Here is a 72089-nt window from a genome sequence, read left to right as displayed (position 1 = left end):
AATATCCAATATCGCACATGACGTTCTAAATTGGAAATTCACCCCAAAAGAAATAATTGAATGGGGAATGAACCCAAAATTTACCCAGAAGGCATCTACTCCAACCAAAATATCAGAACAACTAAATACGTCAATATAATCACAGCCCCAACAATGATCAACCGTATGGCTCCAAATTTCGAACAATAAATTCAATCAAAATCACATCAAAATCCTACAAGGGAATGCCCGCGGCATTCAAAAAAACGGAGACAACCTTAAAGTACTTACCTCTGAAACTAACCCCGAGGTTATTTGTATTCAGGAAATCTTCCTCAAACCAGGAAACAACCCCAACAACAAATTCAATATCCCCGGCTATAAAGCATACCGATGTGATAGGCTACAAGACCGTCTGGGTGGAAATCTTATCCTTGTCAAGGAAAACATCATACACCTGTATATGGGCTCGAATAACGTAAATGATTTACTTGAATGGCAAGCTATTCAAATATACCACGAAAATAAACCAATCCACATTATAAACATATACCTCTCCCGGAAGTATGAGGAAAATATCCAAAACAGAACTGGACAATATTATTTCCATGTTCAGCCCAAGTGCTATTATCTGCGGCGATTTCAATAGCCATAACCCTTTATGGGATGCAAAGTGTAAACACAGTGACGATCGTGGCAACACAGTACAAGCATGGTTAGAAGAACACAACCTAGTCTTCCTAAACGACGGCGAGGGAACAAGAATAGACTTCGTCACAGGCAACACTTCAGCAATAGATCTCACTATTACCACACCCGACCTCGCACCTAAATCAAGCTGGAATGTTATACCAGATACACTCGGGAGTGACCATTTCGCTATCATGACAGAACTTGGTATGTCACCTCAATCTGAAGTAAATCTCAACAACCCCAAATTTCTGTTCCACAAAGCAAACTGGGAAAATTTTAAGAAAGATTGCCAAAATATATTCATTGATGATGACTGCCTCTCCGATATAGACCTATTCAACCAAAAACTTACTAATAATATACTCAGGATTGCAGAGCAACACATCCCTATTTCCTCCCAGCATAAAAGGGCTGCAAATCCTGTTCCCTGGTGGAACAGTGAATGTGCTGCAAATATAAGAAACAAAAAAAAATTCAAAAGAACCAGATTACATACTGACCACGAAAAATACAAAAACTTAAAAATTGAAGCCGAAAAATCAGTCCCCCGTGCCAAAGACAAATACTGGGAGAACTACTGTGGAACACTTGATACAAAAACAAATCCAAAGCAGGTATGGAACAAACTCAAACATATACAAGGCAAAACCATCAATCTAATCCCAACTTTGGATCACAAACACAAAATCAATGAGGAAAAAGCAGAATGCCTCGCAAAAACCTTCGCAGAAAATAGCAGCGATCAAAACCTTAATCCAACGTTCAAAATAATCAAAGATAACATTTCTACAACTAGAGCCCGACGATCACGTTGAACATGACCTTAACAAAGATTTCTCCCTACAGGAATATCACAAAGCCATTCACTATAAAAAAGAAACCTCACCAGGCGAAGACAAATTAGGCTACAAAATCCTGAAACACTTACCGCTAAAAACACAAAATATAATACTAAAACTCATAAATACAAGTTGGAGGAAAAAACAGCTGCCACAAAGTTGGAAATCGTCCATTGTCATTCCCATCCAAAAGACTGGAAAAAACCCATCAGATAGTTCCTCCTACCGCCCAATATTACTCATGTCATGCCTATGTAAACTAATGGAAACTATGTTCAAAAACAGACTAGAATTTCATCTTACTAAAAATAAAGTACTAAATGAAACACAAAGTGGATTTAGAAAAGGACGAAGTACATACGACCATCTAACAAAATTACAACATCAAATCCGAAAGGGGATAAGTAGGCGCGAATTCACTCTGGCTGTTTTTCTAGATATTGAAAAAGCCTTCGACCTCGTTTGGCACGATGGAGTTATACTCCAATTCGATCAACTTGGGATAAAAGGAAGAATCCAACATTGGATATATGATTTCCTACGAAATCGGAACTTTAAAGTCAGACTTGGACAAACTTTATCTAAAAGACACACTAAACAAAATGGTACACCTCAAGGGAGCGTACTAAGCCCGACGTTATTTAGCATTCTGATAAACGGTTTAGCAAATACAATAGACAGTAACCATCCAAAAATAGAGCAGTCACTATTTGCTGACGATGCGGCAATATGGAAAACAGGCAAATCTATAAAAGAAAATAAAAGATGCTATACAGAAAACATTAAACACCATCTCGAACTGGGCCGACCACTGGGGATTTAAATTCTCAGCCACTAAAACGACAGGTATTGTTTTTACAAACAGAAGAAAAGTGAATATTGAACTTTTCTTAGGTAAAAAGAAAATTGAAATCAAAGAAAAAGTGAAATACCTAGGTATGATTCTTGATAGTAGATTAACATGGAAAGATCATATTGATGACCTCACAATTAGATGCCAACGCGATCTCAATCTTATGAGATGCATTTCAGGCACTAAATGGGGGGGCCAACAAAACCACACTCGTAAAAATGTACCAGTGTCTAATTCGCTCCAAAATAGACTATGGTGCAATAGTCTATCAATCCGCGTGCAAAACTCTACTACAGCGAATTGATAGTATTCAATATTCTGCCTTAAAAGTAGCAACAGGAGCCTTCAAAGGCACTTCGCTTTGCAGTCTCCAAGTAGAAACACTTGAAAAACCCCTTCTCCTTAGAAGAGAACTAACCCTCAAATATGCAGGAAAAATAAGCGCTTACGGTAATACACATCCATGTTACAATTTAATCCTCCCATATTCTGAATATGAATATCTGGAAAAAAAATGGACAAAACACTCAGCTCCAATAGGTTATGAAATCAACAGACTACATTGCAAATATGACATTGCCTTGCCAAAGCAACAAGAAAATGTATATCAACAACAACCCCCGTGGCTATTGCAAACTCCCCAAATAGACATTGCACTCCACGGCCAAATTTCAAAACTGGAAAACCCAGTATATATCAAAGCTCAAGCCTTAGAACACTTCCACGAACACTACAACGGTCATCTAAAAATATATACTGACGGATCTAAAAATGTGCAGGGTCACACTGGATCATCATTTGCAATACCAGATCTAAACATAGTTAAAAACTATAAACTACCCAACCACCTCTCCGTCTATACTAGTGAATTAGTTGCAATTACAATGGCACTACAATGGATTCTTGAGAACAAACCAAAACCGAGTAGCCATACTAAGCGACTCCCTCAGCGGAATAATTTCCATCCAAAACTCCAAATCTGAGAGTAGACCAGACCTCCTACAAGAAATAATCTCGCTAACTGACAAAATACAGAAACATAAAACCGACCTGACTCTAGCATGGGTTCCAGCGCACGTTAATATTCGAGGAAATGGAATTGCAGATCAGGCAGCAAAATCGAGCCTACGAAAATATGAACAAGATATAGACGTCCCCCTGAGCCAAAATGAAATATATACATTGATCAATACCCAAATTAACAATCAGTGGAAAGAGGAATGGGATAAAGAATCCCGCGGACGGTGGCACTATAAAATATTAAACGGAACGATTACAAAATTAAATTCGTTCCAATTATTGAATAACCAAGATGACAAAAACATATCACGCCTGAGACTAGGGAAAACAGGGCTCAAAGCACATCTAGCAACTATAATCCAAAATTCTTCACCAACTTGCCCAGCCTGTCAAGAGCATGATGAAACCATAGAGCACTATTTGCTACAATGTATTAAACAGTAAAGAACGAAGACGATTGGCAGAATGCCTGCAAATCTACAAATGTGAACTTGACCTTCAGACTATCCTTAACCCCAAACCACACCTGAGAGCACAAATATTCTCCTTACTAAAAGAATACATCAAATCGAAGGGTTACGAAAGCCGAATCTGATAAAACATAATTGACCAACAACGGCGATACCTTGATTCTGAGGGCCGTTTCTGCTCTAGTCAACAATACGTCACCTTCTCTGATTAAAAACGGTGCATTTTCCGTAATTACCAAACACATATACTAACAACGGCGATACCTTGATTTTGAGGGCCGTTTATTCCAGATACATAATTCCTCCCTACAACTTTATCCCCAACTATATCGGCGATACCTTGATCTTGAGGGCCGATAAAACGTCCATGAAACCAACCTGCAAAAACAAAGCACGCGAAAACAATGTAACCACAAAAGTTGTTAACTGTAGTAATTAATAATATTTCTCCATTAACTAATCTGCCCTCTTATTTGTTGTTATTTATCTATTCTTATTAGTTGATATTTATTCTCTATTTATTTACAAATGTATATATCATACGAGGGCAGACCCTCTATCAATTGGTAGCTATACCACTAATTTGCTCCTAAGTATCTGTTTTATCAAATATCTTCTTGCTTAAGATATACATTATCTCATAAACAAAACCCCTTCGCAAATCAAAAATACAACTATCTTGTATATTTGTTTTCTCTATTTGTTTTCACAGGGAAAAAAAAAAAAAAAAGGATGAAAATCTTTATTATTGGCAGCAGTTACGTTCATAGGCTGGAGAATAGTATCCTTCGAAATTCGATCCCAAACTCTAGAATCGACTTTGGAACAGGCCAGGACATTCGGTTTTTTGGGCATTGGGGGAGCTAGAGTTAGGACACTTAGATGCTCTGGAAGATTGGAAAGTCTCCTTCAGGAGACAAAACCTGACCTAGTTATCCTCCACATTGGGGGAAACGATGCGGACTCTCACAAATCAGCAGCAGCAATTTGCGCTGATATTTTAGACTATGTTGGTGCACTTAAATCGAAATTCCAAATTCCAAGCATCTACATCAGCCAGCTTCTTTACCGTCAGGTAACTCGGCGAATTTCGGTCCACATTTATAATACAAAAATCCATGAAATTAACAAGAAGCTGACAAACAACCAATTGGCCACCTTCTGGAGACACCGGGGACTGATCCGACCACAAAAGCAAATTCTAACCAACGACGGAGTGCACCTAAACACTCTAGGCCAGGAACAGTTCTACCGGTCTATGAAACGTGCTGTCTGCGCCGCCATGGGAGGCCACAAATAAAAATTGCAAATAGAGAAGGAAATCAATTAAAGAAGAAGACAGGGAAAACAATAAGAAGACCCATGGGACCAAAGAAACTTAACAACCAGGAAACGAAGACCAGAAACATGAAAGACATCATGACAATAGGACTATCTCTTGCTTCAACTAAGTGGATGAGGCCTGACATCCTTGCTCCTCATTTATACTTGTCGCACCTGTTACAGGCACAGGTTTCCAGTACGCTGGTTTTTCCTGGACGGCGTCCGGTATAAGTGGCGGGAGCTCCTTAACTCCACGCCACTGAGGAGGAAGCAAGAGAACAAAACTGTTAACCAATAAATAAAGGCACTACTGTTGTTTTCTCTCTGTGTAAATTTCTGTATAGGCCGTAAAGTCTTCATGGAAGAAAAGAGATATGCAGTATACTTTGTTGAAACATTTAGTGGAGATAGGTAAGTTTGATAGTTCTGCATTATCTGATTATGAGTTCGAGGGTCAGTCTGATGCCGAGCTTAAGTTTAAGCAGTTTGAGTTAAAGTTGAGATTGGAGAAAGGAGAAAGAGAGGGAACATGAGATACAGTTAGAAAATTTGAAAATGCAGAGAGAGGAAAGAGAGAGGGAAGTGCAGAGAGAGGAAAGAGAGAAAGAGAAAGAGAGGGAACATGAGATACAGTTAGAAAATTTGAAAATGTAGAGAGAGGAAAGAGAGAGGGAAAGAGAATTGGAGTTTCAATTGAAAAAGTTAGAGGTTGAGAGAGATGAGAAATTGGGTCCTTCCGGTAGACAGGATTCAGGATTTGATGTGACCAGATACATTCGGTTAGTTCCATCCTTTCAAGAAAAAGAGGTGGATAAATATTTTCTGCATTTTGAGAAAATTGCAAATAGTTTGAAGTGCCCTAAAGAGTTCTGGACTATGTTATTACAGAGTGTGCTAATTGGAAAGGCCAGGGAAATTTACACTCAGTTAAGTGTAGAGAGTGCTTCCAATTATGACTATGTGAAAGAGGTAGTTTTGAAGGGTTATGAATTGGTGCCTGAAGCTTACCGCCAGAAATTTCGTAACTATGAAAAAGGTAGATCAGACATACGTTGAGTTTGGTCGAGCTAAGGAGCAGTTGTTTGATCGCTGGTGTACAGCCAAGAAAATAGGCAAGGATTTTGAAAGTTTGCGTCAGCTTGTGCTGGTAGAAGAGTTCAAGCGTTGTATTCATAATGATGTAAAGGTGTTCATTGATGAGCAGAAGGCGAGTACACTTGAAGAGGCAGCCAGTTTAGCTGATGATTATTCCTTGACACATAAGGTTACATACACGGGTAAGCCATTTGATTCATTTACACGTAGAAATACCCAGTCACATGCAACAGGTAGAGGTAGCGCTACACAGAAGAGTTCTACACCAGGCTCCAGTGGTTCTACAGCTCATGGTTCACGTAGTTCAGATTGGAATGGTAGTCCTCGAAATAGGGTCACTTGTAATTTTTGCAAGTGGGGAGGTCACGTGATGAGTGAATGTTACAAGTTGAAAAGGAGTCGGGAAGCTCAGAATGAGTCTAAGCCCACAGGTCTTTGTGTTACAATGCACAAAACATTTCCGGAAGTTACATCAGCAGTTAAAAGCAGATCTGAGTTAGCTGATACGGGATTGGATAAGATTCCCAAATGCTCTATGGATAGCTTCGCTCCGTTTATCAATTCTGGTTCAGTGTCGCTTAAAAGTGACATGTCTTGTGCTACCCCTATAAAGATATTCAGGGATACTGGGGCATCTCAGTCTCTGTTGTTGATGAATACTCTGCCCTTTTCTGAAGAGTCATACTCTGGGGATCGTGCCCTTATTAGAGGTGTAGAGTCTAGTGACTTTGTCAGTGTTCCCCTTCATGATATTTATTTGTCATCAGATTTGATATCTGGACCTGTCAGGGTAGGCATTAAGCCTTCATTACCTTTTGAGGGTATTCATTTGTTGTTGGGAAATGACTTAGCACATGATAAAGTTACTGTTGATCCCTTAATGGTTGATAAGCCTTCTCTGAATTCAGTCACAGAGCCAGTTGAAAGCGAGATAGCGGGTTTATATCCGTCCTGTGTTGTTACAAGAGCTATGTCCAGAAAAGTCAGTACAGACCAGGGTAGTACTGTTAATTTGAGCGAGACTTTTCTCGACAACATGTTGGATGGAGATTCTTCCAAATTGGACAGCCAGCAGGAAGTAGATACTTATTTTGTTAGTGGTGATCAGCCATTTTGTAGGACTGAGTTGATTGCTGGACAACACAGTGATCCAAGTATTTCTTGCTTGTTTAATGATGCAGCTAAAGATGGTGAATCTTTACCTGACCCATGCTACTACTATGTCAAGTCTTGCATATTGATGCGGCAGTGGAGGCCTCCCGATGTTTCGTTGGAGGATGAATGGGCAGTTAAGCATCAGGTAGTTGTGCCCAAGTCTTATCGTAAAGACATACTGACCATAGCGCATGAAACGCCGTTAGCAGGTCATTTAGGTGTTAATAAGACCTATCATAAGATTCTCAGTCATTTTTATTGGCCAGGAATAAGGAAAGATGTTACTGAATTTTGCAGGTCTTGTCATGCATGTCAGTTAGTGGGGAAACCTAACCAGACAATCCCCAAGGCAGCCTTGAGGCCTATTCCTGCAATTGGTGAGCCATTCAGTAGAATCTTAATAGATTGTGTTGGTCCGCTACCCAAGACAAAGTCTGGAAATCAGTATATGTTAACTATAATGTGTACATCAACTCGTTTCCCTGAGGCAATTCCACTAAGGAATATTACTGCCAAGACTGTAATTAAGGCTTTAGTTAAGTTCTTCACCATGTTTGGTCTGCCTAAGTCAGTACAGTCAGACCAGGGTTCAAATTTCATGTCTGGGGTGTTCCAACAAGTTATGCATGAGCTAGGTATTAGCCAGTATAAGTCCTCAGCTTATCACCCACAAAGTCAAGGAGCACTAGAGAGATTCCATCAGACACTGAAAAGTATGATAAGAACTTACTGCTTTGAGACAGGGAAAGATTGGGACGAGGGTTTACCTTGGTTAATGTTTGCTGTAAGAGAGTCTGTACAAGAGTCACTTGGATTTAGTCCATTTGAGCTTGTGTTTGGCCATACTGTGCGTGGTCCACTACAGTTGTTCAAGGAAAAGTTTGTGTCTGGTGATAGTGACAATGTTAACCTATTACAGTATGTGTCAAGTTTTCGTACTAAGGTCAACAGAGTATGTGAGTTAGCCAGAGAGAATCTTACAGCTTCTCAGAAGAGTATGAAAACTAAGTATGACAAAGAGACAGTAAGACGCAGATTTGAAGTTGGTCAGAAGGTATTGGCCTTACTTCCAGTTAGTGGTACGCCACTTGAGGCTCGTTATTTTGGACCTTATGTAGTAGACAAGAGGCTAAGTGATCTTAATTATATTATTTTCACTCCTGATCGGCGCAAATCTAGACAACTTTGTCACATTAACATGTTAAAGCCATATGTAGACAGAGATAGCACTGATCTCAATGTTGTACATCCTAGTGGAGTTGTTACCTCTAACTTAGGCCCTGATTCAGCTGTTAGGGATGATCAAGATTTTGACTTAAGGTTCCGGTCAGCCAAACTCCAGAATTCAAGTATTCTTGAGGACATTGATTCTGTGTTGGGTCATCTGGAATATCAGCAACGCCAGCAGTTGAAGGATTTGGTTCGTCGATATGAACATTTGTTCCCTGATGTTCCAACCAGGACTGAATCCATCTACCATGATGTTGAAGTTGGAGATTCCAAACCGATTAAACAGCACCCATACAGACTGAACCCAACTAAAACTGAATACTTGAGAAAAGAAGTTCAGTATTTACTAGAAAATGATCTGGTCGAGCCCAGTAACAGTAACTGGAGTTCACCTTGTATTCTTGTGCCAAAACCAGATGGGACTTACCGTATGTGTACAGACTATCGCAAAGTGAATGCCGTCACTAAAGCGGACAACTTTCCCATTCCAAGGATTGACGACTGTATCGATGCCGTGGAAAAGTCCAACGTTGTCTCCAGGTTTGACCATTGAAAGGATTTTGGCAAGTACCGCTCACGCAGCGCGCTCGTGAGGTGTCAGCGTTTGCTACCCCAGATGGTTTATACCAGTACAAAGTCATGCCCTTTGGGATGAAGAACAGCCCTGCCACCTTTCAACGACTTGTGAACAACGTTACATCAGGCCTTAAAGGGTGTCGTGTTTACATCGACGATGTAATTATATTCAGCGACACTTGGGAGGAACATTTAACTATCATGGAGGCATTATTTGCGAGACTGTCCCAAGCCAATCTTACAGTAAATTTGGCCAAGTGTGAGTTTGGTTGTGCTTTTGTCACATATCTAGGGCATGTTGTCGGACAGGGTCAGGTAAAACCTGTTCATTCTAAAATCAGTGCTATCTCTTGTTTTCCAGTGCCAAGTTGTAAGAGAGAATTAAAGCGTTTTTTGGGCATGGCAGGTTATTATCGTAAGTTCTGTAGGAACTTTTCATTTGTTAGTGAGCCACTAACTCAGCTGTTAAAGACAGGTGCTAAATTCTTGTGGTCCATTGAGTGTCAGAGATCTTTTGATAGATTAAAGGCCATGCTAAGCAGCGGCCCCATACTTGTAGCACCTGATTTTAATTTACCATTTAAGCTAGCTGTTGATGCTAGTGATATATCTGCTGGGGCCGTTTTGTTACAAGAAAATGAAACGGATCACGTTGATCACCCTGTATGTTTTTTCTCTCGCAAATTTGACAAGTGCCAGAGAAATTATTCGACAATAGAAAGGGAGTGTCTGTCCTTGATTCTAGCATTTACAGCATTTTGAAGTATATGCGACTTCGTCAAGTTACCCCATTGTTGTGTATACAGATCACAATCCCTTGACCTGCTTGCACAAACTAAAAGGTAAAAACCGAAGATTGTTACGGTGGAGTTTGCTTTTGCAAGAATTTAATCTAGAGATTAGACACATAAAAGGGAAAGATAATGTGATTGCTGATTGTTTGTCACGTGCCTAGTTGGTTTTCTGCAGCTTTGTTTTTAAAGACTGTGGTAAACGTTATTATTATTCATGATTATGAATATGTTAAAGAAAGTTTTATGCAAAACTTTCTTTCCCTGAAGGGTGGGGGTGTTATGTATGACTATTTAACGTTTTCATGTACTGTTAGTCTGCGGACCTTTGTGTTAAGCATAACAGGCCCTGTTATATGTGTACAGCGCGGACCGGATCGAAAGCACCTTGTTCAATGCTTCGTTTATTTCATTGGCTGTTAATTCTGTGTTTAAGAATAGTTGAATCCACCTGGAACGTATATAAGCCGTGTTCTCTGTGCAGAGAGGAGGTATTTTTGCTGCATCCACTGGGAGCCAGGAGAGTGTGCGACGCTCTCGTATCGAGTCCATTATATTGATATGAGCTGGTGATGCCAGTTTCGTTTGGGAGGACAGATTTCTATGCCGGCACCGTTTGTGTACCACAGTTGTACTGATGTCTGGTTTAAGTGAATTTCTGCGGAAGTCACGTTTATTGGTGTTCGGATCTTTATTATGATTATACAGTGTTGACTGTGTAATTTGTTTAACACGCTGACCTCACCTGACCGACAAGGTCGTCAAGGACTCTAAACTGAAGTTTTCAGTTTTGCAAGGGACGTTCGTTCTGCCACAAGGTGACATTACTCTACGTCTCTGAACGGCTCGTTTGTGACTTTCTGCGGGAAACTGTTCTAAAGTGGATTATACCTCCATGCCTGGATTTACCCTGTGTTGTGCTCTGCGGGTGTGACGTCATTCAAAGGCTTGACTGTTCCAGTTCTGTGTAACTTGTGTACTGTGTTCGCGTTCGCTAACCTAGCGAAGTACCTGACTGGGACAATTTGTGACTTGTGTGAATTGTGTGTTTATCCCATGGTCTTTACGTTGGATCTCCTGGAATACGTTCCTTGGGATGCAAAGGTGAACTGGAAACTTTTAAAGACCGGTAATACTGATGTGTATGTTTTTTTTTGTTGAACTGTCTGTAAAACTGTACGTAACCGTTTCCAGTTGCTTCTGCGCTTTTGGCATTTTGCAGATAATAGTCACGGAGACGTCGCAGATCGCTTATATAAACTAAGACCTGTTCTAGACCATTTCAACAACACAATGGACAGTATATATTACCCAAGGAAGAAACTTAGTATCGATGAATCAATGGTGTTATGGCGTGGCAGGCTGGTCTTCCGGCAATACATAAAGAACAAACGCCATAAATATGGCATCAAACTGTATGAGCTGTGTAAATCGAGGGGTTTGATTTTGAGGGTGAGGGTTTATACCGGAACAGGCTTTGGTGATGAAATGAACATGGGAAATCAAGCACTGTTGAAATGAAACTTTTAGATGGTTTCCTAGATAAAGGTCATATTGTCTTTACGGATAACTACTATAACTTTGTGGGGCTTGTGAAACGTCTGACCGACCGATCCACCTACATCTGTGGCACTCTTCGGAACGACCGGAAAGAAAATCCAAAAGACGCTGTCACTAAAAAACTAAAGAAAGGTGACCATGTATGGAAACGTTCGGAGTCTGTTGTTGTGTGCAAATGGAAAGACAGGCGCGATGTATTGACAATTAGTAACACGCACAGAGTTGAAATGGTAGATGTTGCAAATCGACGACAGCAGGTAACAAGGAAACCAAACATTGTCCAGGACTACAATGATGGCATGTCGGGCGTCGATAGATCCGATCCGATGTTGTTGTATTATTCCGCTCTGAGAAAGACTCGTCGATGGTATAAGAATGAATGAATAAATCATTATGGTTTAACGCCACATCGGCAGTATCGTGGCGAGAGCAAGGTCGAAACACGAGGCTTTTGAGGTTTCCGATATGCTGGTGAGAACATTAAAATTGGAAACAAATGTTTGGACATGTTTAAAACCAGATTAGAATAACCAAAAACAGTTAAAACTCGAAAACCCTCATATTTTAAAAATAATATATCAAGAAATGTATATATATAACATTATAGATAAATATTTATATATTAATAAATTATATCTTATGATAAAGGCCAATGGCCTTCAAATAATTGATGACAACATCACCAGCAATGTTGTCAAACAAATCATATATAGAGTCGACCGCGTAGAATCTCTGCCGAACGTGGGCAAAGTCCACGCAGTCAACCAAGATATGTTTGATGCTATATTGGGCATCGCAGAGTAATCGACGAGCCTTAGCTCTAAAATTACGGACCTGGTTTAAATTATTATCAGTAGGACAATGATTAAATCTACGTTCAGCCTTTTTGTGGTCCTTTATGGCTTTACGAGAGTCATTGTCGTACCAGGGTTTACTTTTGGATTTGGGATTTGTCGAGGTCTTAGGTATAGTTAGGTAGTTAGGTATAGCTCGTAATACAAGCTCGTTAAATTTTAACACAGGGTCATCTGCTGCTTTGAGAATCTCTGGAGAGATATCAGCCTCACAGAACATCTCAAATGCGATCCAATCTGCTTTATCGAATTTCCACCTAGCTACACGTTCTAAAGAATTAGAAGTGATATGTTCTAGGATTATAGGAAAATGGTCACTATCACAAAGATCGTCATGCACCTTCCAAGAAAAATCAAGGAAAATTGATGGATCTGTGATAGTGAGATCGATAGCAGAGTAAGTGCCATTACCCGGATGTAAATAGGTATTAGAACCATCATTGAAATAGTGTAGCGATCGTAGGTAATTAGCCATGTTCTTCTAAGGGACATAACTCTTAGGTGTTACACAGGAGGGGAATTCCCAACATGTGCGTTGACGCTGAGTAAAACGATCGTTCTGATTGGTTGATTGGGAGGATGAGACTGGTTGTCCGCCATCTTCCATTAACAGTTCTGTGCCATCTAAATAATTTGTCTCGTCTCGTCTGTGTTACAGGTAAGATTCAGAAGCCATCTGCCCCTCGGTAACACGCCATTTAATTCTTGTTGTGTTGTAGTTTCTAACTGATCTATAAAAACTTATATAATGCGGTTAGCTTTGAAGATATTTGTGGAATGAATGAATGATTATGGCTTAACGCCACATCGGCAATATTTCAGCCATATCGTGGCGAGAACAAGGTGAAAACGCGCGCCGGTTAAGGTTTTCGATCTGATAATATGAACACCAAAAGTAAAACAAAAAGTACAGACGTGATTAAAATCGAATAAAAAAAAAATAAGATTTAAAACTCGAAAACCAGGGTTATAGTACATGTATAAATATATATAACTGTTTATCTATAGATATTTGACAATTAAAATTTATATTTTATGATATAGACCAATGGCCTTCAAATAATTTATGACAACATCGCCAGCGATGCTGTCAAATAAATCATATATAGCGTTGACCGTGTAGAATCTCTGCCGAACATGGGCAAAGTGTACACAGTCAACCAGAATATGTTTGATGCCATATTGAGCATCACATCCAACACACTCGGGAGCACTGCTCCCATCCAAGATGAAATTGTGTGTCAGATGAGAATGCCCAATACGGCATCTGGTTAAAACGACTTGGTCTCTACGAGACATATCAAATGTATATGAATTATAGCCAATGACCGGATGAATGGCATGCAGTTTATTATGGACCTGCAAGTTCCATTCACCCTGCCAAAGGCCACGAATATATTTAAGAATATTGGACTTCATGTCAGTATAAGGGATTTTTATCTTAGATATGGGTTTATTTAGGGCAGCTTTCGCCTCCCTGTCTGCGACTGTGTTTCCATGGATACCAATATGACTTGGTATCCAGCAAAATATAATATCTTTACCTCTTCTAATTAATTTCCTATGTATAGCTAAAATTTGAAGGATCAAGGGATTTTTAAATTTATTTTTCTGTATTGCCAATAAGCAAGACAACGAGTCAGTGTATATCATCGCCCTCTGGGCACACCCAGAAGAAACATATGATAAGGCCAGGAGTATAGCTCTGGCCTCGGCAGAGAATATTGAAGAAGAGGATGGAAGACGAGAGGAAAAGACTCGCTGCTCCATGACAGCCGCAGTCGCAACCCTGTCCCCATCCTTCGACCAGTCAGTATATATAAATTTATAATCCATATAATTAGCTTTAATTTCAGCAAAACCTTGCTGAATTATAAGAGGATTTATATTCGATTTATTATATTTACGTAGATCAAATATTAGTTTAGGTTGTGGGAGAAGCCATGGAGGAGACTCCGGAAAAGACACCGGAGCGATATCCTCCAGCTTGATGTTAGCTCCCACAATATGGTCCCGTATACGAAGACCGAACGAAGGGATCTTGTTAGGACATTTAGTATATTTGTCTACATACAATGGATTGAAAACACAGTCGTAGGCAGGGTTTGTTGGATGTGCTTTAAGCTTTGTAGCATATTGAAGGCTAAGTTTTATACGTCGGTTATATAAAGAAGGCTCATTTGCCTCCACCTATAAACTTTCTACTGGTGAAGTTCTAAAAGCACCAAGGCTGAGCCTCAAACCTTGGTGATGAACAGGGTCCAACATTTTAATGTACGAATTCCTAGCGGAACCGTAAATTATGGATCCATAGTCCAATTTAGACCTCACCAGAGAACGATATAAATTAAGTAAAACTGATCGGTCAGCACCCCAATCGGTGCTAGACACGACCTTAATTATATCAAGAGCCTTTGTACATTTAGCTTTAAGCATTTTAATATGAGGTATAAAAAGATAGTTTACTATCAAATATTATACCTAAAAATTTTGTTTCTCCAACAATTTTAACCTGTTCACCACAAAAATTAAGCTCAGGGTCAAGATGAAGTTTCCGTTTATTACAAAAATGCATACCGACGGTTTTAGACGTTGAAAATCTAAAACCGTTTTCAGTTGCCCATTTCTCGATTTTGTTGAGACAAAGCTGCAACTGACGTTCAATATTATTCATATTCTTAGCTCGGTAGCATATAAGGAAATCATCCACGTATAAAGAACCCTCTGTGCCAGATGTTAATGTTTTTGCTAGGCTATTTATTTTTATGCTAAACAGAGTTGGTGATAGAATGCTGCCCTGGGGTACACCCATTTCCTGCTCATAAGAGTCAGAAAGAGTGGACCCAACCCGTACCTTAAACTGACGATCGGATAAAAATTGTGATATAAATATAGGTAATCGGCCTTTAAGACCCATATCCGTGAGGTCTTTTAAAATACCACATTTCCATGTGGTGTCGTAGGCCTTTTCAAGGTCAAAAAATATGGACACCACATGTTCATTATTAACAAAACCATCACGAATAAAAGTTTCAAATCGAACAAGGTGATCTAAAGTAGATCGACCTTGACGAAAACCACATTGAATGTTAGATAAAAGCTTGTTGGTTTCAAGAAGATATTTGTGGAAGAATAGTTCATAACTCTAAAAGTACATGTTCGTTTACTGTTTATCAAGGTGTTGTTGTTGTTACAAGCCCAAGAGTGTTAAATCCTTGTTAGAATTAGTCAGATATAAAGCTACACTAGTATGGCATTAGTTCATAGTTTTTGATGCATTTGTATTCATGATACAAGTAACCCTAAGAGCTCAGTGTAGTTACCCGTGTAATATTGTGACTTTAATTCAGTCAATGTCCGAACGGGTGTACATAAATACGCTAGTTATTGTAGCGATTTAGGGGAGGCAACTCAACGACATTCTAATTCAGGGGGAAATACTCTGCCCGGAATTATGATGTGATATCATTGTATACGCTATATTGAGACTGGTTGTCCGCCATCTTCCATTAAAAGTTCTGTGCCATCTAAATAATTTGTCTCGTTTCGTCTGTGTTACAGCCTTACATTGCGCCAGACCATAGGAAGGGCAACAATAACACAGTTCCTCTTCGATAAGAAGTCTTCGACTATCTTGCCCTTATTATTTATGTTATTACTGCCCCATAGGGGGTTATGGGAATTAAAATCTCCCATAAGTATAAAAAAGGTTTTGGCAACTGTTCTATTAAATTATGTAACTGGAATGCTGACAAAAGAAATGTTCGGGGGAATATACACTGAACACAATGTGATTGTTTCAGACAATGAAACACGAACGGCCACTGCCTGAAGTTCTGTATGCAGAGCAACAGGGCTGTGTATAATATTGTTATTGATGAAGATAGAAGAGCCGCCTGCAGCTCGCTCTTCTTCATTTGAGTAAGTACTGTATAATGAATAATTTTTAAGAGAAAATTTATCTTTGTCAGATGTCTTCAGGTGAGTTTCCTGAAGACACAGGGCTATAGGATTTAATGATTGAACAAGCCGTGTTATTTCAATAAAATTTACCTTAGGACCTCGACAATTCCACTGTATAATTTTGTCATATATCGCCATTATGGAGGAAGACGTATTGGGGATTTCTCTTTATGTTTGGATCGACCACGACCCTTCCGTGGAGATCGGCTGGAAGATCTCCCTGGTGCGGGTGATGTATCCATCACATCCGCATCCGATGTTGAAGGACCAACGTCCTCCAGCGATCCAAACTTATTAAAAGTTTGGACAGGGTCCCTAGTGGCCTGAGAGGGACGCTCTGTTGGGCCAGTAGGTTTATTAGATTTATTGTTATTATTTGGAAGTTCATTTTGGGACATTTTTGTTTCTACGTTAATTAAGTTTGGGGTTATCGGGTCGGTCAGTATTATTCGCTGGTTCTATTTGTTGTATTAAGGTAGTTTGTGTTGAGGAAGTATTGAAAGCAGGTCGAACAGTAGGTTCAACAGAAACAGGAGAAGGTTTCTGGTTTGCAATGGGCCAAGTCATTGATGTTTGAGCAGCAACAGATGCTACTCGCTTGACCGCATTGGCAAATGAAGTCTGCAGTGAAGTATTAGGAGGCGAGACTAGTTTCCGGGCCTCCTGATACGATATATTGTTTTTAGTTTTTAAAGTGATTATTTGTTTTTCTTTTACGAAAAGTGGACAGTCCCTAGAGGAGGCCATGTGATCTCCACCGCAATTGCAACACTTAACTGTGTTGCTGGAGTCGAAATCCTCACGACCTTCACTGCCACATCGAAAACAAACAAGTTTGTTTTTACATTGGGTCTTGCCATGACCAAATTTCTGGCACATAAAACAAGGTGTTGGGTTAGGGATGTATAAGTCTACACTAACTCTATACGGGCCAATGTAGATGTATGATGGAATAGAAGTACGATTAAAAGTTAACAGGTATGTATTTAGTTTCAGGATATTACCAGATTTCTTCATAGTGAAGCGCTTTACTCTGGTAACACCTTGCGACTTCAGTTCACTGCAGATTTCCTCTTCTGAAAGTTCCAAAATATCTTGATCCCGGTCACGAATTATTCCCTGACAGCTGTTCAGGGAATTGTGAGGGGATGTAAACACAGGTATGTCCGAAATTTTTTTTAACGATAGTAAATTGATGGATTGTTGTTGGCGGAGACATTCAATGAGAATGTCTCCGGACCTTAGCTTTTTCACATTTTTTAAGGTTCCAGCGACTCCCTGGAGAGCCCTTTGCAAAAGAAAGGGATGGATTTTGGAGGCCGGCTTCTGTTCATTCTTAGTTGAAAGAACAATAAAAGCCGGCCAACTGTCCGACACATTAAATTTATCAAGCGAGTCCGACAAAACCTCCAACTTCCTCTTTTTGTCGGTACTCGAAGTCATACCAGAAGAAGACCTAACAGATATATTGGAAACGTTTTGCGACAAATTTAAAGACATAATATATATCAAAAAGATTCACCCCATGTGTTCCCCACCCGCCACGGAGTGCCAACAAGGGCGATGTCTGAACCTGGGGGTACCCAGCAGGACACACACCAAGGACTCCACATGAGGTATACTCGAATAGATGGCCCTAATGAGCAAACCCCATTAAGTAAATAAGGTCACACATCAGACACATACTACTCGATTGACCCATGAGCCACCGCCTCAAAACTTGGAAGGAAACCGTTATTCTCTAAAGGAGTGATGTTATCGAGAAATGTTTTAGGACCAAACAGAGTCAAGACGTGACCAAGCCGATTGATCGGACCGGGCCCATCCGACCTCCCGTGTCTCTCCAAGTAAGGGCCAAAGTGACGTGTTGGGCGTGAGGATCTCGCAAGACCAACATGCCCTCAGCCACCAGGATCCCGTCCTCGTAGATTACGGGTCGCAACCCACGGCAAACAGGTCGCTCCCCGGTTGCCTCTCACACAACCGAGAAGATGTGAGCCTATTACATTCACCGGGCTCACACAGGAGAGCTCTAGGTTAGTCGACTTTTACGACAAGCTTGCCTAGAGGGCTGAGGTCCTATTCTTATCACCCAGGAAACCCCACGGGGGTTACGTGAAAAGAGAAAAGTAAACGACATTATTGTTCACATATACACGATCGTTGTTTTATTTATTCATCAATCAAGACAATAGTGTCTAAATTAGGCTTGTAGTGCATTCCAAATTCTCTTACAGTACAGCGTCAACGAAGAACTTCACACGTAATCTGAACACGAATGTAAGTCCATGTACCCTAAAAATGCAGAGCATGCTCGTACCACAGATCCCCCAAAGAACACAAGGACTTTGCTGGTTTACATGAGTTTAGATCGGTCATTGATACTATAGGTTCACCAAAGCACAATGTCAGCAGGTTTCTTCCTAGCACAGTATTGCCTCTTACATGCAGTGAATTTAACCTTAAAGATTCTTTTGACTGTAGAACGAAGGAGCATACATACGAAACTGTTTATAGAATGGTTTAAATGTGTGTCTTGAGGTTGAATCGCTATTTTTTGAATGAGACCCTTAATAAAACTATATCTGTTATTCTGGGATAAAGTGTGCAAAAAGGTAGTCATTAACACCTCTTATAAGAAATACCAAACGCAAGTTAGTTCGAGATTATTGTACTGAGATTATCGAGATTTCTCCTCATCCTTTATGACATTACATTAAGAAAAAAAAAATTATATATATATATATATATATATATATATATATATATATATATATATATATAAGGTGGTCGAAATTACCCGGCATACCACAACTATTTTCACCTGCCTTTTGTCTTTAAACAGCTAAATTTTCGCACTCTATAATCTGACCTTTATGTATTTTTTCGCCACCCTTTCAATTTTACTGTCGACATGCAGACGACTTACTAATCAAGCTTGAAAATAAAGGTTATACTGTATTGTCTAAGTTTATGACATTCAAACAACAGTTAAAGTTTCCTTTCAGAATTGTTTTCTGATAATGACATTATCCATCTTACGCACGTGTTGTACCGGCACTGGTATAAAAATTTTCAGAAAGCCAACACATGCTGGACAAACAGACATTCGTAAAACAGCCGTCAACGAATAAGGACGTTCCAGGTCAATAATCACAAGGACAAATCCCAGAACAATGTATAAAACACTCCAAAGGGCCAAGTATAAAAAGTACGAAAATAGGACGGCGTCATGCAAAATGCTCAAATGTTCAGTTAATAATGCTTCGTCTCGTTTGCTCGAACCTTCCTTTTATGACAACTTGCATGACTTAAATAGTTATGCTGGGTTACCATTTAGTTTGAGATCAAAGAACATATCTTCGTCTTTAGATTGTGATAATGTTGCTTTGCAGTCCTCCCGTGTTCCTGATTTCCCCACATGGAATCTAGAACCTCCCTATATTTCGACTACTCTGAACGATGATAGAAAAAAATCTGATAATCCGAATGTTTCCTTACTATGTGCTACGGAATATATACATACAATCCTATCACAGTACTTGCAGGTATACACTGATGCCTCCAAGTGTCCAGACAGCAACAGAGTTGTTGCAGCTTTTTGTGTTCCAGAGTTAAAATATTCCAAATCCTTTAGATTATCCAATTTTGTCAGTATTTACAGCAGAACTTACATCTATCATCTGTGCTCTTCAGTTTCTCCTCGACCTAAAACCTTCCAGGGCTGTTATACTTACCGATTCTTTATCTTCCTTGCAGGCCATGTCAAATTATGTCTGGTATAATTCTTCATCACTTGTGTTTGAAATACTACATTTATGCACCACCCTTCGTTACCAGGGCGTCTCTGTGAGTTTTGACTGGGTGCCAGCTCATGTCGGCATTGTTGGGAACGAAATGGCAGACTCCCTGGCGAAGAGAGCTTTATTTGATATATCCTTTCACGTGCCATTAAACATTCATGAAATTATGAGTTATGTCACACCTAAGTTTGTGGATATTTGGCAGCGGCAGTGGGATGAATCTAATAAGGGGAGGTTTTTTCACGAGTATAATCGTTCTGTTTTGTCACATTCGCCGTTATCATTACGTTCCCGACGAGATGAAACGCTAGTTTTTCGCCTTATTTCTGGACATGTGCCTACAAATACTTATTTATTTAGAATGAATCTGCACCCATCTGGGTTATGTGATATATGCCTAGTTAACGATGATATCGCTCATCTCTTATTTACGTGTACCCAGCACTCTAACGCTCGCCGTGTTCTTTACCGGGACTTACGCCCCATTGGCCTTCGGCATTTTACCTTAGCATCTGTTTTAAATCCTAAAACGAACTGAAATAAGACTTTCCAGGCCCTGGCCAATTTTCTTAGCAGATGTCGTTTTTAATAATCCGTAGTATACAGAATATAACACTCATATGATTGTATAAATATAATTTGCCTGAGTATTATTAATTATATGAAGGTAAATTTTTTAGTGTTAACATGGTTGGATTGGCCTATCTATCGCTTTTATAGTGATTGTTGTCGTTTTTTTACCCATTCAGAACTGATACGAGCTGACGCTTCTATTGTTTTTGTCCAGGTATTATCTATGTATACTGTTCAGCTCTTCCTATACTATACTCTGTGTTCCGTATATGTTATAACATTTTGAGTGTTCTAACGCCCACCTTTCCCAAAAATCTCTTTAACCCATGTACCTGCCCCTCTTGTACTGTAAATATGGATTGTATAACTACATTAAGTAATGGTCATCATAGTGAATAATGACCCCTTACAAACACTTATTTTTTTTCTTTTGGTCATCAAGCCCAAAATTCGTCGGCTATAATGCTACAAATGTTACAAGCTACAATGTCCATAGCACTGGTATTGAAATTTCTTCTTTTTGTTCTAAATAATATACTCCTTTATATATTATCCAGGTTAAAAGCACTTTCAATGACGCCAAGTTTTGGAAAAGCGTCAGTGCAAATCAATTCAGTTCTTCAGCAAGAGGGTTAGAATTTGAAGTATCCACCACATAGTTGACGCCTGACATTTTTTGCAATTGCACAGCTGTACCTGTTCCAAAATGATTTTACTTCTTATAGTGCCTTTGTTATGAGAGAGAATTCAAATTTGGTGGTACAGCTTTTTGACCCCGTAAGAAAGCGAGCTTTATATCGGGATTCATGCATTTTTGGACCATAGTTGTGGTATTTCGTTGTAACGTTGTGATATGGCCTTCGGTTTACACAGTTCTTGCGTCACACGACCAAAAGGACACTGTCGATGTGGTCAGGTTTCGGGCACTGGCTTCTGATGGCCTAGCCGTTGTGGCTAGTGTATATTTTTCGCTGTCCTTGCACGATAATGTGACCAGAATCTGGAGAATGAAGGCGCAGAGGAACGGAAGAAGCTTGTGGCAGAGGGACAGGCCGCAAAACCACACGCCAGGATACTGCAGTTGCCATAATATTGTACGCAGAGCAGAGTACAACCTGTGACAAATGTGTTTCACAGAATGTCAGAGGGCATAAAACAGTTTCATTCTGTCCCTTTTCAGCCAACAGAACCAAAAGAGTAGGCATTTAATGAACTAAAACAAATTCAAATTGATAATTAAAAGATGAATATTACTAAATTTGGTTGCATTTGATATATTAATCTTTGGAGTATCTTGCACTGAAGTTAGTTAGCGGCAACCTTCGCTTCGGTTACAGCTAAACAGACATAGACGTTACAAGCTTTGACCATTTCTGGTATGAGAATGTCTGCGTGGACAAAAACGTATACACTTGTTAATGCTATACTGAAGACCACTCGCCTGAGAGGTGTCACGAAAAAAGTTGAAATAACGAAGTACCGTGACAGCAGTTAATTTGTAGCTTCCACATCGACGGACTGTCTTGGTGTTTTGAAATTAGGCCTGATTAATTTTTATTCTCCTTTAAAACAAGCAAACCAGTTTTCGAGCTTCCATGTCCAGACGGTTGTATGGAGTATTGGACAGAGCTGAAGTTAAAGGCTATTAATCTGTGCGTCGAAACAGATGTTCACATACCAGCCGTTAACCAATAAAGGACTTTCCAGTTAAATTATCGCATTATTAAATTATACAAACTACGAAAGAACTAAAAAAAGGTATATAAGGCACGAAACAGGACGGAATCCTGCAAAGAGAAGCCATCAACGGTTTTCAGTGATATAGGAGAGACGCAAGGTATGCTCTTAGCGACTGAGTGAAATTAGTATTCAAATCGTGTATCATACTGAATGTCAGTTGTCGCTGTCAGTGTTTGGAAACTAATGCGCTCATTCATACAGAGAGGAAGCCGGATCAGCTGCACATCGTAAAAAAAAAAAAAAAAAAAAAAAAAAAAAATCTATCAAATAAATGATATTGTGAAAACGAATGAAAGAATAAATATGGCTTAACGGCACATCGGCAATATTTCAGCCATATCATGGGGAGCGAAAACGAAGGACTCGTCATAGCAAGAATATTTCATCGGTTGGATGACATTGTATTGGCTATAACTGAGCGGTCCTGAGGAAATAGGTACTAAGAATGGGAAGTTTCACTATGTTACATTTATGACACGAGACTTTGATGCGTCTACTGTATTTTCCTAAGAGAACGAATGGTTGACAGTTCAATGATGATGAATACATGATTATGGCTTAACGCCACGTGAGCAATATTTCAGCCATATATATATCGTGGCGAGAAGGCGGCGGTTGAGGTTTTGCATATGGTATTGAGAACATTCAAAACGAAACAAAAATGTTCGGACATGTTTAAAATCAGATAAGAAAAACCAAAACAGTTAAAACTCAACAACCAGCATATTTTAAATGGTAATATAAAGAAATCTTTATGTATATAACTTTGTATGTAACGCTTTACGGTGTAAATATTTATGTCAATTAATATTTTATGATATAGGCCAATGGCCCTCAAATATTGTATGACAGCATCGCCAGCGATGGTGTCAAATGAATCATATACAGAGTTGACCGTGTAGAATCTTTGCCGAACATGTTGTGATCTCTAAGAGACTTACTGTGACTATACAAATTGAAGACGATGGCAGGAGGAATAACATGCAGTTTATCATGGACCTGGAAGTCCCATTCACCCTGCCAAAGGCGACGAATATATTTTAAAATGTTTGATCTGATGTCCGTATAGGGGATATTAACTATTGATATGGATTTATTTATGGCAGCCTTTGCCTCCCTGTCTACAACTGAGTATCCCTGGATACTAATATGACTGTATCCAGCAGAATATAATATCTTTACCTCTTGATTAGTTTTCTATGCAAGACTAATATTTCAAGTATCAATTGATTTTCAAATTTATTATTATTATATTATTATGTATTGCCAGGAAGCAGGAGAGCGTGTCACTGAATATCACTGCCTTCTGGGCATGCCAAAAAAAGCATATGGTAAGCCTAGGATGTATATATATATATATATATATATATATAATTTCAGTGGCAGAAGGGTATATAGATAGAAGTATTATGATTATGCAACGCATTACGCACCGTATTACATAACATGATGCAATATATCATATGACGCATTTTAATTTATAGATGTTATGATCACGTGGTCCATGCTATGACCAATCGCAGACTGTACGTAAACAATCACGTCTGGCTACAGAATGCGCGCCAAAAAATCAGATCTGCATCCAGCTTCAACAGATCACAGCAGATGCACAACAGCAACAACAACTCCTGCTTTTACAACGACAACATCAGTCTAAGCAACAACGCCCGTCTATACAACAACAACGCCTGTTTCTGCAACATCAAGAATTACGAAATCTATGTAGATCTGGTCGCTAAAGTCTTCCAGGAGAGGACAACCATTTACGTAGAGTTGTGCAAGAAGGGCGATGCAGCTGGCAGGGAGAGGATGACCCAGAGGACGTGGGAACGTTTCCTCTTCCACATGTCCACTATTGACATGCACATCCGGAAAACCTACTCCAACCTCTGTTGTTGGGAGAAGACATACACATGTCGTACGGAGATTACAAGGGGGCGTCACTGGTCCACATCAGAAAGAAAGGGGCGGGGGGGGGGGGAGGAGGGAGGGAGGGGGCTACTGTATCCCACTATGAAAAGGCGTGACCTTCACGGAGCAAGCCTGGGTTCCTCTAAAGAAAGTCTCAGAAGATATCGTAAATGGTGTTGATGGACTAAATGGATAGTGATTACATGTTCCGGGGGAACACCATTCATACAGATGGTAATGAATGCACTCATCCCGAATGCTCCTTCTAGAAAGAAAATGAAGAAAGATGATACAGACAATGATCATGACTTTCGTAACTGGTGGGGGCCTTCACAGCAAGGTCTCCTTTCTTGCGACAAACTGTGAATGGAGGGTACAAGGATGCTGTGGTGAGAGTCATGCGCCACAAAAGAGATGAAGGTGCTCATGTCCTAGCAACATCTGATGGAACAATTCCAAAATGCCTTCGCTGATGCGCTAGCCACATCTGATGAACAATTCCAAAATGCTTTCGCCTCCCTCGATGACGATGCCCTCATCGAGGAGGTGAAATGCTTCATCTACAAGTCGAAGGATGTGTACCTACATCCTGTATTCCTGATCAATTACGAGGATGAAGTGTGGCGTGACTGCTACTTTAAAACAAGAGGCTTCATGGGCAATTTGAAAACAGTTATGAAATATTTTGGTTATAGATGAAGGCGACATGGAGAATAACGTAGAAGATGAAGGAATACACTGTATTCTTATGTATCTATCTACCCAGAATACACTTTGAAAATGTACTTACTGTCGTTTGTTATTTATACGATGTGTTTCTATACTTCTCCCACCGTGGGGTTTCCGGGGTGATAAGAATAGGACCCGAGCCCTCTAGGCAAGCTTGTCGTAAAAGTCGACTAACCCTAAGAGCTCTCCTGTGTGAGCCCGGTGAATAATAGGTTCACATCTTCGCGGTTGTGTGAGAGGCAACCGGGGAGCGACCTGTTTGCCGTGGGTTGCGACCCGTGATCTACTAGGGCGGGATCCTGGTGGTTGAGGGCGTGTTGATCTTGCGAGATCCTCACACCCAACACGCCACTTTGGCCCTTACTTGGAGAGAGACGGGAGGTCGGATGGGCCCGATCCGATCAATCGGCTGGTCACGTCAAGCCCTACAGATGATCTCGTTTGTCATTTCTTTCACTTACTGTGATGTCAAGTTATTTCCCCAAGTGCTCTTCTCTGGGATCAATGTAGAAGGCGGTGGCTAATGGGTCAATCGAGTAGATTGAGTTATACCGACAAGGTTAAATTCAATCTGTTCGAGTATACCTTGCGTGGATTCCCTGTTTCTATTGTCTGCTGGTCATCCGCAGAGGTAGGTTCGCCCTTGTTGGCACTTTGTGGCGGGTGGGGGACACGTGAGGTGAATTCTTACTGTATCGGTTAGGTCTTCCCCAAAAACCATATCCAATGCTCCAATAAACACCGCAAAAAACTTAAAAATGAGGAATTTCTTCAAATGGGCAATGGAGCGGACAGTTGGCCGGCTTTCATTGTTTTATCAACGAAAAACGACCAGCGTCCAGCGTCTAAACTAGATCCGTTTGCTCTGAAAAAAAACAATAGAAGGTTCAGCTGGTAACGTTAAAAACGTTTAAAAATTAAGATCTGGCGATATCCTTATTGAATGTTTCCGAAAACAGCAGGCATTCAATTTATTATCATTGAATTCCATTTTGGACGAGCCTGTTTTTGCATCACAAATCCCTAAATAGCTGCAAGGGCATCATACGTGACAGGGATCGGGATCTGATTGACATGTCTGAAGAACAAATTTGTAATGAATTGAAGTCTGAAGGTGTTACCAATGTTAAACGTTTTGGGGATAGTTCTATCGGCAGCTCGTAAGACAATCTCATTAAATTTTAATATAGGATCATCTGCTGCATTGAGAGTCTCTGGAGTGATATCAGCCTCACAGAACATCTCAAATGTGATCCAATCTGCTTAATCGAACTTCCACCTAGCTACACGTTCTAAAGAATTGGAAGCGATATGTCCCAAGCTAATAGGGAAATTGTCACTACCACAAAGCTCGTCATGCGCTTTCCAAACAAAATCAAGAAGTAGTGATAGAACTGTTCCGAGGAATGTACACTGAACATAATGTGGTGGTTTCAGACAATGAAACATGGACGGGCACAGCCTGAAGTTATGTATCCAGAGCAACAGGGCTAAATAATCTTGATATTTATGAAGATCGAGGAGCCACCTGCAGCTCGCTCTTCAATACAGTAGGTACTATAAATAATTTTTCAGAGTTATTGTTTCTTTGTCAGATGTCTTCAGGTGAGTTTCCTGAAGACAAAAGGGCAATAGGATTTAGTAATAGCCGTGTTATTTCAATAAAATTTAGCTCAAGATCTCGTCAATTCCACTGTATAATTTTATCATATGTAGACATTACGGAGGGAGACGTACAAGAGTTTTATCTTTATGCTTGGACGGAGGACGACCCTTCTTGGGAGATCGACTGCAAGATCACCCATATTAGGACCATGGCCTGCACCATTATAATTTGCAAATTTTAGTTTCGCTCTTAATTCGACTTAGACGTCCAAAATTTCACGAGGGTTAGTCCAGTCAATAGGGTCAGTAGGCAAGGCACTAAACCCGTTTTTGTCAAGTTGGACCTTTTTTTTTTCTCCAACTAACCCGCCAAAACATCTTGAAATCTCCGCAGCACAATTCAAGGATTAAGCCTGTGTTGTACATGTATATGAGGACATTGGTTATCGGAGTGTGTTTATGTAAATACCAATTATGTATTAAGTATATTTATATTAATGTAAAGAATTATTGTATGATTTGAAGTCCATATGCACATATCGGTATGTTAGGTATTACATAAATATATTGATGTAAAAAAAATATTTTATGTTCATAGGAACATGTGAGTAAATTGTGGTATCAGTTCGGTATTACATGTATATATTAAAGTAAAGAATTATCTGTATGTTCATATGTGTATCAAGTGGGTATAAACATATGAATTGCGTATTTTTATATTCCAATACGGTCTTATTTTTAACCAATAAGATGTAGGAATAAGTATTATTTAGTCATGCTAAATGCGCAAGACTTCATATTGATTTATTAGGTACATTGTTGAAAATCAGTGCAAGCCTGCAGGCCTTTCCTTAATTTGGGGTTGTTTAATGTAGTCTTGTGGTTACCATGTCTAATCAGACGGTGATAAGAAATTAGGTCACCATAGGGAACACAACCGTAACCTGCAGGGAGACGTCGTAGTTGACAACTGTTCTGTGTCATATAAGCCAGCAGTGAACACTTTATTCACAAACTAGACTGCCCAATAAAGAGAAGAACTAACGGTCAACACGGTGTTTTCCCCTTCAGATAAGTTTGTAGCACAGCGCGAAAATGATAACTAATTACACCTCTGTTATATCTATTGACAGACTTCAAGGATGCATGTATTTATAATTGAACTATATCATATATTTGATTCTGAACGCATTGCATGTAATATATTTTGATTACGTACTTGTAAAGACTCAAACTGGACTGCCCAATAAAGAGAAGAACTAACGGTCAACACGGTGTTTTCCCTTCAGATTATTATACGGAACTCAAGAATTGGTGGTGAACTCCCGACCCCTCATGTCAAAGCGAGGAGTAACACCGTTCAACTTTAGTCCAAAAGTGATCAGGAACGCAAAAAGGTAATTTTGCAGAGCCAAAAAGTGCTAAACACAGAAGATCGACCATCTGGATCAGCGGAGTGCCCATCCACAACACAGAGGACAGAAGTGTGACGTCACCAGTCACACAAAAAAGGCCAATCAGAATGGCTGGTGCACTGATCTCACTGGACATACTCCGCGGAGATACTTCCCAAAACGCAAAAAGCTGGTTGGAAAGGTTTCATCGGTTCTCTGTACCTTGTACAGCATAGATGGCGATCAAAAGGTGGCAATATTTCCCTTTCATCTATCAACTTATGCCACCCAGTGGTACGAGTCAAACAGAAGGCACGAAAAGTGACTGGATTGTGTTAGTAAGAGCTTTTCAGACTGCTTTTCCACAAGACTGCAATTTAGTACACGTTCCTGCCACAGCAACTGTACAAGGAACACTTCACTTACAACCTGGACTGCCCAATAAAGAGAACAGTCAACACTGTGTTGTCCCCTTCAGATTATTATTATACGGAACACAGCACCTGCTTTAGGGAGGGCTGGCCTAACCCCCCGTTAACCCTTATGGTTTTACGTCCTCTGTTTTAAATGTTATGTTTTAATATTTTAACAAAAAATTATGTTTTAAATTTCACCTTTCTCGTCCGTAAGATGGGGTATATTCTGAGTCGACAAGAATATCGGCAGCCTATTTTACCGAGGTGAATTTTTAAACATTTCTAACCTCACGCCTTTCCCCTTCAGAAATTAACCTAAATTTTGGTATGGGTAGATGTAGATCATTCCCTACCTGTGATTAACTTCTCTATTAGTCTAGGTCCACAACTGGCTAAATTTTTCAGGTCTCCCATCAGCACAATTACACATTTTTAGGTCTTCTGCCTAACCCTCCCTCATTACGCACGCAAACCAAGCTTACTCATACTGGTTGCACTTGTGATTCCTCTACGCACATAACGACACACAGCTGGTTTGTCTACACCCCTTTTTGAACCCTCCAACCAAAAACTGGCCGGCGAGCTAATTGTGCTGCCAAGAAAATTTCTTTTTTAATATCTTCATAAATAACGTAGGGGTAGGACAGTCCTTCATACATATACACACAATCTCTTCTCTCCGAGTCATTCATACAAAATTCTGTCCTTACATCTTACAAATTACCGAAGTATGACTACTATTTGCAAACGGGGGTAGAAATGCAGAAATATTCTTGGGCTGCAAAGCGTTCCTTTGCTGTACTTTAAACTAACTTCGACGAAGAAGTATAGTATGCGCCATTAAAAACGCACGGTTGAAATTGTATCCGCGCGCCACAAAAGTCGATTGTTCAGTGACTGAGCGTGGTTCATGGTTTGTGAACGTTGCGTTGCAGGTAGTGCACGACCGTGTGTTATTCCGACGCACCCTTTGTGTGCGTTACGTAACAGTGCGGAATATCGGCCATTGAGTGCTGTGTCAGCGCTGAGAGCACATGTCACTGCACAGTTGTGGTGTGATCAATACGTTACACCACGGTAACCACAAAGACTAACAGCATTTCAAAAAAACGGTACCATGCCCAGACCTACGGCTCAAGAAAGAGAACGTGCCATTGGCATGTTACGTGCGGGACTCAGTCGTGCCACAGTGGCACGTCACATGCAATGTCATCCCTCTACAATTAGCCGCCTCAGTACCAGGGAGCATGAAACTGGCACTGTTGCCGACCGTCCACGCCCCGGTAGGCCAAGAGTCACTACGGCACGACAAGATCGGTACATCGCATTGCAGCACACACTTGACCGTTTCCGCACCGCCATACAGACTGCTAGGGCGACAGTGGGGATTGGGAGGCCCAGGGTGAGCCCCAACACCATACGACGCCGTCTCCGAGCAATACGGATGCATGCTCGCATTCCCTACCGAGGGCCCATATTGACACCTGCTGCACGCCGAAATCAATTGCGCTGGGTTCAGCGTCATCAACAATGGCGTGTGAATGATTGGAACTGTCCGTTTTTCTTACGGGAGTCGTATCTGCCTTGATCGTCCCGACAGACGTCGACATGTGTGGCGCAGACGTGGTGAACGTTTCGAAAACGTATGCGTGCGGGAAGGAAATCGCTGGGTTGGCGCTAGTGTTATGGTGTGGGGAGGCATCACCTCTAACAGACGGACTCCCCTAGTCATTGTTGATGGCAACCTGAATGCTCAGCGGTACGTGAATGACATTCTTCGGCCGGTGCTGCTTCCATTTCTCCATGCCAACGCTGCCGTGACGACGTTTCAGCAAGACAATGCCCGCCACACTCTGCAAGATTAACACAAGACTTCTTGCGACAGAATGATGTCGACGTCATGGAGTGGCCGGCCTACTCCCCGGATCTTTCGCCTATTGAGCACCTGTGGGACCACCTGAAGTCTGCCGTGGCCCAACGTCAACCTGCGCCACGCAACCGACGTGATCCAGGTGCTGCAGGACGAATGGGATCTGATCCCACAGCAGAGAATAATGAGGCTTGTCAGCTCTATGCGTCGCAGATGTACGGCTTGCATTGCTGCCCGAGGTGGACATACCCATTATTAAATGTCAATTTCACTTTCTGTACGTGATTTCGATGTGAGGAATAAACGTAAATCGGCTTTCACAGTTGGTGGATTCGTTGTCCCGTTGCGACCGCTGCCTTGTTTTCCAATATAAACGTATTCACAATTGGTTCCCACTGACATCTCACAATATGTCAATAGCTAACGACCGTGCGTTTTTAATGGCGCCAAGTATACAAGGACGATTGGACAGTCAATGTCTAATATAGACCAAGAGTTTTATAACCTTACTCCGCACTATCACGGCTATACCAGTGGACGCCGCTTAGGTTGGGAATTTAAAAGCAATACTCTACCCCTCTGCGGCACTATTTCCGGCAAAGGCATTAGTGTAGCACGGGGTTACCAAAACGCAAGCAATTGTCACCCCTAACCAACGACAAAATAATACACCGGCTTTGGAGAAGAGTGTCCTATATATTAGGCCTAATTTGGTTTTGTAACCCCCCACACATCACAATTACAACTGTGCAAAGGGTTCAATTAAATAGCAATGATTGTTTTAACATTCCGCAGCACAAGAATAAAACATAAGATTAGAGAATCGGTGAAGAGCAAAAAGATTCTGATTATAAGCCGTTTTCCAGTTCAGAAGCATCCAATTCAAATAGTAGTAGATTCATCTCGACGCGAGGTGGACATGACTGACGATGAAGCTTTTGCAACTCCAGATCACCTCAGGCAACGAGATAGAGGGCTTCCAAAGTTTTTTTCCACGGATGAGGAGCTATCAGCCTCGCCTTGAAAGGAGGGGGGGGGGGGGACTCCAAAAACAAAGAAGACGCAAACGTTCATACTCGATCCCAGTAGAGGGTCTCGTCGTCTATGTGGGGGGAATATCCTCTATGTGACCTTCCTGTCCTGAACATTTCTAGACATCTGTGATGCTGAGTTCACTGTGTTGCCCTTATGTAGATGCGCACGACGAGGTGACTTGACAGTTTTGTTTATGTCGTCTTGCTCGAAGTTTACGGACCAAAGCCGTTTGTTTCGTTTCCTCTTACACGAAGTTCTCTGGACACAATTGGCGTAATTCACCAAGACTTCTTGTTTTACGCCATACTCCAGAATATTTCACTGATACGACGGCGGTCAGGATTATGGTGGGAATGATTGAGTGAATGATTATGGCTTTACGACAAATCTGCAATCTTTCAGCCATATCGTGGCGAGAACATGTTTTAAACTATGAATCAGTATAAGGTATTCAAGAAGCGAATGTAAACATATAACCCAAATAAAAAGGACAGTCGTGTTTGGAATCCACAACTAAGCCTCCGTTAGAACTTGAAAAAGCACAATAATTTTTAAAATTGTAATGTGTATATATAAACAAAAAATAATGTAAAAAGAAGATGTCTTATAATATAAACCTATATACTTTAAGTAATCAATGACAGCATCGCCAGCGACGCTGTAGAAAAAGTCAAATACCGTCGGTATGCATTTTTGTAACAAGCGGAAACTTCATCTTGACCCCGAGCTTTATTTTTGTGGTGAGCAGATTAAAATTGTTGGAGAAACTAAATTTTTAGGTATAATATTTGATAGCAAGCTATCTTTTATATCTCATATAAAAATGCTTGAAGCTAAATGTACAAAGGCTCTCGATAGTATTAAGGTCGTGCCCAGCACCGTTTGTGGTGCTGACCGATCTGTTTTACTCAGTCGATATCGTGACGTGTAAACTGGACTATGGGTCCATCATTTACGGTTCTGCAAGGATCTCGTATCTTAAAGTGTTGGATCCCGTCCATCACCAATGTTTGCGGCTCAACCTCGGTGCTTTTTGGATTTCACCAGTAGAAAGTTTATACGTGCAGGCAAATGTGACTTCTATATGCTACAAAGCTTAGAGCTCATTGTAATACTCCCCATTGTACGGAGAATATTTTTTATTTTTGACAATCATTTGACTACAGTTTGTCATTGTAAGTCTATGCAGTACATGCATTGCCGGTGAGTTCGCGCTTAGGATAAGCCTCCACATGGCATTGCTATTATTTACCAGTGACGTATGGTCACGTGATAGGGATAGCTGCAAAAGAGCATTTGTGATACCCCTGCAGAGCGAGAGATAGGGCGCGACTGTCAGGGACGTTGTGATTTTGGTCTGTTGTGTTCGGAAAACCGAAAAAAAAAAAACAACACTGCTTGAACTTGATGGCTTCTGAGTTTAGTGAAGCGAGTGCTCCCTAAAGAAATCCTCTCGCACTGACAGCAAGCGTCGCGTGGCACGAACTGGATGTAACACCATCCAACAAACCCTGCCTACGACTGTGTTTTTAATCCATCATATGTAGATAAAGGTAATAAATGTGCTAATAAGATCCCACCGTTTGTTCTTCGTACACGGGACCATATTGTGGGTGCTAACATCAAGCTGGAGGATATAGTTCCAGTGTCTATTCCCGAGTCTCCTCCCTGGCTTCTTCGACGACCTAAACTAAAATTTGATCAACGTAAATATAATAAATCCAATACAACTCTTACAATACAGCAAATTTTTGCTGAAATGAGGGCTAATTACATGGATTACAAATTTATATACACTGACCGGTCAAAGGATGGAGACAGAGTTGCGGGTGCAACGATTTTAGAATAGCGAGACTTTGCAGAAAAGATGGCCATACTCCTGGCCTTATCGTACGTTTGTCCAGAGCGCAGTGATATGCAGCAACTCGCTGTCTTGCCTTTTGGCAGTTGAGAATAATAAATTTAAAAATCCATTAATTCTTGAGATAATAGTCAAACATAGAAAACGAATTAAGAGATATTATATTCTGTTGGATACCAAGCCATATTGGTATTCCTGGAAACACAGTCGTGGGCAGGGAAGAGAAAGCTGCACTATATAAACCTGTATTTCGGGTCAAAATTCCGTTCACTGATATAAGTATAATATTATTAAATATATTCGTCCATAATTCCATAATAAACTGCATCCACTGGCTACAATTCCTATGCTTGTCGAATGTTTCGTTGAGACCAATTAGCTTTAACGAGGCGTGGTAATGGGCATTCTCGTCTAACACAATTTTATACTAGAAGGGAGCAGTGCACCCGAGTGTGTTGGATCTGATGCACAATATGGCATCAGACGTATGTGTAGACTTTGCCCATGTTCGGCAAAGATTCTACAGTCAACTCTATATATGATTTAATTGACAGCATCGCTGGAGATATTGTCACAAAATATTTGAAAACTATTGGCCTATATCATAAAATTTAAAGTTTAATTGTAATAAATACACAGTGAAACAAAAGTAAGTTCCCCCCAAAACGTTGTTTGAGATCTCCCTTGATATATACCAGATCACAATGAAATTTTGCACACACTATCCCAGTAATCCCGCGGACGTGGTATATCAAGGCTTAAGGTGCAGGTGCAGATGTGCACTAATGGGCATGAGCAAACTGAAATTCGGTCGATTTTGAAAATTTAACAAAAGGAGTCAACAAGATTTTTCACCGCCAAATTTTGACTTCATCAGAGTATTCGTGTTACCAGTCCTGAAATATTCGTGCGGGTGGGCATTAAGGACATGACACACACCACAAGAAATTCATGCGGTCAAACACGATCTGCATCAGGTCTAATATGATCAATAAAAGATTTTCGGACCTGATTCGCTCACATTACTGTCCACAAGTCTTGGACAATCAATGTTGCACGTTTTGTGACTGTGGTTTACCATGCCTCGATTATGCAATACGGACAGGGCTATTGCAATTAGCCTTTTGGAGGCTAACACCCCTGTAAAACAGGTTGCATGTCGAAAGGGGGTGACACCAAACGCCATTCGGAAATTGCGAACGAAGTTTCTCGCATCAGGAGGTGTCAAGGACCTGCTAAGAAGTGGAAGGCCCAGGGCACCACACAAAGATAAGATCGGCGAATCTTAAACGTTGCACCAAGGAACAGAACGACATCAGGTATAAAGGTCTAAGTGTGCCACGCAAAAAAAACCCAACGCCAACATCCATTCTGATTTTCAGCATGAGAGGTTCAAGATCATGCTGAGCATGTGTCGGGGCGAGACGGTTGAGTGCCCAAACAATCAGGAGACGTCTAGAAGCCATCGGAGTACGTCCCAGGCGGCTGGTGAAGAAAGCCTTGTTGCTCCGCCGTCATAAGATAGCGCGTCTGCAGTGGGCGACAGATCACGTTTGATGGAGTAGACGGCAATGGGGCAACGTTCTTCTCACCGACGAAACGCGTGTGTCTCCGTCACGTTGACTCTTAGGAGACGTGTGTGGCGTCGACAGAGTGCTGCCTGCAGCCAGTAACGGCCTTTGGTGGTGGCAGCATAATGGTCTGGACAGGTATCAGTTTGACAGGCAATACCGATCTGGTTCCTATGGCTGGCTGGCTGCGTTGCTCAAGTTCTCAGACTGCATGTTTAGCCCTACGCAGCCGCCGTTGGAGATGGATTTGTCTTTATGGATCACACTGCGCGTCCACATCGAGCAAGGGTTGTGAATGACTTCTTCCAAACTGAAGGCACTCACCGGATCCAGTGGCGGCGTGTTCTGTGGGTCTCAACCCCATCGAACATCTTTGGCATCATCCCCCGTGGGGTTTCCGGGGTGATAAGAATAGGACCTCAGCCCTCTAGGCAAGCTTGTCGTAAAAGGCGACTAACCTAGAGCTCTCCTGTGTGAGCCCGGTGAATATAATAGGCTCACATCTTCTCGGTTGTGTGAGAGGCAACCGGGGAGCGACCTGTTTGCCGTGGGTTGCGACCCGTAATCTCCGAGGACGGGATCCTGGTGGCTGAGGGTGGGTTGGTCTTGCGAGATCCTCACGCCCAACACGCCACTTTGGCCCTTACTTGGAGTGAGACGGGAGGTCGGATGGGCCCGGTCCGATCAATCGGCTTGGTCATGTCTTGTCTCTACGTGGTCCCAATTGCCTCAATAATAGCATATCGTTTGGCGAACAAATATTATTTCTGAAATATCGTTTGTAGGACTACGTTTTGAGGCGGTGGCTCATGGGTCAATCGAATAGATTGAATTTAACCTGTTGGTATAAATCAATCTGTTCGAGTATACCTCATATGGAATCCTTGGTGTCTTTCCTGCTGGGTATCCCCAGGTTCAGACATCGCCCTTGTTGGCACTCCGTGGTGGGTGGGGAACATATGGGCTGAATTTTATATACATTTTGCCATGTCATCTATAAACCTTAATTCGAATGTTTTAAATCTAAATACCAGGTCTTCCTCTCAGCCGATTTCAAGCGCTGACAAAAAGAGGAAATTAGAGGTTTTGTCGGATTCGGCTGATAACGGACAGGACAGCTGGCCGGCCTTTATTGTTCTCTCAACAAAGAGTGAACAAAAGCCGGCCTCCAAAATTCATCCATTTGTACTGAAAAGGGCCCTGCAGGGTTCAGCAGGTACATTAAAAAACGTCAAGAAATTACGATCCGGAGACATTCTTATTGAATGTTTCCGGAAACAACAGTCCATAAATTTATTAGCTTTAAACAAAATAAATGATATTCCTGTGTATACATCCCCCCATAACTCCCTGAACAGCTGTCAGGGAATTATACGTGACAGGGATCAGGATATCATTGATCTATCAGAAGAAGAAATCTGCACTGAACTGAAGTCACAAGGTGTTACCAGAGTGAAACGCTTCAATATGAAGAAATCTGGTAACATCATTAAACTAAATACATATCTTCTCACCTTCAACAGTAAATCTATTCCGTCATATATTTACATTGGCCCGTATAGGGTTGGAGTGGACTTATATATACCTAACCCAACACGTTGTTTCAAGTGTCAAAAATTTGGCCATGGCAAGGGCCAGTGTAAAAATAAACTGATTTGTTTCCGGTGCGGCAGTGAGGGTCATGATGGTTTCGACTGCAGCAGCACAGCAAAGTGCTGCAATTGTGGTGGAGATCACATGGCCTCCTCTAGGGACTGCCCACTTTTTGTAAAAGAAAAACAAATAATCACAATAAAGACTAAAAACAATATATCATATCAGGAGGCCCGGAAATTAGTCTCCCCTCCTAACATTTCACTGCAGACTTCATTTGCCAATGCGGTCAAGCGAGTAGCATCTGTTGCTACTCAAACATCAATGACTTGGCCCATTGGAAACCAGAAACCATGTCTTATTTCTGTTGAACCTACTGTTCGACCTGCTTTCAATACGTCCTCAACCCAGACTGCCTCAATACAACAGATCAAACCAGCCAATAATACTGACCAACCCGATATTCCTAAACCTAGTCAACCTAAAAACAAAAATATGTCCGAAAATAAACCTCAAAATAAAAACAATAAACCTAGTAAACCCAGTGGCCCAACAGAGCGTCCCTCTAAGGCCACTGGGGACCCTGTCCAAACTTATAATAAATTTGGACCTTTGGAGGACGTTGATCCTTCAACACCAGATGCGGATGTGATGGATACATCACCCGCATCAGGGAGATCTAACAGCCGATCTCCCAGGAAGGGTCGTCCACGGTCCAAACATAAAGAAAAATCTCCTATACGTCTCCCTCCGTAATGGCGATATACGACAAAATTATACAGTGGAATTGTCGAGGCCTTAAGGTCAATTTTATTGAAATAACACAGCTTGTTCAATCATTAAATCCTATAGCCCTGTGTCTTCAGGAAACTCATTTGAAGACATCTGACAAAGATAAAATAAATCTTAAAAATTACTCATTATACAGTACGTACTCGAATGAAGAAGATCGAGCTGCAGGCGGCTCCTCTATCTTCGTCAATAACAATGTTATTCACAGCCCTGTTGCTCTGGATACAGAGCTTCAGGCTGTGGCCGTTCGTGTTTCACTATGTGAAACAATCACATTATGTTCAGTGTATATTCCCCCGACCATTTCTTTGTCAGCTTTGCAGTTACATAATTTAAAAGAACAATTACCCAAACCTTTTTTACTTATGGGAGATTTTAATTCCCATAACCCCCTATGGGGCAGTAACAACATAAATGATAAGGGCAAGATAGTAGAAAACTTCTTATCTAACGAAGAACTGTGTTATTTCAATGATGGTTCTAACACCTATTTACATCCAGGTAATGGCGCTTATTCTGCTATCGATCTCACTATCACAGATCCATCACTTCTCCCGGATTTTTCTTGAAAGGTGCATGACGATCTTTGTGGTAGTGACCATTTTCCTATTATCCTAGAGCATATCACTTCTAATTCTTTACAACGTGTAGCTAGGTGGAAATTCGATCAAGCAGATTGGATCGCATTTGAGATGTTCTGTGATCCTCAAAGCAGCAGATGATCCTGTGTTAAAATTTAACGAGCTTGTATTACGAGCTGCCGATAGAACTATACCTAAGACCTCGACAAATCCAAAATCCAAAAGTAAACCCTGGTACGACAATGACTGTCGTAAAGCCATAAAGGACCGGAAAAAGGCTGAACACAGATTTAATCATTGTCCCACTGATAATAATTTAAACCAGGTTCGTAATTTTCGAGCTAAGGCTCGTCGATTACTCAAGTCCAAGAGACGATCTTGTTGGCGGAACTTTGTTTCAGGCATTACGTCAAAAACACCCATGCGTAAGGACTGGAACATGGTTCAGAAACTTAAGGGCAAAAATAATAAAGCAAAAGTTCATCATTTAAAAGATGGAGATAATATATTAACTTCTCCATCTGATATAGACAATAAATTAGCTGAAACAATTTCAACAAAATCTTCTTCTGAGAACTATACTAAAAAATTCCAACATATTAAAAACCAGAAGGAGAAAACTAAATTGCCCTTTTCTTCTAAAAATTTAGAAGATTATAATTGTCCTTTTAATATCCAGGAACTTAAAGCTGCACTAAAAAAGGCCCATGATACTGCTTGTGGGCCTGATAACGTATATTATAAGTTTTTGAACCATTTACCACCTGAGTCACTGGAGACTCTCTTGGACTTGCTTAATGATATTTGGATAACTGGTAATTTTCCACCGTCATGGAGGGAGGCGTGTATTATCCCGGTTCCCAAACCGGGTAAGGATCATACTGATCCAAATAATTACCGTCCCATAGCTCTTACCAGCTGTGTCTGTAAAACTATGGAACGGATGATAAATCATAGACTTGTTTGGTTTCTTGAAACCAACAAGTTACTTTCTAATATACAATGTGGTTTTCGTCAAGGTAGATCCACTATGGATCACCTTGTTCGCTTCAAAACCTTTATACGAGATGGATTCATTAATAACGAACATGTGGTGTCCATATTTTTTGACCTTGAGAAGGCTTACGACACCACATGGAAATATGGTATTTTAAAAGACCTCACGGATATGGGTCTTAAAGGTCGATTACCAATATTTATATCAGAATTTTTATCCGATCGTCAGTTTAAGGTAAGGGTGGGGTCCACTCTTTCTGACTCTTGTGAGCAGGAAATGGGTGTGCCCCAGGGCAGTATCCTTTCACCAACACTATTTAGCATAAAAATTAATAGTTTGGCTAAAACACTGACATCTGGCACAGAGGGTTTTTTATATGTAGATGATTTCTTGATATGCTACCGTGCTAAAAATATGAATAACATCGAGCGGCAACTGCAGCTTTGTCTCAATAAGATCGAGAAATGGGCAGTTGCCAATGGTTTTAGATTTTCAACATCTAAAACCGTCGGTATGCATTTTTGTAATCAACGGAAATTCCATCTTGACCCTGAACTTAATTTTTGTGGTAAACCAGTGAAAATTGTTGGAGAAAATAAATTTTTAGGGGTTATATTCGATAGAAAATTATCATTTATACCTCATATTAAAATGCTTAAAGCCAAATGTACAAAGGCTCTCGATATAATTAAGGTCGTGTCTAGCACCGATTGGGGTGCTGACCGATCAGTTTTACTTAATTTATATCGTTCTCTGGTGAGGTCTAAATTGGACTATGGATCCATCATTTTCGGTTCCGCTAGGAAGTCGTATATTAAAATGTTGGATCCTGTTCATCACCAAGGTTTGAGGCTCAGCCTTGGTGCTTTTAGAACCTCACCAGTAGAAAGTTTATACGTGGAGGCAAACGAGCCTTCTTTATATAACCGACGTATAAAACTTAGCCTTCAATATGCTACAAAGCTTAAAGCTTATCCAACAAACCCTGCCTACGACTGTGTTTTCAATCCATCATATGTAGACAAATATAATAAATGTTCTAACAAGATCCCTTCGTTCGGTGTTCGTGTTAAGGACCATATTGTGGAAGCCAACATTAAACTTGGGGACATAGCTCAGGTGTCTTTTCCGGAGTCCCCACCATGGCTTTTTCCACAACCTAAATTGATATTTGATCTACGTAAATATAATAAATCAAATACAAATCCTCTTATAATTCAGCAAGGTTTTGCAGAAATTAAGGCTAAATATTCGGATTATAAATTTATATATACTGATGGGTCAAAGGATGGGGATAGGGTTGCAGCTGCAGCTGTCTTAGGGCAGCGAGTTGCTTCTCTTCGTCTTCCATCCTCGTCTTCGGTCTTTTCTGCAGAGGCCAGGGCTATACTCCTGGCCTTATTATATGTCTCTTCTGGGCATGCTCAGAGGGCTGTGATATACAGCGACTCGCTTTCCAGCCTTTTGGCAATACAGAATAATAAATTTAAAAATCCGTTGATCTTCGAAATATTAGCCCATACACCGAAAACTAATTAAAAGAGGTAAAGATATCCTATTCTGTTGGATACCAAGTCATGTTGATATCCATGGAAACACAGTCGTAGACAGGGAAGCAAAAGCTTCCCTTACTAAACCTTTGTCGAAAGTTAAAATACCATATAATGATTTTAAGTCTAATATTGTTAAATATATTCGCCGCCTTTGGCAGGGTGAATGGGATCTGCAGGTTTACAGTAAACTGCATGTCATTCATCCTGTCATTGGCTTTAATTCATATACACTTGATATGTCTCGTAGAGACCAAGTCGTTTTAACCAGATGCCGTATTGGACATTCTCGTCTAACACACAATTTCATCTTGGATGGGAGCAGTGCTCCCGAGTGTGTTGGATGTGATGCTCAATATGGCATCAAACATATTCTGGTTGACTGTGTAGACTTTGCCCATGTTCGGCAGAGATTCTACACAGTCAATTCTATATATGATTTATTTGACAGCATCGCTGGCGATGTTGTCATAAATTATTTGAAGGCCATTGGTCTATATCATAAAATATAAATTTTAATTGTCATAAATATCTATAGATAAACAGTTATATACATATAAATTTATACATGTAATATATAACCCTGGTTTTCGAGTTTTAAATCTTATTTTTCTTTTATTCGATTTTAATCACGTCTGTACTTTTTGTTTTACTTTTGGTGTTCATATTATCAGATCGAAAACCTTAACCGTCTCTTGTTTTCACCTTGTTCTCGCCACGATATGGCTGAAATATTGCCGATGTGGCTTTAAGCCATAATCATTCATTCATTCATTCCTTTGTTGATGGAGTAACTTGGGTACAATGTGATACATGGAGCTGTCTGAACTGTGCCGAGATATCAGAACAGGAAGCTAAGAGTCAAGATTTCATATGTGACAGTTGCTCTGTGTGATGGAACTCACATACACATTTGTCTTCCATCCCATGTTGCCAAATTAATTTGTCAAACAATTTTGCGGTTCTACTTTTAGAAGATATTTACAATTTTTGCGTATTCAGCATTGGACAGATTATTATAAATGGGTATCTACTATCTAAATTGTGTCTAGCCAGTTGCTGTTTGTTTGTTTTTTTTAATCTAAAGACTGATTATCAGTTATTTGATTGAATGTTTCTCATTCCTGGCAGTTTGGTGTAGTCTCATTTCACCTACTTCTATTGTTTGAAATTAGAAATTGGAGGTAGGCGAAATGATAATCCCCAAGGTGTGAAGATAACCATTTAATGGGATTAAAACTCCAGGGTGTAGTCCGAGTAAACCTCAGGGACCGTGTGGAAGGATTAAAGTACCGTTATAAGTGTGTGAATAATTGCAAGTATAAGTAACAAAAGAATGACCCAAAGATGGACACATAGATCATCTGCTGTAAACATTTATGTGACATATCAGTGTTAGGAATGTAATACATAAGAGTGGTAAATGGATAAGTGATAAATGATGACAGTTAATCCTGAAGCAGTTTGTGCCCACTCGCCTTCCAACTTAACATCTGACCGTGACTCGGGAACTGATGGAATCATTTTCCTCCTTTGACGATACAGCGCAGACCGTGCAGAGTAGTATGTCGGGAGCAGGAGAGCGTCTTCCGGTGATTCATTATGCAACTTTGCCAGTTCGTCGTCATAGATCGTTGGCATTGGCGTAAGTTCTTCTCTGGCTCTTTTAAGGATAGTTTTCTTCACGTCTTGAACTTTTCTGCTGAAAGAACTCACCGTGTGTTCGTGGGGTTTCTCTCCAACGTGAGAGAGTATACGATTTTTTGTCGAAACCGTAGCTTTGCAATTCGCAACTTTAAATTTCCATGATTCCCAATCAGATTTTTTTCTGTTCAGTCGGTATTCGTAATTATTCCACACAAGAGTTACCCCACCTCTCGTAGTTGGTATGAATTCAAGTTGTGCTTCCACTGCTGCCATGATGTTACTTAATGATTGTCCGCTTCGGGACCGGTAGATCCAGGATCAATCCTTGGTCGAGTCACACCTAAGACTTTAAAAGAGGAAGTTGTAACTTCCTCGCTTGGCGTTCAGCATGAAGGGGATAGTGCAACGACTGATTGACCCGTATCAGTATAATGGCTCGGGCGGGGCGGCTTACTTGCCTTCGGTAAGTCGTCTCAGTGATGCAGCACTAAATAAAAGAGCGGTGGAAATCCGTCCTGCAACAAAGGAGGCACATTACACGTGCATGCACCCTAATGATTCCTTCGTCGTCATATGACTGAAAAATTGTTGAGTACGACGTTAAACCCCAAGCACTCACTCACTCTTTTTTTTTTTTTTTTATTTACTGGTTTTAGGGCCACTTTCCTGGCGGATATCGTGGCCCATCAAATCAGTGTTTTATTTATTTATTTTTTTTTAACACATGAATATTTTGGTTACATAACAGCAGTGCGTTGGTATACTATTTACATATGTACATGAGTCAATTGGTGGGATTAACCTCTTTGTGGTAGCATATTACAGCTTATTGTATAGGTTCAAATGCTGCCATGGTCATTTAACAGAAAGGGGATAAATAGTAAGCTATTTACAGAGATTAACGTTATCTTTACATTAGAAATACATAGATCTGCATTAAAGAATTACAATGAGTTGCCTATACAGAAATTTACACAGAGAGAAAACAACAGTAGTGCCTTTATTTATTGGTTAACAGTTTTGTTCTCTTGCTTCCTCCTCAGTGGCGTGGAGTTAAGGAGCTCCCGCCACTTATACCGGACGCCGTCCAGGAAAAACCAGCGTACTGGAAACCTGTGCCTGTAACAGGTGCGACAAGTATAAATGAGGAGCAAGGATGTCAGGCCTCATCCACTTAGTTGAAGCAAGAGATAGTCCTATTGTCATGATGTCTTTCATGTTTCTGGTCTTCGTTTCCTGGTTGTTAAGTTTCTGTGGTCCCATGGGTCTTCTTATTGTTTTCCCTGTCTTCTTCTTTAATTGATTTCCTTCTCTATTTCCAATTTTTATTTGTGGCCTCCCATGGCGGCGCAGACAGCACGTTTCATAGACCGGTAGAACAGTTCCTGGCCTAGAGTGTTTAGGTGCACTCCGTCGTTGGTTAGAATTTGCTTTTGTGGTCGGATCAGTCCCCGGTGTCTCCAGAAGGTGGCCAATGGGTTGTTTGTCAGCTTCTTGTTAATTTCATGGATTTTTTGTATCATAAATGTGGACCGAAATTCGCCGAGTTACCTGACGGTAAAGAAGCTGGCTGATGTAGATCCTTGGAATTTGGAATTTCGATTTAAGTGCACCAACATAGTCTAAAATATCAGCGCAAATTGCTGCTGCTGATTTGTGAGAGTCCGCATCGTTTCCCCCAATGTGGAGGATAACTAGGTCAGGTTTTGTCTCCTGAAGGAGACTTTCCAATCTTCCAGAGCATCTAAGTGTCCCAACTCTAGCTCCCCCAATGCCCAAAAAAAAAACCGAATGTCATGGCCTCTTCCAAAGTCGATTCTAGAGTTTGGGATCGAATTTCGAAGGATACTATTCTCCAGCCTATGAACGTAACTGCTGCCGATAATAAAGATTTTCATCCTTTTTTTTTTTTTTTTTCCCTGTGAAAACAAATAGAGAAAACAAATATACAAGATAGTTGTATTTTTGATTTGCGAAGGGGTTTTGTTTATGAGATAATGTATATCTTAAGCAAGAAGATATTTGATAAAACAGATACTTAGGAGCAAATTAGTGGTATAGCTACCAATCAGAAATTGATAGAGGGTCTGCCCTCGTATGATATATACACATTTGTAAATAAATAGAGAATAAATATCAACTAATAAGAATAGATAAATAACAACAAATAAGAGGGCAGATTAGTTAGTGGAGAAATATTATTAATTACTACAGTTAACAACTTTTGTGGTTACATTGTTTTCGTGTGCTATGTTTTTGCAGGTTAGTTTCATGGACGTTTTATCGGCCCTCAAAATCAAGGTATCGCCGATATAGTTGGGGATAAAGTTGTAGGGAGGAATTATGTATCTGTGGAATAAACGGCCCTCAAAATCAAGGTATCGCCGTTGTTAGTATATGTGTTTGGTAATTACGGAAAATGCACCGTTTTTAATCAGAGAAGGTGACGTATTGTTGACTAGAGCAGAAACGGCCCTCAGAATCAAGGTATTGCCGTTGTTGGTCAATTATGTTTTATCAGATTCTGCTTTCGTAACCCGTCGATTTGATGTATTCTTTTAGCAAGGAGAATATTTGTGCTCTCAGGTGTGGTTTGGGGTTAAGGATAGCCTGAAGGTCAAGTTCACATTTGTAGATTTGCAGGCATTCTGCCAATCGTCTTCGTTCTTTACTGTGTTTAATACATTGTAGCAAATAGTGCTCTATGGTTTCATCATGCTCTTGACAGGCTGGGCAAGTTGGTGAAGAATTTTGGATTATAGTTGCTAGATGTGCTTTGAGCCCTGTTTTCCCTAGTCTCAGGCGTGATATGTTTTTGTCATCTTGGTTATTCAATAATTGGAACGAATTTAATTTTGTAATCGTTCCGTTTAATATTTCATAGTGCCACCGTCCGCGGGATTCTTTATCCCATTCTTCTTTCCACTGATTGTTAATTTGGGTATTGATCAATGTATATATTTCATTTTGGCTCAGGGGGACGTCTATATCTTGTTCATATTTTCGTAGGCTCGATTTTGCTGCCTGATCTGCAATTTCATTTCCTCGAATATTAACGTGCGCTGGAACCCATGCTAGAGTCAGGTCGGTTTTTTGTTTCTGTATTTTGTCAGCGAGATTATTTCTTGTAGGAGGTCTGGTCTACTCTCAGACTTGGAGTTTTGGATGGAAATTATTCCGCTGAGGGGGTCGCTTTGTATGGCTACTCGGTTTGGTTTGTTCTCAAGAATCCATTATAGTGCCATTGTAATTGCAACTAATTCACTAGTATAGACGGAGAGGTGGTTGGGTAGTTTATAGTTTTTAACTATGTTTAGATCTGGTATTGCAAATGATGATCCAGTGTGACCCTGCACATTTTTAGATCCGTCAGTATATATTTTTAGATGACCGTTGTAGTGTTCGTGGAAGTGTTCTAAGGCTTGAGCTTTGATATATACTGGGTTTTCCAGTTTTGAAATTTGGCCGTGGAGTGCAATGTCTATTTGGGGAGTTTGCAATAGCCACGGGGGTTGTTGTTGATATACATTTTCTTGTTGCTTTGGCAAGGCAATGTCATATTTGCAAAGTAGTCTGTTGATTTCATATCCTATTGGAGCTGAGTGTTTTGTCCATTTTTTTTCCAGATATTCATATTCAGAATATGGGAGGATTAAATTGTAACATGGATGTGTATTACCGTAAGCGCTTATTTTTCCTGCATATTTGAGGGTTAGTTGTTCTCTTCTAAGGTGAAGGGGTTTTTCAAGTGTTTCTACTTGGAGACTGCAAAGCGAAGTGCCTTTGAAGGCTCCTGTTGCTACTTTTAAGGCAGAATATTGAATACTATCAATTCGCTGTAGTAGAGTTTTGCACGCGGATTGATAGACTATTGCACCATAGTCTATTTTGGAGCGAATTAGACACTGGTACATTTTTATGAGTGTGGTTTTGTTGGCTCCCCATTTAGTGCCTGAAATGCATCTCATAAGATTGAGATCGCGTTGGCATCTAATTGTGAGGTCATCAATATGATCTTTCCATGTTAATCTACTATCAAGAATCATACCTAGGTATTTCACTTTTTCTTTGATTTCAATTTTCTTTTTACCTAAGAAAAGTTCAATATTCACTTTTCTTCTCTTTGTAAAAACAATACCTGTCGTTTTAGTGGCTGAGAATTTAAATCCCCAGTGGTCGGCCCAGTTCGAGATGGTGTTTAATGTTTTCTGTATAGCATCTTTTATTTTCTTTATAGATTTGCCTGTTTTCCATATTGCCGCATCGTCAGCAAATAGTGACTGCTCTATTTTTGGATGGTTACTGTCTATTGTATTTGCTAAACCGTTTATCAGAATGCTAAATAACGTCGGGCTTAGTACGCTCCCTTGAGGTGTACCATTTTGTTGAGTGTGTCTTTTAGATGAAGTTTGTCCAAGTCTGACTTTAAAGTTCCGATTTCGTAGGAAATCATATATCCAATGTTGGATTCTTCCTTTTATCCCAAGTTGATCGAATTGGAGTATAACTCCATCCTGCCAAACGAGGTCGAAGGCTTTTTCAATATCTAGAAAAACAGCCAGAGTGAATTCCTTTCGGATTTGATGTTGTAATTTTGTTAGATGGTCGTATGTACTTCGCCCTTTTCTAAATCCACTTTGTGTTTCATTTAGTACTTTTAGCGGTAAGTGTTTCAGGATTTTGTAGCCTAATTTGTCTTCGCCTGGTGAGGTTTCTTTTTTATAGTGAATGGCTTTGTGATATTCCTGTAGAGAGAAATCTTTGTTAAGGTCATGTTCAACGTGATCGTCGGGCTCTAGTTGTAGAAATGTGTTATCTTTGATTATTTTGAACGTTGGATTAAGGTTTCGATCGCTGCTATTTTCTGCGAAGGTTTTTGCGGGGCATTCTGCTTTTTCCTCATTGATTTTGTGTTTGTGATCCAAAGTTGGGATTAGATTGATGGTTTTGCCTTGTATATGTTTGAGTTTGTTCCATACCCGCTTTGAATTTGTTTTTGTATCAAGTGTTCCACAGTAGTTCTCCCAGTATTTGGCTTTGGCACGGGAGACTGATTTTTCGGCTTCAATTTTTAAGTTTTTGTATTTTTCGTGGTCTGTATGTAATCTGGTTCTTTTGAATTTACGCAGTGCTCTTTTTTTGTTTCTTATATTTGCAGCACATTCACTGTTCCACCAGGGAACAGGATTTGCAGCCCTTTTATGCTGGGAGGAAATAGGGATGTGTTGTTCTGCAATCCTAAGTATATTATTAGTAAGTTTTTGGTTGAATAGGTCTATATCGGAGAGGCAGTCATCATCAATGAATATATTTTGGCAATCTTTCTTAAAATTTTCCCAGTTTGCTTTGTGGAACAGAAATTTGGGGTTGTTGAGATTTACTTCAGATTGAGGTGACATACCAAGTTCTGTCATGATAGCGAAATGGTCACTCCCGAGTGTATCTGGTATAACATTCCAGCTTGATTTAGGTGCGAGGTCGGGTGTGGTAATAGTAAGATCTATTGCTGAAGTGTTGCCTGTGACGAAGTCTATTCTTGTTCCCTCGCCGTCGTTTAGGAAGACTAGGTTCTAACCATGCTTGTACTGTGTTGCCACGATCGTCACTGTGTTTACACTTTGCATCCCATAAAGGGTTATGGCTATTGAAATCGCCGCAGATAATAGCACTTGGGCTGAACATGGAAATAATATTGTCCAGTTCTGTTTTGGATATTTTCCTCATACTTCCGGGAGAGTATATGTTTATAATGTGGATTGGTTTATTTTCGTGGTATATTTGAATAGCTTGCCATTCAAGTAAGTCATTTACGTTATTCGAGCCCATATACAGGTGTATGATGTTTTCCTTGACAAGGATAAGATTTCCACCCAGACGGTCTTGTAACCTATCACATCGGTATGCTTTATAGCCGGGGATATTGAATTTGTTGTTGGGGTTGTTTCCTGGTTTGAGGAAGGTTTCCTGAATACAAATAACCTCGGGGTTAGTTTCAGAGGTAAGTACTTTAAGGTTGTCTCCGTTTTTTTTGAATGCCGCGGGCATTCCATTGTAGGATTTTGATGTGATTTTGATTGAATTTATTGTTCGAAATTTGGAGCCATACGGTTGATCATTGTTGGGGCTGTGATTATATTGACGTATTTAGTTGTTCTGGTATTTTGGTTGGAGTAGAGTAGCCTTCTGGGTAAATTTTGGGTTCATTCCCCATTCAATTATTTCTTTTGGGGTGAATTTCCAATTTAGAAAGTCATGTGCGATATTGGATATTATGTCAGTTTTGGTTCTGTTTGTTGTCCGTTGATTGTGAACGGAGTTGATCACTATATTTATAAAACCCAGAAATTCCAGTTTACTCATGATAATTTGGTCGGTTTGTTCGGTTCCGGTTTCCTGTGCATGATTTTCTAGTTCACTTTGCGCTGTCATTTTGTCCTTTTGAGGTGGGTTTTTGTGTCTGCCTGGGTTGTTTGACAGCTTCGGCGTAACTTACTCCTTTGTCTGCCTTTATAAACTCGATTGTTTTGGCTCTTTTGTATGCGCTGCACCCTTTATATCCTGCTGAGTGGTTTTGTTTACAGTTTGCACAGGTGGTCTATGTTTCTGTACAATTTTGATATTCATGTTTTCCTGAACATTTGGGGCAAACTATGTCGGATTTACAAACTTTCTTTGTGTGACCAAATTTTTGGCACTGGTAGCAACGTCTAGGCGCTTCATAGAAAGGTTTCACAATAATGTTGTGCAGGGACAGCTGGACTGTTTCTGGTAATTTTAATCCTTTAAAGACAATCATTACGCTTGTTGTTAGTGTGTTGCCCTTACTAAGACGTTTTGCATGCAGAACATTTTGATCTTTGAGCTGATTTATCAGATCTTCCATTTTGGTATTTAGGTCAATGCCATATATTACACCTTTACATTGTGTTCTTCGAGGTGTATAAGGTTTAATATTTACTGGTTTGTCTGCTAGAAGGTCAACATGTAAAAGTTTCTGGAATTGCGTTTCGGATCTGCAACGGATTTTAAGGTCACCGCCAGGTAGTTCAGTAACGCTGTGGACATCCCCAGCTTTCTTTTTCAGGTCTTGGGCTAATTTCTGTTTAGGGAATTGGCTAGCCCTCATATTCACTAAACTGTGAATAATTGCTATAAAGCTAACAATGTTTGTAGGAGGGCTTTGGGCGAAACGCTTCGGTGACCTGTTCAGTTCAGGGATATCAGTCGCCTTGCGTTTAGCCATGTTAGATGGGGTCGAGGGATTGTCGAAAGTTTGCTGGGTTTAGACTTCTTAAACTGAAAAAGGAAAGGAGTAATGAAACGATTATACTTAGCTGTTTTGCTTCTTTCTTTCTCCTATAGGAGTGTAAGGGTTTACGTTTCTGGTTTACATTTCTTGTTTTCCTTTCTTCTTCTGTTGCCTGTCTTTCTTGGTTGCCTGGTAGGAAGCTCAGTGTTCTACTGTAAAGCTCAGTGTTGTATATCAAGTGGTTGTATCGATGCTTCAGGACTTCACTTGCCTTCAGGACGCCAATTCAATTCAATTCCTAATATCCTGATTGTCTCGACGTCTGCGATCGTACTTATTGTGATAAGTGAGTAAAGTTCTGCCAGTGTCACTCTGATGCAAACGGTATTCACCATCAAGACTTCAGTGAGCATTGCGCTTCTACTAAGTTCACTCAGGCGATGAGTGAGAGACGCTCAGTAGGAACCCATTAGGGGGCGTGTCCCCAACCATCTACAGGATGCCTGTCCGAAAAATCTGAAGTAGGCGAAATGAGAATCATAAAGGTGTGAAAGTAGGCGAAATGAGACTAAACCGGCAGTTTAACCTTTAAAGTTTACGAGGTGTGGAATTGCCGCGTTCCGCAAGTATATTGCAGTTTTTGTAATTTTTAATAATAAATATTGTGTCCATGTTAAAAACCAAGATTATGTTGTAATATTGTTTGTCATATGGTGCCTGTATATTAGAGTAAGTTTAGAGTGCTTCTCATGGGTCCAGGCCAAAATATTTCAGTTTTATAAAAGTAGGTTATGGAATTACCCTGGTCTGCCCTATTTAGATTTGATAGATTTATACTACAGATTTAGGAAGTCCACCTACTGTGGACCCTCTTCAGATCAGATCATACATAGTGCAGTCAAATGTATGTATGTATATACATGTACACGTTACATAAATTTAAAACAGCATGCCACCGACTTCTAACGAGCAGTGGACTCGTTAGTATTTATCAGTTGGCTTTTTGGCAAATTTCCTAAATAACAGGTGCAAGTAGTGTGCATTATTAGGCGAGACTGGGGCTAGTTGTTACAATTTTTGGAAAAGTCTGACTATAGAGCAGAGTATTTGGTTTATTACAACAGCATAACTACATGTGACGGAGTGATCCATTGCCCGTGTATAAGATAGATTTTTAAGACCAGGTAGGCCTATAAGTGAACTTTTAATATTAACGCAATTTAAAATCACAAAACAAAGTCTGTGACAACTTACCCCATATATGGGGCAAATGGTTACACTCAACGGGGTTAGTTGTTACACTGCCTTAGATCTACTGATATACAGTGCGAGATGCCCATATGCGTTCAAGCGATGAGAAAAATTCTGACTAAAAAAACATATTAAAAAGGCTAATGAGAACACGGTCGTCTAACGCAACTACAATACTTGGGTTTCAGTTCCAAAGTGCACACTTAGGGTAAAGTGGAATATAACATGCAATCATATTTATGTATGGAGATAAATTTACCTTCACCACAATATACACACAGAAGCTGCATTATTTCTATTTACCTCTTAAAGTGTGTATAATGGAACCACAGGCGTTGGCTTAAATTAGTTCAAACTTTAACATAAGGGTTTGAAAGAGTTGGTTTGAAATCAAAGCGGTTTATTTAGTATAAAACAAAGAAGTGATCGAGCTAATGTTTTTTTCAAACAAGTACTACGAACATCACTTAGCCCTCAATATTAGCGATTTTTGAGATTGTCCGCAGGGCAACCATGACCCCAGATTCAGGTTCCCCTCAAGATTTTAAGTTGGCCTCTTTGCTGCCACTGAAATGTTCAGATAATTACACGTGACACGCTTGGAAAGAAGCAAATACAGCAGATGAACATGTACCAAACCTCTGAGAGGTAATATTTATTAAAACAATGTACACATATTTTGTTAGATTTACACAGCTGACAGTGAGTGAGTGAGTGCTTGGGGTTTAACGTCGTACTCAACAATTTTTCAGTCATATGACGACGACAGAGTGATCAATTATTTTCATCATCAGTGCCCTCTTCTTGACTGGTCTCTGACTCCAGTAAAAAGTGTTCGTTTTCTTTTCTTATATGGGGTCTGGAAAGGACGCCTTTTTGTTTTGGACGACGTATTCCAGAGGTTGCTTGCCTTGGTGAGATCAAAATCTGAAATTTCTGGTGACTGAAGGAATATTCTCATTTAGCCTGTGAGGGTGTCTATGGTTAAGGAGCTTCTCCAATCATTCTTTGCCCTCTTCATTAGACTGAAGCCACGCTCACGCTCCACTGAATGGGCTGGTAAAGACAATATGAGGTCAAAAAGTCCTAGAAAATTTGGACACAGTTCACCACATTTGGAACTGATTTCCACCCAAGAGCCCTTACTTACGACAGCGTAACTACAAAGAAAAAAAAAACGACACAAAAAACAGGGTAATAATGTAAATTTAAACTACACGACCTTCCCAGTGTGTAGAGTAACTTATTCCGCATTGTGCTATTGAGGAAACATTTATAAAACTATATGTGACTTGAACATGGTAAATATCAATATCACAATGTTCAGGAAAGGACAGGTTATAAGAACTGGTAAAAACAAATAATACCAAATCAAAGACCAAAAAGTTGGAGCCAATTAGAGTCATAAATGACCAGCCTTCCTATTAGTTTTCACCTTTTTGAGTTACTAATATATTCTACATAGTTTCTAACCGTCACTTAATTTATGTCATTTGAGAGCTTGTTTCACAAAAAAATGGTATATAGATCATCACTGAGAGGCACAAACTTTACAAGTTATAAAAACTTTCATGTTGAATGAAAACACACACATATATCTAGTATGGCCCCACTGCCAGGTACCCCTATTACACATGTCTAGGCTAGGTATCAGGTAAAGGTGGGGTGGGTGGAGCGAGGTACATGTGCTTGAATAAGTATTCCCAGTCACTAAGTTTAGTAAACTATAGCAAAGGGCCTGTTACATCGCCTTGAGATAACGATCCCCATGCTCCTCCTCTAAATGCCTACGCAACAAATTACTGCTGTTACCCAGGCCTATGTACTGCAGTACCTCCACCACCTTGTGAACGCCGGCAAACTTTGCAATCAGGATGTATGAGAATAGTATCTGACGGTCAATACCCAGCTGGCTGATGATGTTATGTCCCCAAGATATAAACTAGGAAGAATATTTTCACCTTAAGTTTTGACTTAAAGCCAGAGGAAAAATCACAGTAAAAACAAATGGAACTGAACTCACAGCCACTTTGCTGGGAGTTTCACGGAGCCTTATTGTTGTGTAAGCAAGCAGACAGAGAGCCACTAAATTTATCCCAGCCCATTCATCAACTTATTCTGTTCACAATGTTGGACTGATGAGTGTGTTATACTTCCTTTTGTCTTTAATACAATTAGTCTACTTTGAATACCCTCTTACAAACTTCAATGATTTTGAGAGCCGTAATTTCACTTTTACTTAATTGGTAGTGTATGCTTTTGCACAACAAAACAGTCAGGGCAACTGGTCCTAGATATAATTGCACACGTTTTGCTTAATCATTAGTCCAAGAACATAGATGAATGGAAATAAACTCACAACCTTGAATATCAGCTTGTTCTGATCTTAGGAATAACACAATCGCCGCACTTAGCACACTGCCAATGTTAATAAATGGAATGTTTCTCTAAACATAAAGACACTAAGCAGAACTACATTTTCATCATTAATGATTCATGCCCTCCTCCGAACCTTTTTCCCCATATATGTAGACTTACAAAGACCCCACAGCCATCCCCAAACTGCTGATTCAAGTGGTAATGGATGAACTTCTAATCTCATTGTTAATACCATGTTTTTACCAATTCTGATTTTCCATTTTCATGAAATACTATGGATTTCTGAAATACTATGGAGCATCATATTAAACCCCAAACACTAACCCATTTCATATTTCTTGAAAGTATCATTCTCAAGTGAAAATAAATCTACAGAAGTTGTGGCAATCACAGTTGTGCCATGCACACTTAGTGTTATTTTGAGACTGCACAAAATTTCTCCTCCGCTTTTACAAGGGCTTGGTACCTTCTACTGTGCCACAGAAGCGATGTCACTCAATGTTACAGGTTTATCAGCTTATCCACTGATGCTTTCTGAACAAGTTTTATTCTGCATTGACAGGTATTTTAATTTATAATCAAAAACTTCATCAAGATGTCAATATCTCTCTAGACTAGGACACAATAGGCAGCGTTAAATTTTTTTTATAGATACATATTTTTAGTTCTTTTCACCCCGATACCTTTTCTCTCTGTGTACTGTTCAAATAGTCCTCTTCCTCGCGACACCCTGGGATTGAAGGTTTCTTTATTCTTTAATTGGTACTGCTTGAGTTTTCGCGCAGTATCTGTAGCCCATGTACTGCTGATGTAGCGGGGGTGGGGGGGGGGGGGACTCTCCTCTCCACACTGGGAGCATTGCACCAACTTTACTTTCTTTTGGGCGCCCCTTCTTTTCTTTCAGGCATAGCTTGAGACACACCCTGACCTGGTGTTGACTTGATGTTTTGGAATACAACAGGGGATACAGAGGGTAATATGGGTACAGGTGAAATACTGGGCCACACTCCATTGGAGGACACAGCAGTTTCATGTGGAAGGGGTTGTTTCACAGGGTGGGCTGTGACTGGCACGACAGGGCGAAAATGAACTGGTCTTGGTAAAGTTGCACTGGTCATAAATATAGGTGAAGCCGTTGTAGCCTGTTGTAACCTTGGGCGCTTCAGTTTTGCCATGCCTGCTGTATCTTCAGGGTGTGGGATTGAAAATGTTTCACCTTGACCCACACTGAAAGTAGTTGGCTGTGGTGCAGCAGTCCCGGACATGGAGGGCTGAAGCAGATCTGTGCCTCGGAGAACAGCTTGTAGGTCTTTCTCCTTTCCTTTTTTGTTGCACCTGGGTGAAAAGACAACAGAAATAGATTAACTTTGAAGAACATCTCTGTTACGGATGCACTATTGTGTATTTCACAAATGTAATAAGATAGCACCATTAACCAGCTGTAAAAATTCAGCATAAACAGCAGATGTGCTAGCAGTTTATCTTATATATTGAAACAGGAAAAATCAGATTTCACTTACCACTGTTGTATTGTCTTAAAATTAACACTTAGGAGTTGTATATCCGTCTCAGCCATCACATTGTGGTTGGACATAATTAGGCCCTGGATACGGGACTAGGTATTCTTCATGAGATTCCAGCGATTCGTGGGAGTTTGGGTTTTCTTGGACCGCCTATCACTCGGATATTTAGCAACCAATTTCTCGATCGTGGCCTCCACGAACGAATTGCAATCGGGCCAGTTAGCCCGAGTTGGGTTGGGTCCAAGAAGTGCTGTGAATATAAAAGGATATAAATGTAATTTTTATCAAAGATTTTCCTGCAATGTACATAAAAATGTACAGTCATAAATCAAACCGTAAGTCATTTCAGGTGGAGGTGCATATAGAAACCTGTACTATTACCTTTGGATGCTTGTAACTCCCAAAGCTTGGGACTTTTGAAGCGACCATGCGCTGGTGATGGAGATACCCTCAGGGGAAACTTTGTCCTTAGCTTATCAAAATCAGACAAGCCATTCCACAACCTAATGAGACTGTCTGGCTCCTCCGATGTTAATGGAGTCAGCTGTTCTTTCATACTAGCCAGGAAGCTTGCCAGTTTTAATACAGCAGTATACCCTGGGACATTGTCCGGACCAAGGCCGCTCTGAAATTTGAGACAGATTTGTGCCTTGGAGAACAGCTTGTAGGTCTTTCTCCTTTCCTTTTTTGTTGCACCTGGGAGAAAAGACAACAGACATAGATTAACTTCTCTGTTACGGAGCACTATTGTGTATTTCACAAATGAAATAAGATGGCACCATTAACGAGCTGTAAAAATTCAGCACAAACATCAGATGTGCAAGCAGTTTGTCTTATATACAGAAACAGGAAAAATCAGATTTCACTTACCACTGTTGTATTGTCTTAATATTAACACTTAGGAGTTGTACATCCGTCTCAGTCATTACCTTGTGGTTGGACATAATTAGGCCCTGGATACGGGACTAGGCATTCTTCATCTGTCCTTTGCTTATCAAAATCAGACAAGCCATCCCACAACCTAATGAGACTGTCTGGCTCCTCCGATGTTAATAGAGTCAGCTGTTCTTTCATGCTAGCCAGGAAGCTTGCCAGTTTTAAAGCAGCAGTATACCCTGGGACATTGTCCGGACAAAGGTCGCTCTGAAATTTGAAAGAGACAAAATAGAAGATATATAAACATTTTTAAGCTGCTGCTGCTGGCAAATTACCTCCTCAGAACTGAACTACATTGAATATGTACATGTATAGTCAGTGGTTCCACAGTGTAGAATCTGTGAAATGTCTAGAGCTGTCTCAGAATTTGGCACTTTGAGACTGTCACTTTTTTAAGTGATATGAATGGAATCATGTTCTAGAACTAATTTTTTTCAAGTCCAGCTTATGCTGGCTTCCTCTCCGGCCGTAAGTGGGAAGGTCTCCCAGCAACCTACGGATGGTCGTGGGTTTCCCCCGGGCTCTGCCCGGTTTCCTCCCACCATAATGCTGGCCGCCGTCGTATAAGTGAAATATTCTTGAGTACGGCGTAAAACACCAATCAAACAAATAAATAAATAGAACTAATTTTTGTCGGTATGTAATCTGATGGAGACTTGTGTTAAGTGCTAAAATGAGAGACTTTTATCTTACATCATCAACGGTGGGCTCACATGAAAAGATCATCTCCTCTCTTGAATGAATGAATGAATGATTATGGTTTAACGCCACATCGGCAATATTTCAGCCATATCGTGGCGAGATCAAGGTCGAAACACGAGACTGTTGAGGTTTCCGATATGGTGGTGAGAACATCAAAAATAGAAACAAATGTTTGGACATGTTTAAAACCAGATTAGAATAACCAAAACCAGTTAAAACTCGAAAACCCTCATATTTTAAAAATAATATATCAAGAAATGTATATATAACTTTATAGATAAATATTTATATATTAATAAATTATATCTCATGATAAAGGCCAATGGCCTTCAAATAATTAATGACTACATCGCCAGCGATGTTGTCAAACAAATCATATATAGAGTCGACTGTGTAGAATCTCTGCCGAACGTGGGCAAAGTCTACACAGTCAACCAAGATATGTTTGATGCCATATTGGGCATCGCATCCAACGCACTCGGGAGCACTGCTCCCATCTAGTATGAAATTGTGCGTTAGACGAGAATGCCCAACAAAACACCTTGTTAAGACTACTTGGTCTCTACGAGACTTTTCGCAAGTATAATTATTGTAGCCAATGACAGGATGAATAGGATGCAGTTTATTGTGGATCTGCAAGTCCCATTCACCCTGCCAAAGGCGACGAATATATTTAAGAATATTGCACTTCACGTCAGTATAAGGAACTTTAACCCGAGATACAAGTTTATATAGGGCAGCTTTCGCTTCCCTGTCCACGACTGTGTTTCCATGGATACCAGTGTGACTTGGTATCCAACATAATATAATATCTTTATCTCTTTTAAATTTAATTTTAAAGCTTCGGTGTTTGGCTATGATCTCAAATATTAACGGATTTTTAAATTTATTATTCTGAATCGCCAAAAGGCAATACAGCGAGTCGCTACATATCACTGCCCTCTGGGCATGCCCAGAAGAAACATATGATAAGGCCAGAAGTATAGCCCTGGCCTCTGCAGAAAAGATAGAAGATGAAGGTGGCAGACGACGAGAAGTGACCCGCTGCTCTAGGACAGCCGCAGCCGCAACTCTGTCTCCATCCTCTGACCCGTCAGTATATATAAATTTATAATCCATATAATCAGCCTTGATTTCAGCAAAACTTTGCTGAATTGTAAGAGGATTTGTATTTAATTTATTATATGTACGTAGATCAAATATTAGTTTAGGTTGTGGAAGAAGCCATGGAGGAGACTCCGGGAAAAACACCGAAGCTATATCCTTCAGCTTGATGTTAGCTCCCACAATATGGTCCCGTCTGCGAAGACCGAACGAAGGGATCTTGTTAGGACATTTAGTATATTTGTCTACATATAATGGATTGAAAACACAGTCGTAGGCAGGGTTTGTTGGATGTGCTTTAGGCTTTGTAGTATATTGAAGACTAAGTTTAATACGTCGGTTGTATAAGGAAGGCTCATTTGCCTCCACGTATAAACTTTCTACTGGTGAGGTTCTAAAAGCACCAAGGCTGAGCCTCAAACCTTGGTGATGAACAGGATCCAACATTTTAATATACGATTTCCTAGCGGAACCGTAAATGATGGATCCATAGTCCAATTTAGAACTCACCAGAGAACGATATAAATTAAGTAAAACTGATCGGCCAGCACCCCAATCGGTGCTAGACACGACCTTAAATATATCGAGAGCCTTTGTACATTTAGCTTTAAGCATTTTTATGTGAGGTATAAAAGATAGTTTACTATAAAATATTATACATAAAAATTTAGTTTCTCCAACAATTTTAATCTGTTCACCACAAAAATGCATACCGACGGTTTTAGACGTTGAAAATCTAAAACCGTTTTCAGTTGCCCATTTCTCGATTTTGTTGGGACAAAGCTGCAACTGACGTTCGACATTATTTATATTCTTAGCTCGTGAAAATCATCCACGTATAAAGAACCCTCTGTGCCAGATGTTAATGTTTTTGCTAGGCTATTTATTTTTATGCTGAACAGAGTTGGTGATAGAATGCTGCCCTGGGGTACACCCATTTCCTGCTTATAAGAGTCAGAAAGAGAGGACACAACCCGTACCTTAAACTGACGATCGGATAAAAATTGTGATATAAATATAGGTAATCGACCTTTAAGACCCATATCCGTGAGGTCTTTTAAAATACCATATTTCCATGTGGTGTCGTAGGCCTTTTCAAGGTCAAAAAATATGGACACCACATGTTCATTATTTACAAAACCATCACGAATAAAAGTTTCAAATCGAACAAGGTGATCTAAAGTAGATCGACCTTGACGAAAACCACATTGAATGTTAGATAAAAGCTTGTTGGTTTCAAGACACCAAACAAGTCTATCATTAATCATCCGTTCCATAGTGTTACAGACACAGCTGGTAAGAGCTATGGGACGGTAATTATTTGGATCAGTATGATCCTTACCCGGTTTAGGGACCGGGATAATACACGCCTCCCTCCATGACGGTGGAAAATTACCAGTTGTCCAAATATCATTAAGCAAATCCAGGAGAGTCTCCAATGGCTCAGGTGGTAAATGGTTCAGAAACTTATAATATACATTATCGGGACCACAAGCAGTATCGTGGGCATTTTTAAATGCAGTTTTAAGTTCTTCGATATTAAACGGACGATTATAATCTTCTAAATTCTTAGAAGAAAAGGGCAATTTGGTTTTCTCCTTTTGGTTTTTAATATGCTGGAATTCTTTAGTATAGTTCTCAGAAGATTTTGTTGAAATTGTTTCAGCTAATTTATTGTCTATATCAGATGGAGAGGTTAATATATTATCTCCTTCTTTTAAATGCTGAACTTTTGCTTTATTATTTTTGTCCTTAAGTTTCTGAACCATGTTCCAGACCTTACGCATGGGTGTTTTTGACGTAATGCCCGAAACAAAGTTCCGCCAACAAGATCGTCTCTTGGACTTAAGTAATCGACGAGCCTTAGCTCTAAAATTACGAACCTGGTTTAAATTATTATCCGTAGGACATTGATTAAATTTGCGTTCAGCCTTTTTACGGTCCTTTATGGCTTTACGACAGTCTTTGTCGTACCAGGGTTTACTTTTGGATTTGGGATTTGTCGAGGTCTTAGGTATAGTTCTATCGGCAGCTCGTAATACAAGCTCGTTAAATTTTAACATAGGATCATCTGCTGCTTTGAGAGTCTCTGGAGTGATATCAGCCTCACAGAACATCTCAAATGCGATCCAATCTGCTTTATCGAATTTCCACCTAGCTACACGTTCTAAAAAATTAGAATGAATGAATGAATGATTATGGCTTTACGCCACATCGCCAATATTTCAGCCATATCGTGGCGAGAACATGTTTAAAACCAGGAATCAGTATATGGTTTTCAAGACTGAAGTATGAACATACAAAACAAATAAAAAATGACAGACATGTTTAAAACTAGGTAAAACAATCAAAGCTCTTTAAAAACTTGAAAACCACAAAGCTTTTGAAATTTTAATATGTATATATGAACTAGAAATATCTATGTGAAATAAAATGAAATTATATCTTATGATATAATCCAATATGTTTTAAGTAATTAATGACAGTATCGCCAGCGACACTGTCAAATAAATCAAATATAGAGCTGACTGTGTAGAATCTTTGCCTAATATGAGCAAAGTCCACACAGTCAACGAGAATATGTTTCATGCCGTACTGGGCATTACAACCAACACACTCAGGAGCACTGCTCCCATCTAGGATAAAATTGTGTGTTAGACGAGAATGCCCAATACGGCACCTTGTTAGAACTACTTGGTCCCTACGAGACCTATTAAGAGTATAAGAATTAATGCCAATGACAGGATGAATAGCATGCAGTTTGTTGTGGATCTGCAAATCCCATTCATCCTGCCAAAGGCGACGAATATATTTAAGAATATGATATCTAAAATCAGTGTAACAAATTTTCATCTTCGATATGGGTTTATTAAGGGCAGCTTTCGCCTCCCTGTCCACGACTGTGTTTCCATGGATACCAATGTGACTTGGTATCCAACAGAATACAATATTTTTACCTCTTTTAATTAGATTTTTATTTACGGCTAATATCTCAAGGATGGAAGGATTTTTAAATTTATTATTCTGAATTGCCAAAAGGCAAGAGAGCGAGTCCGTGCAGATCACAGCCCTCTGGGCATGCCCAGCAGAAACATATGACAAAGCCAGAAGTATAGCTCTGGCCTCTGCAGAAAAGATTGAAGATGAGGATGGAAGACAAAGAGAAGTGACCCGCTGTTCTTAGACAGCCGCAGCCGCAACCTTCTCCCCATCCTTCGACCCGTCAGTATATATAAACTTATAATCTGGATAATGAGCCTTTATCTCAGAAAAACTTTGCTGAATTATTAGAGGATTCGTATTTCTTTTGTTATGTTTACGTAGATCAAATATCAATTTAGGTTGTGGGAGAAGCCAGGGAGGGGACTCCGGAAAAGAAATCGGAGCTATATTCTCAAGCTCGATGCCAGCTCCCACAACGTGGTCCCGAACACGAAGACCGAACGAAGGGATCTTATTAGGACATTTGTTATATTTGTCTACATATAACGGATTGAAAACACAGTCGTAGGCAGGGTTTGTTGGGTGTGCTTTAAGCTTTGTAGTATATTAAAGGCATAGTTTTATACGCCTGAGATGTAAAGAAGGCTCATTAGCTTCGACGTATAAACTTTCTACTGGTGAAGTTCTAAATGCACCAAGGCTGAGCCTCAAACCTTGGTGATGGACGGGATCCAACATTTTAAGATAGGATTTCCTTGCAGAACCATAAATGATGGACCCATAGTCCAATTTAGACCTCACCAGAGAACGATATAAATTAAGTAAAACTGATCGGTCAGCACCCCAATCGGTGCTAGACACGACCTTAATTATATCGAGAGCCTTTGCACATTTAGCTTCAAGCATTTTTATATGAGGTATAAAGGATAATTTTTTATCAAATATAACCCCTAAAAATTTATTTTCCCCAACAATCTTCACTGGTTCTCCACAAAATTTAAGCTCAGGGTCTAGATGAAGTTTCCGTTTATTACAGAAATGCATACCGACGGTTTTAGATGTAGAAAATCTAAAACCGTTGGCAACTGCCCATTTCTCAATCTTGTTGAGACAAAGCTGCAGTTGCCGCTCGATGTTATTCATATTTTTAGCACGGTAGCATATGAGGAAATCATCTACGTATAAAGAACCCTCAGTGCCAGATGTCAACGTTTTAGCTAAACTATTAATTTTTATGCTGAACAGTGTTGGCGAAAGAATACTGCCCTGGGGAACACCCATCTCCTGCTCATGCGAATCAGAAAGAGTGGGCCCAACCCGTACCTTAAACTGACGATCAGATAGAAATTCGGATATAAATGATGGTAAGCGGCCTTTAAGACCCATATCAGAAAGGTCCTTTAAAATACCATATTTCCATGTGGTGTCGTAGGCCTTTTCAAGGACAAAAAATATGGACACCACATGTTCATTATTAATAAAACCGTCACGAATAAAAGTTTCGAAACGGACAAGGTGATCTAAAGTAGATCGACCTTGACGAAAACCACATTGTATATTAGATAGTAACTTGTTGGTTTCAAGAAACCAAACAAGCCTATCATTTACCATCCGTTCCATAGTCTTACAGATGCAGCTGGTAAGAGCTATGGGACGGTAATTATTTGGATCAGTATGATCCTTACCCGGTTTAGGGACCTTGATAATACACGCCTCCCTCCAAGTCGGCGGAAAATTACCAGTTTGCCAAATGTCATTAAGTAAATCTAAGAGAGTCTCCAGTGGCTCAGGTGGTAAATGATTCAGAAGCTTATAATATATACAATCAGGGCCACACGCAGTATCGTGTGCCTTTTTAAGAGAAGTTTTAAGTTCCTCAATTGAAAAATGTCGATTATAATCTTCTAAATTCTTAGAAGAAAAAGGCAATTTAATTTTCTCCTTATGTTTTTTAATACGTCGAAACTCAGAAGTGTAATTCTCATCAGAAGATTTCTGAGATTTTGTTTCAGCTAGTTTATTCGCTATTTCAGATGGCGATGTTAATAGGGTATCGCCATCTTTTAAATGCTGAATTTTGGCTTTGTTGTTTTTGCCCTTAAGCTTCTGAACCATGTTCCAGACCTTACGCATGGGTGTTTTTGACGTAATGCCTGAAACAAAGTTCCGCCAACAAGAACGTCTCTTAGACTTAATTAATCGGCGAGCCTTAGCTCCGAATATACGGACCTGGTTTAAATTATTATTATCAGGACAATGATTAAATCTGCGCTCGGCCTTTTTGCGATCCTTTATGGCTTTGCGACAGTCATCGTCGTACCAGGGTTTACTTTTGGATTTTGGATTTGTCGAGGTCTTAGGTATGGTTCTATCAGCTGCTGTTAATATAAGTTCATTAAATTTTAAAAGAGGATCTTCTGCAGCATTGAGATTCTGTGGAGTGATGTCAGCCTCACAGAACATCTCAAAGGCGATCCAATCTGCTTGATCGAATTTCCACCTAGCTACACGTTCTAAAGAATTAGAAGTGATATGTTCTAGGATTATAGGAAAATGGTCACTGCCACAAAGATCGTCATGCACCTTCCAAGAAAACTCAAGGAGAAGTGATGGACCTGTGATAGTGAGATCGATAGCAGAATAAGTGCCATTACCCGATGTAAATAGGTATTAGAACCATCATTGAAATAACACAGTTCATCCTTCGATAAGAAGTCTTCGACTATCTTGCCCTTATTATTTATGTTATTACTGCCCCATAGGGGGTTATGGGAATTAAAATCTCCCACAAGTATAAAAGGTTTTGGCAACTGTTCTGTTAAATTATGTAACTGCAAAGCTGACCAAGAAATGTTAGGAGGAATATAAACGGAACATAATGTGATTGTTTCAGACAACGAAACACGGACGGCCACAGACTGAAGCTCTGTATCCAGAGAAACAGGGCTGTGGATAATGCTGTTATTTATGAATATTCAGGAGCCGCCTGCAGCTCGCTCTTTTTCATTTACATAAGTACTATATAAAGAATAATTTTAAGAGTTATTTTATCTTTGTCAGATGTCTTCAGGTGAGTTTCCTGAAGACAAAGGGCAATAGGATTTAGTAATTGAACTAGCTGTGTTATTTCAATAAAATTTACTTTAAGACCTCGACAATTCCACTGTATAATTTTATCGTATATCGCCATTATGGACGGAGACATATAGGAGATTTCTCTTTGTGTTTGGACCGCGGGCGACCCTTCCGTGGAGATCGGCTGTTAGATCTCACTGGTGCGGGTGATGTATCCATCACCTCCGCATCTGATGTTGAAGGACCAACGTCCTCCAACGATCTAAACCTATTAAAATTTTGGATAGGATCCCTAGTGGACTTAGAGGGACGGTCTGTTGGGCCACTAGGTTTATCAGTTGTTTGCTTATTATTTTGAGATTTGTTTCTGGATTTGTTTTTGTCATTATTTTTAGAGGAATTGGGCTCAGCTGGTTTACCAGGATGCTCTGTATTGTTTACTGTTTTTATTTGGTGTGTTGAAGTAGTCTGAGTTGAGGAAGAATTTAACGAAGGTTGAGACGAAATTTGCGCAGAAACATAACTAGGTTTGTCGTTTCCAATGGGCCAAGTCCAAGAGATTTGAGTAGCAACAGTTGCTACTCGCTTGACCACATTGGCAAACGAAGTCTGTGGAGAAGTATTAGTAAGTGAGGCTAATTTCCGGGTTTCCTGATATGATATGTTGTTTTTAATTTTCAGGTTGATAATTTGCTTTTCCCTAAGGAAAAGCGGACAGTCCCTTGATGAGGCCATGTGATCTCCACTGCAGTTGCAACACTTAACTGTGTTGCTGCAGCCAAAACCATCATGCCCTTCACTGCCGCATCTGAAGCAAATGAGTTTGTTCTTACATTGTCCCTTGCCATGACCAAATCGTTGGCAATTAAAACAACGTGTAGGATTGGGGATATATAAATCCACATTAACCCTATACGGGCCAACGTAGATATGCGACGGAAGGGAGGGAGTGTTAAATGTTAGCAGGTAAGTATTAAGTTTAAGGATGTCACCAGATTTCTTCGTAATGAAGCGTTTTACTCTGATAACACCCTGTGAATTTAGTTCTTGGCAGATTTCTTCCTCAGTTAGGTCAGTTATATCGCCATCCCTGTCACGAATGATTCCCTGACAGCTGTTCAGGGAATGGTGAGGGGAGGTGAAAACAGATATATCAGATATTTTATTTAAGTTAAGTAAATTTTTTGATTGTTGTTGCCGGAAACATTCAATGAGAATGTCTCCAGGTCTAAGTTTTTTAACGTTTTTAAGAGTTCCAGCTGCACCCTGGAGAGCCCTTTGCAACAGAAACGGATGAATTTTTGAAGCCGGCTTTTGTTCACTCTTAGTTGAGAGAACAATGAAAGCCGGCCAACTGTTCTGTTCATTATCAAGCGAGTCTGATAACTTCCTCTTTTTATCAGCACTTAAAGACAAAGTCGGCTGAGAGGAAGACCGGTTACATACATTTGAAGCATTTAAAGAAAGTTTTAAAGTAGACATGGCATATATTTATAAATTTCACCCCATATGTTCCCCACCCACCGCGGAGTGCCAACAAGGGCGATGCCTGAATCTGGGGATACCCACCAAGAAACGCACCAAGGACTCCACGTGAGGTGTACTCGAATAGATGGCCTCAATGAGCAAACCCCATTAAGTGAATAAGGTCACACATTAGACACATACTATTTGATTGACCCATGAGCCACCGCCTCAAAACATAGTCCCGCAAACAAAATTTCAGAAATAACAGATATTCTCTAAGGATTGGTGTTATGGATACTCTGGGACCACGCAGAGGCAAGACATGACCAAGCCGATTGATCAGACTGGGCCCATCCGACCTCCCGTCTCTCCCCAAGTAAGGGCTAAAGTGGCGTGTTGGTCGTGAAGATCTCGCAAGATTACGGGTCGCAACCCACGGCAAAAAGGTCGCTTCTCGGTTGCCTTTCACACAACCGAGAATATGCGAGCCTATTATATTCACCGGGCTCACACAGGAGAGCTCTAGGTTAGTCATCTTTTACGACAAGCTTACCCAGAGGGCTGAGGTCCTATTCTTATCACCCCGGAAACCCCACGGGGGTCTTATGATGTGCCCAGTCACAATGTAAACAGCTCAATTAATTATGCAATGCAATCAAAACAACCAGTAACATCCCTAGTTGTGGGTCAGATGTCTTGATGGAGTTTGAAAATGAAAAACTAAAACATCAAAAGAATTTGGCGAGGGTGGAAACAAAAGGGTTACTGTGTTTTTAGACTGAGTTTATGACTTTGAAGACATAGAACGCAATGATTAGCTGCCAGAAGAAAAATCCTTCATTCCGTTAGCCATACCTGGTTCTTGTCGTGATAGAGAATGTAGCTGGTCCTCTTCCATTCCAAGCCAGAAATCATCTAACATAGATTTGGTCCTGTACACAGTTGAATTCTGAAGCACCAGATCTTCAACTATATTCTTACGGGTTTTGGTAGAGATGGCGACGTACATTCTGAGACCCCAAAAAAATCGGTAATAAGTTCAAATGTTTCAGCCCCGTTTGTCTGAAAAAAAAAACATTGTAAATATATTTTGAATAAACAGGAAATGCTTAACTTAATGTGTGTGTGTGTGTATTAGAAATAAATTCTCTTTGGTTTTCACACATATTGTGAAGGAAGGCTTAAACTTCATACCAAGAGATTTTAAATTATTTCCTGTCGATCAAATAAGGCTCTTTTATGAAGTCTTTTTACCGAGTGAAAAAGACTTCGCCAAAGACGCTCATCTGTGGCTGTCATATAAAAGTCAGGGCCCCAATGTTAAATGTGTATTTGGAACCACCACTCCGCGTGCTGACTTCTAATCTCTCCTCGCCTAAAGTGCTCGGATCGACTTTTGAACTACCCCGACTTCTAATCGTCAAAATATTAACCGTGTCCTTTTACGCCTCTGTCCACTTTAAACCCATTGTCTTGATGATCCCAACTGTGCGGCCCCTGGACTCGCCCAATGGGTCCGAGTGTGTTTGGTGACCCCATTCAATCCAGACCTTCCTTGTATGCCACAAAACACGTAAATAAAATAAATAGATCACTTTGTTTATGTTTTCTATACCCACATGATTCAATTCACTCATCTGGTATTTATGGGAAATTAACACTGCCCTTAACACATGTGAATGGAGAAGAATTGTTTGTATCTTCATGTATTTTGTTTTAAATTCACATCATACAAACTTCGCAAATTTCAGAAACTGAAATTGTTTCCGCTATGTCTTGCATTTTGAATGTGGTAGACACGTTCTTCACGCTTGTCTCATCAGACACATCTACTGCCTGCAGCCCACGAATGCCAAAGTCTACGACGACCTCGTGAAATATGGCAGGAGCCGCACGGCCTTGCAAAATCGTACAAGCGATCATTTTGCCCACGGCCTTAAATGCGGCTGATCTAAGTTGTCTAACATTGAATGCCATAGTCATGCTACCGGGATCCCCTGAATTTAAACACAATACGTAAATATGCAGGTATCCTTGACATTTGAATTTTATTCATTTGGTGAGGAAAGCTGCGTAGTTTGACATGGACAGGCCTATGCAGTATACATAGATAGAATACTCTTAAACTAAGAATATTAATTTCATGCATTACTTATTCCATTGGATTCGACATTGTATAAGACAGTAAATTGAAAAACGGGAAAATGTGCAATTTCGAAGTAAGCATAGGTTTCTTCGCGCGTAGCAAAAGCACTTACGTCACATTAATTACTATTAAGGGCTACAACACACATACTGTATAATGCTCGATTGAAATTCTCCATTTTGCTGCCAATGAATGTCAGAATAAAATCTTGTCAGCAGTTGGGATTGTTTTCAGGATTTGAATAACGGTTCTGAGTATTCCCTCCGTGGGCCACCCTCATCCTGCCCAGGTTCATTGAAGAATTGTATCTGAAATGAACACCCAGGGTTAAAACATATGTCTTGGTGCCATACCAATCATTAATAACTCCTTCAACACGTATTTGAATACAGTCAGTAATGTTACTTAGACGCTTTATTAATGTCAACGAGCACAATCAAGGATATGTAGCGTATTTACAGCAACATCTAGCCACCGACTCTGTAAAATAACGTCCCAACCGCACATAGATATATATTTGAATATTTAACTTATGGAATCGCGATTACAAGTTGTATTGAACATCTACATCTACAAAACTCGACAGAGATATATATTCGTCTGTTATTATCCTAAATTTAACGGTACCTCATATATTCCATGAAAACTTATACACTATATCGAAATTTTTTTAACCAAGATATGGTGTTCTTATGCATTTGTTGGACAAGCTTTTGTATATAATACAGAATAATGTAAACGTTAACTTCTGGCACGAAGATGTGTCCTTGTCACAATTTGCTAAGAATTTTGGTCATGCCCAAATGACATATTAACTAGAATTTATTATGTATTGCATTTCCACGAATGAATCACCTACAGATAAAATGTAATAATAACCCGAAAAGTCTTTTTGCTGTCACATTTTTCTCTGGTAAAGAACCTCGAGAAAGTGTTGCCAGAGAACATGTTTGTTTCTGGACATCTTTAGAAGTTGAGTGCCCTCCATGCCTATCCTCGTCCGATGGGTTTCCAATTTTTCTTTCACATCATTGAGTGTTACTCCCCTGGAAACACTGGTAAGTTTTACATATGACATTAGGCACAAATGGGAACTACACGTCATATGCACATGTCTTTTTTATATACCAATGTTAAATAAATAACAATAATAATAAGTCACCTAGGCACCGAACGACCTTCAGCATGAGATATTTCATCGCCCCTCTGTACGTCCAGTACAACCGATTCTGTTAGGACGGGTTGTTCGAGTGTCACTGAAACACTTACTTTGGAAAAGAAAACCTTACCACTCAAACAAGGCTTGATAGAAAAAAACAGCTTTTGCATCATTGCTTCTAGCAATGACGTGAGATAATACCTAGAAAACAACACCGGAAGCTAGTTACATATTTCCTTGTACATAATGCATGCACGCAATGGTAATTTGAAAGGTAGTTTGGATTTTATAACAAACAAGTAAATTGCATGTCACTTCTAGCAGATTAACGTCCGTCACTTGCATTTGTTTCCACCGAATTTTGTGCATATAAAAGATTTCCAAGAGCTTATGTACAATGTCAAGTCGGTTCGGCCTTAAAGCTAAACAAGGTTACACGCGTGTAGTAATAATATATCTGAAATACATGTAGTTTGTAAGATCATATGTGTTCACCCCCGTGGGGTTTCCGGGGTGATAAGAATAGGACCTCAGCCCTCTAGGCAAGCTTGTCGTAAAAGACGACTAACCTAGAGCTCTCCTGTGTGAGCCCGGTGAATATAATAGGCTCACATCTTCCCGGTTGTGTGAGAGGCAACCGGGGAGCGACCTGTTTGCCGTGGGTTGCAACCCGTAATCTACGAGAACGGGATCCTGGTGGCTGAGGGCGGGTTGGTCTTGCGAGATCCTCACGCCCAACACGTCACTTTGGCCCTTACTTGGAGAGAGACGGGAGGTCGGATGGGCCCGGTCCGATCAATCGGCTGGTCACGTCAAGCCCTACACTTGATCCCGTTTTGTTATTCTTTGTCTTACTGAGATGTCAAGTTTGCTCTTCTTCAGATGCACTTCCTTTGGGGTCAGTGTAGAAGGCGGTGGCTAATGGGTCAATCGAGTAGATTGAATTTAACCTTTTGGTATAACTCAATCTGTTCGAGTATACCTTGCGTGGATTCCCTGTTTCTATTCTCTGCCGGTCATCCGCAGAGGTAGATTCGCCCTTGTTGGCACTCCGTGGCGGGTGGGGGACACGTAAGGCGAAATTAAAAAAATTAAACAATGGCCTCATTTCAAATGTCAACTTCAATTATGCCTAACAGATCTTCCTCTCAGCCGACTTCATCAAGTGCTGACAAAAAGAGGAAGTTAGAACTTTTTTCAGACTCTCTTGATAATGGACAGGACAGCTGGCCGGCTTTTATTGTTCTCTCGACTAAGAGTGAACAGAAGCCGGCTTCAAAAATTCACACTTTTGTATTGAAAAGGGCTCTCCAGGGCGCTGCTGGAACATTAAAAACAGTTAAAAAGTTAAGATCCGGAGACATTCTCATTGAATGTTTCCGGAAGCAACAATCCAAAAATTTATTATCATTAAATAAAATTGCTGATATATCTGTTTTCGCATCCCCGCACAATTCCCTGAACAGCTGTCAGGGAATAATTCGTGACCGGGATGGTGATATTATTGACTTGTCTGAGGAGGAAATATGCGCAGAACTGAAATCACAAGGTGTTGCCAGAGTTAAACGCTTCACTATGAAGAAATCTGGCAACATCATTAAACGTAATACATATCTTTTGACCTTTAACACAACCTCGCTTCCGTCGTATATCTACATTGGCCCGTATAGGGTTAGTGTAGATTTATACATTCCCAACCCTACACGCTGCTTTACTTGCCAAAAATTTGGTCACGGCAAGGGCCAATGTAAAAATAAAATGGTTTGTTTTAGATGCGGCAGTGAGGGTCATGATGGTTTCGACTGCAGCAGCACAGTTAAGTGTTGTAATTGCAGTGGAGATCACATGGCCTCCTCCAAGGACTGTCCGTTTTTTATTAAAGAAAAGCAAATAATAAATCTAAAAACTAAAAATAATATCTCTTATCAGGAGGCCCGCAAATTGGCCTCCGTCTCTAACACATCACTGCAATCTTCGTTTGCCAATGTGGTCAAGCGAACTACAACGTCTGTTGGAACTCAGACTTCATTAACATGGCCCATTGGAAACGACAAACCTAGCTTCACATCTTTACAACCTGCTGCTCAACCTGCGCATATTTCCTGCTCAACACAGACCACTGCAGAACAGCAAATAAAACCAGTCAATAATAAACAACAAACTGATAAACCTGAAATTAACCAATTCAAAAATAAATCTGCCAAAACCAAATCTGAAAATAAATATAATAGTGATAATAGTAAACCTAGCGGTCCCACAGAGCGTCCCTCTAAGGCCACCAGGGACCCTGTCCAAACTTTTAATAGATTTGGATCGTTGGAGGACGTTGGTCCTACAACATCGGATGCGGATGTGATGGATACATCACCCGCACCAGGGAGATCTTCCAGCCGATCTCCAAGGAAGGGTCGTCCTCGGTCCAAACATAAAGAGAAATCTCCTATACGTCTCCCTCCATAATGTCTTATTTAGACAAAATTATACAGTGGAATTGTCGAGGTCTTAAGGTAAATTTTATTGAAATAACACAGCTAGTTCAATTACTAAATCCTATTGCCCTGTGTCTTCAGGAAACTCACCTGAAGACATCTGACAAAGATAATATAACTCTGAAAAATTATTCCTTATACAGCACTTATTCAAATGAAGAAGATCGAGCTGCAGGCGGCTCTTCCATCTTCGTGAATAACAATGTTATTCACAGCCCTGTTGCTCTGGATACAGAACTGCAGGCTGTGGCTGTTCGTGTTTCGTTGTCCAAAACAATCACATTATGTTCGGTGTATATTTCCCCGAACATTTCTTTGTCAGCTTTGCAGTTACAAAATCTAAAAGAACAATTACCCAAACCTTTTATACTTATGGGAGATTTTAATTCCCATAACCCCCTTTGGGGCAGTAATAACATAAATAATAAGGGCAAGTTAATGAAAGATTTTTTATCGAATGGTGAACTGTGTTATTTCAATGATGGTTCTAACACCTATTTACATCCGGGTAATGGCGCTTATTCTGCTATCGATCTCACTATCTCAGATCCATCACTTCTCCCAGATTTTTCTTGGAGGGTGCATGACGATCTTTGTGGTAGTGACCATTTTCCTATAATCCTAGAACATATCACTTCTAATTCTTTAGAACGTGTAGCTAGGTGGAAATTCGATAAAGCAGATTGGATCGCATTTGAGATGTTCTGTGAGGCTGATATCATTCCAGAGACTCTCAAAGCAGCAGATGATCCTATGTTAAAATTTACCGAGCTTGTATTACGAGCTGCCGATAGAACTATACCTAAGACCTCGACAAATCCAAAATCCAAAAGTAAACCCTGGTACGACAATGACTGTCGTAAAGCCATAAAGGACCGTAAAAAGGCTGAACGTAGATTTAATCATTGTCCTACTGATAATAACTTAAACCAGGTTCGTATTTTTAGAGCTAAGGCTCGTCGATTACTCAAGTCCAAGAGACGATCTTGTTGGCGGAACTTTGTTTCAGGCATTACGTCAAAAACACCCATGCGTAAGGTCTGGAACATGGTTCAGAAACTTAAGGGCAAAAATAATAAAGCAAAAGTTCAGCATTTAAAGGATGGAGATAATATATTAACTTCTCCACCCGATATAGCAAATAAACTTGCTGAAACAATTTCAAACAAATCTTCTTCTGAGAATTACTCTAAAGAATTCCAACATATTAAAAACCAGAAGGAGAAAATTAAATTGCCCTTTTCTTCTAAGAATTTAGAAGATTATAATCATCCTTTTAATATCCAGGAACTTAGAACTGCATTAAAAAAGGCCCACGATACTGCCTGTGGTCCTGATAATGTATATTATAAGTTTCTGAACAATTTACCACCTGAGCCACTGGAGACTCTCTTGGACTTGATTAATGATATTTGGATAACTGGTAATTTTCCACCATCATGGAGGGAGGCGTGTATTATTCCGGTTCCCAAACCGGGTAAGGATCATACTGATCCAAATAATTACCGTCCCATAGCTCTTACCAGCTGTGTCTGTAAGACTATGGAACGGATGATTAATGATAGACTTGTTTGGTTTCTTGAAACCAACAAGCTTT

The sequence above is a fragment of the Liolophura sinensis genome, chromosome 4 (genome assembly GCF_032854445.1).
Source record: "Liolophura sinensis isolate JHLJ2023 chromosome 4, CUHK_Ljap_v2, whole genome shotgun sequence".
NCBI lineage: Eukaryota > Metazoa > Mollusca > Polyplacophora > Chitonida > Chitonidae > Liolophura > Liolophura sinensis.
This window is presented reverse-complemented; position numbering follows the sequence as displayed.